The sequence below is a fragment of the Mesoplodon bidens genome, assembly GCF_964165515.1.
Source record: "Mesoplodon bidens genome assembly, chromosome: 18".
Classification (NCBI taxonomy): Eukaryota; Metazoa; Chordata; class Mammalia; order Artiodactyla; family Ziphiidae; genus Mesoplodon; species Mesoplodon bidens.
In genome coordinates, this window is record NC_138175.1 from 55,896,089 (window position 1) to 55,946,573 (window position 50,485).

The window sequence follows — 50,485 nt, forward strand, 5'->3', positions numbered from 1 at the left end:
CCAGGTACAAGCCTTAGCACACATACTGCTTTGTGTGGTTTCTCTCAAAGATATATATTGAGAAATCTAGTGCATTGTGAGGCCTGGATAAAGCCTCTGCTCATACATTTGAAGGGTTTCTTTTCAATGGACTGTCTGCTGTTAACTAATACTTGAAGTCAAGAAAAAGTTTTGTCACACTCATTTCATTTATAAGGTATCACTCCAGTATGTCCCACCTTGTGATCTCTGGGTAAAAGCCTTGCCACACACATTACATTTGTGTCTTAACTACTGGATCGCCAGGGATGTCCCTGAAGTGTCAATTTTGAATGAAGACCTTTCCACATATATCACATTAGTATGATTTCCCCTCTGTATTTATTAACTGATTTGTAGTACGGGTTGAGATCTCACTAAAGGCTTTCCAACACTCATTACCTTTTAAAGATTTTTCTGCATTATGAATTCTCTGATGAATTGCAAGGTCTGAATTTCAACTATAGACTTTGCCAAATTCATCACATTTATATTGAGTTGGCCAAAAAGTGCCTTCTGTTTTTAAGAAAAAATAAAAGACACATTTTTTTCATTTTCACCAAGAACTTTATTAAACAACATATTCACCCTTTTGTTCCACTACCTTCTGCCATTTTCCAGGAAACTTCATAATTCCAACTTCCCAAAGCTTTTCATCTTTTTGAGCAAAGAACTGTGCCAGGTGCCTTTTACAGTCTTCCAGGGAATTAAAATTTTTTCCATTAAGAGAATTTTGTAAAGACCGAAATAAACAGAAATCCACAGGTGCAATGTCTGGTGAATATGGCAGATGAATTAGAACTTCCCAGCCAAGCTGTAGCAGTTTTTGCCTGGTCATCAAAGAAACATGTGGTCTTGCGTTATCCTGATGGAAGACTATGCGTTTTCTGTTGACTAATTCTGGATGCTATTCATGGAGCGCTGCTTTCAGTTGGTCTAACTGGGAGCAGTACTTGTTGGAATTAATCGTTTGGTTTTCTGGAAGGAGCTCAAAATAGAGGACTTCCAATCCCACTGTAGATGCAACATCACCTTCTTTGCATGAAGACTAGCCGTCCATGTGGTTGGTCGTGGTGCACTTCACATGCTCCATGATCACTTCCATTCCACATGATTGTACAGTATCCACTTTTCATCACCCGTCACAATTTGTTTTAAGAACAGAACTTTTTATTATGTTTAAGTAGAGAATCGCATGCAGATATACGGTCAAGAAGGTTTTTTTTTTTCGCTTAACTTATGTGGAACCCAAGCATCAAAGCAATTCACATAACCAAGCTAGTGCAAATGATTTTCAACACTTGATTTGGATATTTTGAGTATGTCGGCTATCTCCCACGTGGTATACCGTTGATTGTTCTCAATTAATGTCTCAACTTGATTGCTATCAACTTCAAATGGTCTACCTGACTGTGGAGCATCACCCAGTGAGGAATCTCCAGCACGAAATTTCGCAAACTACTTTTGACACGTTCAATCAGTCACAGCACCTTCTCCATACACTGCACAAATCTTTTTTTGCGTTTCGGGTACGTTTTTACCTTTCTTGAAATAATGAAGAGTAATATGCTGAAAATGTTGCTTTTTTCCTTCCATCTTCAATATTAAAATGGCTACACAAAAATTCACCAATTTTGATGTCTTTTTTAAAAATGCACGCTGATATCGCAGCTGTCACATAAAATCTAACAAAATTGTTTGAATGAAGTTAAAGACAACTAAGTGCTCCTAGAGCCATCTTACGGAAAAAACTGAACCTTCTGGGCAGCCCAATATAATTTCTGTCCTGTATGGATTCTCAGGTGTTGAGTGAGGGCTGAGATGTGATAAAAGGTTTTGCCAAACTCATTACATTTGTATCAGTTCTCTCGGTATGAACTTTTTGATGACTTACAAGGTGTGATTTTTCACTAAAGACCTTGGCACACTCATTACGTTTGTAAGGATTCTCTCCAGTATGAATTGTCTGGTGTCTTATAAGGTGTGCTTTTCGACTAAAGAACTTACCACACCCAATACACTTGTAAGGTTTCTCTCCCGTATGAATTCTCTGATGTCTTGTTAGGTTACTTTTTCGACTAAAGAGCTTGCCACACTTAATACATTTGTAAGGTTTCTCTCCAGTATGAGTTCCCTTATGACTTTTAAGGTGTGCTTTTCGACTAAAAAACTTACCACACTCAATACATTTATAAGGTTTCTCCCCAGTATGATTTCTCTGATATCTTGCAAGTAATGAATTTTGAGGAAAGACATTTTCACACACATCACATTTATGTAATTTCTCTTCTGTATGGAGAAATTGATGTCTGCCAGGTTTTGAGCTGTAATGAAATATTTTCCCACACTCATTACATTTGTAAGGCTTCTCTCCAGTATGAACTCTCTGATGCTTTCCAAGGTTTGGCTTTTGAGAAAAGAACCTGCCACAGTCATTACATTTGTAAGGTTTCTCTCCAGTATGAATTCTCCGATGACTTTCAAGATTTGAATTTCGATTGAAGACCCTGCTACACACATTACATTTGTAAGACTTCTCTTCATTATGAACTCTCTGATGCTTTGTAAGGTATGCCTTTTGATTAAAGAATTTGCCACACTCATTACATTTATAAGGTTTCTCCCCATTATGATTTCTCCGATATCTTACAAGGAATGAATTTCGAATAAAGACATTTTCACATACATCACATTTATGTAATTTCTCTTCTGTATGGAGAAACTGATGTCTTCCAAGTTCTGAGCTGTAATGAAAGATTTTCCCACACACATTACATTTGTAAGGTTCCTCTCCAGTATGAGTTCTCTGATGACTTGCAAGGTATGAATTGTGAGTAAAGACTTCTTCACATACATCACATTTATGTACTTTCCCTTCTGTATGGAAGATCTGATGTCTTTTGAGGTACGATCCCTGAAGGAAGGTTTTGCCACACAGATCACATTTGTAAGATCTTTCCCTGTGTGCTTCCTGTTCTTGTGTCACTACTGAAGGATGCATAAAACCACTCGCATATGTATTAGAAATGTTGGTTTGCACACTAGAAGAAGTTCCTTCAAGTGGTGAAAATGAGGCACTACTCCTGATATCTTTGTCCACTTGAATAAATTCATCAATCTTCTCTTCACTTTTAAATATATGCAGTTCAACCCAAAAGCTTAATGCCATCCTATTTTCAATAGGCTTGATTCCTGCAACACTTCTAACATGTTGATCTCCCTTCAGAGTGAGATTTTCGTTATGGGTTATAGGTATTTGTTTGTAATTACTTTCCTCATCTCTCTTCTGAGACACTAAGTCATACATATTTTCTTGAACATCGCTGAGGTAAAAATGTTTCATTTCATTCCTTTCATGTCTTTCTGACATCACTGTTTGGAATACTTCTCCTCTATCAGTATTTGCTTTCAGTTGTAATATCTTGATCACATGCATGTAAGAGATATCTACAAGATATAAAGAACCGTAAGTATCCCATTCATTACAATTCATGAATAAATGTTTCAGGTTAAATAAACCATACTAAACCAAATAATACTTCTATCAAGCAAAGTTATGAACCTCACCAACCATGATATTACAATTTGTAGAAACACAATAGGAATGATTCTTTACTAAAGCTAAAGTCTCATCAGAAGTAATTCCAGTAATTTTATGGCACACTTTTAAACAACCTATGACAAAAATACTCACATTGGAAAAACTGCTGTTAGCTATCAAAGTGTAGTTTTCACCCATGATGCCAACCAAAGCACATACCAATTATCAGTAAACATACTGGTAATCTTTACTCGAGAAGAAAAGGATATTAAACTATATATACGTGTGTGTGTATGTGTGTGTGTGTATATGTATATATATTTTCAGAATACTTATTACACATGAATAAATGCTAAAGAACCAAAAATATATTGTAACAATAAATAAACCAAAACTAGCTTATCTAATGAATAATCTAAATGACTGCCACTTTAGAGCTGGGAAACAAATATAACAGAAAAAATGAAGAATATGATAAAAAAAATTTTTTTTTGACCAGGCCCATGTGGCATGCGGGATCATAGTTCCCCGACCAGGGATTGAACCAGTGCCCCCCGAATTGGGAACAAGATGTCTTAACTGTTAGACACCAGAGAAGTCCCAATAAAGCATTTTTTAAAAATAACTAAATATTTCTAAAAACCTCCTATAAAACTATGTACCCATGAAGAAGCATAAAACATCTGTAAGATCACCATCTGGAAATCAAAATTAAATAAATTAATTATCAATAAATGAAACATTCTCCATTTATATGAACAGCCAATAAATAAGCAACTCCCTACATATGCAGGGACCTTAAACATCCAGTTCATTGGCTCTGGCATACATGTAATGAAGAATGAGCAACTTGTAAATTTATTTAATTATGGTCAGATACAATATTGTCGGGAACAAATTGCAAAAATAAGGTATACAAGATATAGTGCAGACAAATAATAAAAATAACAGAATAATAATATATCTTTTCAGCCAAAATAACTTTTGAGTTTTTACTATAAAAAATACACTATTCAAAGCCATCTAACAGTACTTATTCCTTTGAAAAGGCTTGAGGAAAATTATCAAGATTTTTCAAGGAAAGGAAGTAGACTCAGAGGATTATGTACATGAACTCAATAGACAAAGAAACTAGTGAGAGAACCAGGATGTGCATCTGGACTTACAGTGTGAGACAACATATTCTTAAGATGACCCTCAACCCAAGCAGCCCAACAGACTAAAGTACCAAGACAATTTAATGAAAGAATAACTGAAAAACTGGTGCAACTCAAAAGAATATTTATAGTGGGGGGAAAAAAAGGGATCTCCATCTGAACTCTACAGGTGTACAGAAATTAGCTCAAAGTTAAAAGTTCTGGCTACTAGGAAAAAATGCTTCTATTGACAATTTTTTACAGCACGTTAATGTGGATAAATGTTTACATACATTTTGGGTATATCTGTAAAATCAGAATTCTTAGGTGTGATATTGTGATTTATTAAAAATACGGACTCGGTGATTCAGATGAGAAATTCATTACTTCTACTCACAACTTATTTACCAAAACTGGTCCCTTGGGGGCCTCCCTGGTGGCGCAGTGGTTGAGAGTCCGCCTGCCGATGCAGGGGATACGGGTTCGTGCCCCGGTCTGGGAGGATCCCATATGCCGCGGAGCGGCTGGGCCCGTAAGCCATGGCCGCTGGGCCTGCGCGTCCGGAGCCTGTGCTCCGCAACGGGAGAGGCCACAACAGTGAGAGGCCCGCATACCGCAAAAAGAAAAAAAAAAAAAAAAAAAAAAAAACTGGTCCCTTGGCTTGCCTTGATGGAACAGGGCTGCGAAATTAGATAATGGGCAAAAAGAGTAAGAGACGTTGCACTAAAATCAGTATACAGAATAAAAGTAGGAAAAAGAAAATATATTTAACATCAGTAACCAGTGTGAGACCTCGGAGTTTTCTGTTTCCTCCATGTGAACCCCCAACTACCTTCAGGGGTCATAAAAAAGGGAAAGTCTCTACTATACTCTAGTGACGTTCATTAGGAACTTGTAATTGTCTGTGGGAATTGGTAAATGGGAACAAGGTTTTTCAGAAACATTCTCAGCTCACCAAGTGTGCATTGTCATTGAAACACAGCTGAATTGATGTTGCGGTTCTAGGAGATGGTATGTCAGAATAAAAAACACATCTTAGAGATTGGCTGTGTCCCTCCCACCCAACACTCTTACACTACACTAAGCCCACAGTTCCAGCAGCAGGAAGGCATCAGCAAAGTAATTTGCTGAGGCAAAAGAGTATGTAAGGGGAAAAGCAGTACATGCTCACATCTCAAACATGCAATGCTCTAGGGTAGAAACTAATCCAGTGGCAAAGACACAGAGGAAGGGAGAATAATTGTGAAAAATGAACGGACTTTGTGGAGAAAAATTACAGTTCCTGAGGACCACAACAATCCCTGACTGGTACTACTATAATTTAACCTAAAGTTCACTGATGGTGGTTGTGGATGGTGGTTATCTATGAAGCATGTAATATGATATTAAATTTATCTATAACTTTAAATCTAATTTGCCTGCCATAAAAGAGCCCTGACACTATTTTCGTGGTAAAAGAGTAATTGCTATAAAATGTCCATGATATAACAAAAATATTTTTCTAAATAACTCCTATAAAACTATGTGCCCTTGAAGCAGAAAACATTCTGAAATGTTGTATCATCTGTAAATCAAAATTAAATATTAATAAATGCAATATTCTCTAGTTATATTAACAGCAAAGTCTGAGCATTTTAAGGATATGATTACATTAGTTAAGAATGTGAACACAAGAAAGAATGCTACTAAAATATTAACTATAAATATACTTTAAACAAAGAAATGTATTGGCTTTAGAATATCAAAAATTCATGCTAACACTCCATGTGATCAAACATTAAAATTAGCCTACCTCTCAAATTACTAGAAATCATACCATTATATTTCTTAACATTAGCTTTGCAAGGAGAAAAATGAAACCAATGAGGAGTGATATCAGCCGGATAGCAGAAAAGTAAACAACAGGCACTCATTAACACATGAGGAACCCAAGTTTAAAACCATATATAAACATACAAGCCTTTGGGAAAACTCTGAAAACGAGTTAATAAGCCATACCACCCAAGCAATTGCCTATCCCGAAAACACTAAACCGAAAAGTGTAGGAAAGTTCATGACAATGTGCTAGCCTTTGACTCCCCAGTTCTTTCTTAAATTGCATTGAGATTGAACTGGAGGAAGCCTCCCAATTTTCAGAGGTGCCTTCAGGAGGAATGATAATAAAAACCACAATGAGAAATTACATCATGCCTCTTTGAATAGCTCTCATTAAAAAGACCAGAGGTAGGGCTTCCCTGGTGGCGCAGTGATTGAGAGTCCGCCTGCCAATGCAGGGGACACGGGTTCGTGCCCCGGTCTGGGAAGATCTCACATGCCGCGGAGCGGCTGGGCCCATGAGCCATGGCCGCTGAGCCTGCACGTCCGGAGCCTGTGCTCCGCAGCAGGAGAGGCCACAACAGTGAGAGGCCCACGTACCACCAAAAAAAAAAAAAAAAAAAGACCAGAGGTGACAATTGTTATTGAGAATGGGGATAAAATGGAATTCTAGTACTTTGAGACATGGGTTTGTGGCACTCCTCAAAAATCAGAAAAAAAACCTGGAAAGGCTCATCAGTCAGGCTCTGTTGATACTTTCTCACATCCATGATGATCACTCCACTACATAGCTTGAAGTGATTTGTACGTAGCAGAAAAATATTACAGGGCTCCCCTGGTGGCGCAGTGGTTAAGAATCCACCTGCCAATGCAGGGGACACAGGTTCAAGCCCTAGCCTGGGAAGATTCTTCATGCCACGGAGCAACTAAGCCCGTGTGCCACAACTACTGAGGCTGCACTTTAGAGCCCGTGAGCCACAACTACCGAGCCCGCATGCCAAAACTACTGAAGCCTGCACGCCACAACTACTGAAGCCTGTGCACCTACAGCCTGTGCTCCACAACAAGAGAAGCCACCACAATGAGAAGCCCGCACGCCACAACAAAGAGTAGCCCCCGCTTGCCGCAACTAGAGAAAAGCCCGTGCGTAGCAATGAAGACCCAACACAGCCAAAAACAAATTTAAAAAAATTTTTTTAAAAGAAATGGCTCAGGGATCTAAACAAGAAGTCAGGGATTGAGACAGATCAATGCAGGTTCTGAGGTGCCAGATGGAATCAAAGAGCAGCCAGTGTTTTCCCATCTTCTGATGAGGCTTCCTAAGAATATCAAACGGGGACGGAAACAGGAAATGTTCAGGCATTGGCGACTGGACTGACAACTGAGCATACAGTGGAATCATGCCCTGAAGGAGAGAAGAAAGGGCAAGGGGCCTCCATAAAACAGCCTGCCTCATGCTCCTCAATGACAAGCAATAGCAAGTTCACAGGAGCCAGATGGCGAGTGTCGTAGATCATGATAAAAATTGTGCTTTTGTGTCTGTTTGAGCAGCAGACCCACTGGAGGGTGAAAGAATACATTTTACGTGTTGAAGGACAGAGCCCTATAACTGTCTGACCAGGGCAGAGTTCCCAAACACTATTAATAATGTGGCTTCCCTTCTGCCTTTCTGAGATCTGACCTGTGTTCACACTTTGATAAATCCCCAAGCTGCATTCATGTCAGTCTCCACAGCCCAGCATTCTGCCTCTTGCTACAATATGGGTAAAAGATTCAGATGATAAACAGAAATTCCTATACCTGAGAAAAAAGAAACATGGTTTGCTGTGGCTTTTCCAGAAATATGGTTCTTTATTCAGCTAAGGATTGAGGACACTACTGAGGGGTCTAGAAAAATATTTCAGAAACTTACCCACTGCTTGCCTCCTTCTGAACAGGGAACAGTTAAAATGCAGAAATCCACTCCCTCTTGCGAGAACACTGGAATCACAACTAACTGCTGGACAATCATCGATAGGAAGACACTGGAACTCACCAGAAAAGATAACCCACATCCAAAGACAAAGGAGAAGCCACAATGAGACGGTAGGAGGGGCGCAATCACAATAAAATCTAATCCCATAACTGCTGGGTGGGTGACCCACAAACTGGAGAACACTTATACCACAGAAGTCCACCCACTGGAGTGAAGGTTCTGAGCCCCATGTCAGGCTTCCGAACCTGGGGGTCCAGCAATGGGAGGAAGAGTTCCCAGAGAATCAGACTTTGAAGCCTAGCAGGATTTGACTGCAGGACTTTGACAGGACTGGGGGAAACAGAGACTCCACTCTTGGAGGGCACACACAAAGTAGTGTGCGCATCGGGACCCAGGGGAAGGAGCAGTGACCCCATAGAGATTGAACCAGACCTACCTGCTAGTGTTGGAGGGTCTCCTGCAGAGGAGGGGGGTGGCTCTGTCTCACCGTGAGGACAAGGACACTGGCAGCAGAAGTTCTGGGAAGTACTCCTTGGCGTGAGCGCTCCCAGAGTCCGCCATTAGCCCCACCAAAGAGCCTGGGTAGGCTCCAGTGTTGGGTCACCTCAGGCCAAACAACCAACAGGGAGGGGACCCAGCCCCACCCATCAGCAGACAAGCGGATTAAAGTTTTACTGAGCTCTGCCCACCAGAGCAACACCCAGCTCTACCCACCACCAGTCCCTCCCATCAGGAAACGTGCACAAGCCTCTCAGATAGCCGCATCCACCAGAGGGCAGCCAGCAGAAGCAAGAAGAACTACAATCCTGCAGCCTGTGGAACAAAAACCACATTCACAGAAAGACAGACAAGATGAAAAGGCAGAGGGCTATGAACCAGATGAAGGAACAAGATAAAACCCCAGAAAAACAACTAAATGAAGTGCAAATAGGCAACCTGCCAGAAAAAGAATTCAGAATAATGATAGTGAAGATGATCCAGGACCTCGGAAAAAGAATGGAGGCAAAGATCGAGAAGACTCAAGAAATGTTTAACAAAGACCTAGAAGAATTAAAGAACAAACAAACAGATGAACAATACAATGATTGAAACAAAAAATACACTAGAAGGAATCAATAGCAGAATAACTGAGGCAGAAGAACCGATAAGTGACCTGGAAGACAGAATGGTGGAATACACTGCTGCGGAACAGAATAAAGAAAAAAGAATGAAAAGAAATGAAGACAGCCTAAGAGACATCTGGGACAGCATTAAACGCAACAACATTCGCATTATAGGGGTCCCAGAAGGAGAAGAGAGAGAGAAAGGACCCGAGAAAATATTTGAAGAGATTATAATCGAAAACCTCCCTAACATGGGAAAGGAAATAGCAACCCAAGTCCAGGAAGCGCAGAGAGTCCATACAGGATAAACCCAAGGAGAAACACGCCGAAACATATAGTAATCAAATTGGCAAAAATTAAAGACAAAGAAAAATTATTGAAAGCAGCAAGGGAAAATGACAAATAACATACAAGGGAACTCCCATAAGGTTAACAGCTGATTTCTCAGCAGAAATTCTACAAGCCAGAAGGGAGTGGCATGATATACTTAAAGTGATGAAAGGGAAAAACCTACAACCAAGATTACTCTACCCAGCAAGGATCTCATTCAGATTTGATGGAGAAATCAAAAGCTTTACAGATAAGCAAAAGCTAAGAGAATTCAGCACCACCAAACCAGCTCTACAACAAACGCTAAAGGAACTTCTCTAAGTGGGAAACACAAGAGAAGAAAAGGACCTACAAAAATAAACCCAAAACGATTAAGAAAATGGTCACAGGAACATACATATCGATAATTACCTTAAACGTGAATGGATTAAATGCTACAACCAAAAGACACAGGCTTGCTGAATGGATACAAAAACAAGACACATATATATATGCTGTCTACAAGAGACCCACTTCAGACCTAGGGACACATACAGACTGAAAGTGAGGGGATGGAAAAAGATATTCCATGCAAATGGCAATCAAAAGAAAGCTGGAGGGGCTTCCCTGGTGGCACAGTGGTTGAGAGTCCGCCTGCCGATGCAGGGGACACGGGTTCGTGCCCTGGTCCAGGAGGATCCCACATGCCGCAGAGCGGCTGGGCCCGTGAGCCATGGCCGCTGAGCCTGCGCATCCGGAGCCTGTGCTCCGCAACGGGAGAGGCCACAACAGTGAGAGGCCTGCGTACCGCAAAAAAAAAAAAAAAAAAAGAAAGCTGGAGTAGCAATACTCATATCAGATAAAATAGACTTTAAAATAAAGAATGTTACAAGAGACAAGGAAGGACAATACATACTGATGAAGGGATCAATCCAAGAAGAAGATATAACAATTATAAATATATATGCACCCAACATAGGAGCACCTCAATACATAAGGCAACCGCTAGCATCTATAAAAGAGGAAATCGACAGTGACACAATAATAGTGGGGGACTTTAACACCTCACTTACACCAATGGACAGATCATCCAAACAGAAAATAAAAGAAGGAAACACAAGCTTTAAATGACACAATAGACCAGAGAGATTTAATTGATATTTATAGGACATTCCATCCAAAAACAGCAGATTACACTTTCTTCTCAAGTGTGCACGGAACATTCTCCAGGATAGATCACATCTTGGGTCACAAATCAAGCCTCAGTAAATTTAAGAAAATTAAAATCATATCAAGCATCTTTTCTGACCACAACGCTATGAGATTAGAAATCAATTACAGGGAAAAAAACATAAAAAACAAAAACACGTGGAGGCTAAACAATACGTTACTAAATAACCAAGTAACCACTGAAGAAATCAAAGAGGAAATCAAAAAATACCTAAAGATAAATGACAATGAAAACACAATGATCCAAAACCTATGGGATGCAGCAAAAGCAGTTCCAAGAGGGAAGTTTATAGCTATACAAGCCTACCTCAACAAACAAGAAAAATCTCAAATAAACAATCTAACCTTACACCTAAAGGAACTAGAGAAAGAAGAACAAACAAAAACGAAAGTTAGCAGAAGGAAAGAAATCATAAAGATCAGAGCAGAAATAAATGAAATACAAACAAAGAAAACAATAGCAAAGATCAATAAAACTAAAAGCTGGTTCTTTGAGAAGATAAACAAAATTGATAAACCATTAGCCAATCTCATCAAGAAAAAGAGGGAGAGGACTCAAATCAATAAAGTTAGAAATGAAAAAGGAGAACTTACAACAGACACCGCAGAAATACAAAGCATCCTAAGAGACTACTACAAGCAACACTAAGCCAATAAAATGGACAACCTGGAAGAAATGGACAAATTTTTAGAAAGGTGTAACCTCCCAAGACTGAACCAGGGAGAAATAGACAATATGAACAGACCAATCACAAGTAATGGAATTGAAACTGTGATTAAAAATCTTACAAAAAATGAAAGTCCAGGACCAGATGGCTTCACAGGTGAATTCTAACAAATATTTAGAGAAGAGCTAACACCCATCCTTCTCAAACTCTTCCAAAAATTGCAGAGGAAGGAACACTCCCAAACTCATTCTATGAGGCCACCATCACCCTGATACCCAAACCAGACAAAGAAACTACAAAAAAAGAAAATTACAGACCAATATCACTGATGAACACAGATGCAAAAATCCTCAACAAAATACTAGCAAACAGAATCCAGCAACATATTAAAAGGATCATACACCATGATCAAGTGGGATTTACCCCAGGGATGCAAGGATTCTTCAATACACGCAAATCAATCAATGTGATACACAATATTAACAAATTGAAGAATAAAAACCATATGATCAGGCTTCCCTGGTGGTGCAGTGGTTAAGAATCTGCCTGCCAATGCAGGGGACACGGGTTCGAGCCCTGGTCTGGGAAGATCCCACATGCCGTGGAGCAACTAAGGCCATGTGCCACAACTACTGAGCCTGCGCTCTAGAGCCTGTGAGCCACAACTACTGAGCCCATGTGTCACAACTACTGAAGCCCGCATGCCTAGAGCCCATCCTCCACAACAAAAGAAGCCACCACAATGAAGCCTGTGCACCACAAGCAAGAGTAGCCCCTGCTCGTTGCAACTAGAGAAAGCCCACACACAGCAATGAAGACCCAACACAGCCAATAATAAATACAAATAAAATAAATTTTTTTAAAAACCCACATGATCATCTCAATACATGCAGAAAAAGCTTTTGACAAAATTCAACACCCATTTATAATAAAAACTCTCCAGAAAGTGGGCATAGAAGGAACCTACCTCAACATAATAAAGGCCATATATGACAAACCCACAGCAAACATCATTCTCAATGGTAAAAAACTGAAAGCATTTCCTCTAAGATCAGGAACAAGACAAGGATGTCCACTCTCACCACTATTTTTCAACACAGTTTTGGAAGTCTTCGCCATGGCAATCAGAGAAGAAAAAGAAATAAAAGGAATACAAATTGGAAAAGAAGAAGTAAAACTGTCATTGTTTGCAGATGACATGATACCATACAAAGAGAATCCTAAAGATGCCACCAGAAAACTACTAGGGCTAATCAATGAATTTGGTAAAGTTGCATGATACAATATTAATGCACAGAAATCTCTTGCATTCCTATACACTAATGATGAAAAATCTGAAAGAGAAATTAAGGAGACACTCCCATTTACCATTGCAACAAAAAGAATAAAGTACCTAGGAATAAACCTACCTAAGGAGACTAAAGACCTGTATGCAGAAAACTATAAGACACTGATGAAAGAAATTAAAGATGATACCAACAGATGGAGAGATATACCATGTTCTTGGATTGGAATACTCAATACTGTGAGAATGACTATACTACCCAAAGCAATCTACAGATTGAATGCAATCCCTATCAAATTACCAATGGCATTTTTTACAGAACTAGAACAAATCATCTTAAAATTTGTATGGAGACACAAAAGACCCCGAATAGCCAAAGCTGTCCTTTGGGAAAAAATTGGAGCTGGAGGAATCAGACTCCCTGACTTCAGACTGTACTACAAAGCTACAGTAATCAAGACAATATGGTACTGGCACAAAAACAGAAACACAGATCAATGGAACAATATAGAAAGCCCAGAATTAAACCCATGCACCTACGGTCAACTAATCTATGACAAAGGAGGCAAGGATATACAGTGGAGAAAAGACAGTCTCTTCAATAACTGGTGCTGGGAAAACTGGACAGCTACATGTAAAAGAATGAAATTAGGACACTCCCTAACACCATACACAAAAAATAAACTCAAAATGGATTTGAGACCTAAATGTAAGACCAGACACTATAAAACTCTTAGAGGAAAACATAGGAAGAACACTCTTTGACATAAATCCCAGCAAGGTCTTTTTTGATCCACCTCCTACAGTAATGGAAATAAAAACAAAAATAGGGCTTCCCTGGTGGCGCAGTGGTTCAGAGTCCGCCTGCCGATGCAGGGGACATGGGTTCGTGCCCCAGTCCGGGAAGATCCCACATGCCACGGAGCGGCTGGGCCAGTGAGCCATGGCCGCAGAGCCTGTGGTCTGCAACGGCAGAGGCCACAACGGTGGGAGGCCCACGTACCGCAAAAAAAATAAATAAATAAAATAAAATAAAATAAAAAATAAACAAATGGGACCTAATGAAACAAGCTTTTGCACAGCAAAGGGAACCATAAACAAGATGAAAAGACAACCCTCAAAATGGGAGAAAATATTTGCAAACAAATCAATGGACAAAGGATTAATCTCCAAAATATATAAACAGCTCATGCAGCTCAATATTAAAGAAACAAACAACCCAATCCAAAAACGGGCAGAAGACCTAAATAGACATTTCTCCAAAGAAGACTTACAGATGGCCAAGAAGCACATGAAAAGCTGTTCAACATCACTAATTATTAGAGAAATGCAAATCAAAACTACAATGAGGTATCACCTCACACCAGTTAGAATGGGCATCATCAGAAAATCTACAAGCAACAAATGCTGGAGAGGGTGTGGAGAAAAGGCAACCCTCTTGCACTGTTGGTGGGAATGTCAATTGATACAGCCACTGTGGAGAACAGTATGGAGGTTCCTTACAAAACTAAAAGTAGAATTACCATATGACTCAGCAATCCCACTACTGGGCATATACCCAGAGAAAACCGTAATTCAAAAAGACACATGCACCCCAATGTTCATTGCAGCACTATTTACAATAGCCAGGTCATGGAAGCAACCTAAATGCCCACTGACAGACGAATGGATAAAGAAGATGCAGTACATATATACAATGGAATATTACTCAGCCATAAAAAGGAACGAAATAGTCGTGGATGGATCTAGAGACTGTCATACAGAGTGAAGTAAGTCAGAAAGAGAAAAACAAATATCTTATATTAACACATATATGTGGAACCTAGAAAAATGGTATAGATGAACCGGTTTGCAGGACAGAAATTGAGACACAGATGTAGAGAACAAACGTATGGACACCAAGGGGCGAAAGCAGCAGGGGGTGGGGGTGGTGATGTGATGAATTGGGAGATTGGGATTGACATGTATACACTGATATGTATAAAATGGATGACTAGTAAGAACCTGCTGTATAAAAAAATAAATAAAATTAAATTCAAAAAAAAGAAAACGCAGAAATGCAGCTCACTTCCTACAACTCCTAACTCAAAAGTACATGGGTAGAAAACAGGAAAGTGGGTATGTCCAAAATTTCCAATGAACTTCATAAATATATAAGCTCTAAAACATCTCCTGATGTAGCATGAAGTGGACAGATCATCTGAGGAAAGTTAGGTTTAAACTGATGCTGGGACTTCCCTGGCGGTCTAGTGGTTAACACATCATGCTTCCAATGCAGGGTTGCAGGGGACGCGGGTTTGAGGCCTGGTCGGGGAACTAAGATCGCACATGCCGTGCTGTTCAGTGAGGCCATAAAGTAAATAACTAAAACTCCTGATGTTGCATCCTGAAGCTTTTCATATCTCGGTCAGCAGGCATTTTAGATCAGTCAAGAAAAACAGGTGCTCCCAAGAGGCACAGAAGGGAAAATGCAAAGATACCCAAGGGCAGATAGCAACATCTAGAGGGAAGTTATCCTCACCCACGGAGATCAGGTTCCTGTAGGTCTCCAACATCACGTCCCTGTACAAGGCCCTCTGGGCAGGGTCCAGGCATTCCCACTCCTCCTCAGTGAATTCTATGGCCACATCCTTGAATGTTAACGGTCCCTGAAATGAAAACACATTTCACCAAGGGGCCCTGAGGAGAGTCCTCATTTTCACACCAAATGACAAGAGAAGGGTAAGGATCAATTCAGTTGAAGTATGTATTCTGACAGATCTATGTAAAGGGATTCAGAGCAAATTGTACGCCTCTAAGTTTTATTTCTTATGCTTTTTCATAAAATTATGATATCTTACAATTAATGTGGATTTTTCATATTTGTGGACAATACATGAAATATAATACATACAAATAAAATTCAATAATTCGTTGTCTATGCAGAAGCATTACACATTATGTTTTAAAAACTAAGTGATATTCAATATCTAGATGAGTTACGGGTATGAGCTGTGAGTTCAGAAATGACAAAGGCCACAGTGGCTTTAAACAAAAGTCACAATGAGGGGTGTTGTCTCAGGACATATTTTTGCTTTTTTTTTTATTCATTTGAATATCAGAATTTTTGGCGAGATGAAAAAGTATCAACTCTACTAAGTGGTACTAACATGAAAATAACAGAATACTTTAAGGGAAATCTCAATAAAATAATTATATTCAAAAATATACATACCATTTTTCTCCATTTAAACATACATAAGCAGGCATTAACAAAAGCCATAAAAAGTTTGTTTTTCCTACTAATAAAACATTGATGCAACATTATAAATTTTATTAGTATTATGCATAATTTCCACAGATTAAGAAACAAATTATCACAAAAACAAAGTTAACAATTCCTGGAGAATTAAAAGTCATGACAAATAAGAATATGGAAAAAATATATTGTAATTAAGCAAGAACACTTCACCAAATGATACAATAAGAAGGAAATAAGAAGGAAACACTCAGGACTTCCCTGGTGGTCCAGTGGTTAAGACTCCATGCTTCCACTGCACGGGGCATGGGTTGGATCCGTGGTCGGGGAACTAAGATCCCACATGCCATGAGGTGCGGCCAAAAAAACTTTTTTTTAATTAAAAAACAAAAGAAGAAGAAGGAAACAGTGCATTCTCTCTGAAGTTACAGTGGAGTGAAGGGAGCTGGCCAGGGCTCCTGCCTTTCACCACTGTACAGTGTGCCTGAGCAGGGACCACTAGAGGAAGTAACAGGAGGAAAACAGAGAACAAGAACAAGAAACTCAGAGAGAGTGTGTCAGAGTTGGAACGGTTAACATTCACAAATATAAGGACGTGGAAAGGCGAAAAGTGAAAGGAAAAAAAAATTCCATCCTAATGACAACAGGGGTGACTACATTATATCAGACGAAATAAAATAAGTACCCAAACACGAGACAAAATACATTATATAACAGTAAAAGGGTAAAATTACCAAAAGCTAGAACAATTATAAATATGTATACATCTAACATCATTGCTCGCCCTAAGATGAAGCAAATCTTAACAGAAATAAAGAGAGAAATAGGTAGCACAATATTAGTATCAGATTTCAATATCCTGGGTTTACCTACACATGGAAACAAGAAGATCAATAAGGAAACAAACAGAAGACTTGAAAAGCACTACAGTACAACTGTACCTAACAGACAGGTACAGAACACCCCACCCAACAACAGCAGCAGAAAACACAGGCTTCTCCAACATGCGTAAAACACTCTCCAGGACAGACCACATCTCCCACAAAACAAATCTGAACAAATTAGAGAAGACGGAGATCATAAAGAGTATCTTCCCTAAGCACAAGGAAATAAAACTGCAAATAGAAAGCGGAAGCAAAACAGGAAAATCTGCCAAATGTGGAAATTACACAGCTCATTCTTAAAGAAGCAATCACCAAAGAAGAAATCACAAGGAAAATGTAAGAATACTTGAATGAAAACAAAAAGACTACATACGAAAATTTCTAACAGACAGTGAAAGCGGTACTAAAGGGGAAGTCCACACTGCTAAATGCTTACAACAAAAAGGAGAAAGATGCACACACCACCCTACTGTTCAAGAAACTACTGAATGTCCCAGACAGAGCCATTGGACACCAAGAAAAAATTCAAAGTTATCCAAACTGAAAAAGAAGTAAAATTATCTAATTTTTAGGTGACAAGTTTTATATGTAGAAATCAAAAAGATTCCAACAGAAAGCTACTACTCCAAAGAGCGGCGTTAGAAAAGTTGCAGCATAAAAAATGAGCATGCAAAAATCAGTTGCATTTCTTTTATTATTTTTTTTAAACAGTAGTTCTGGGGGTTTTTGTTTGTTCGTTTGTTTGTTTGTTTAATATTTGTTGATTTCTTTATTTGGCTGCTCTGGGTCTTAAAGAATGCAAGCTCTTAGTTGCAGCATGCAAACTCTTAGTTGCGGCACGCATGTGGGATCTATTCCCTGACCAGGGATCAAACCCGGGGCCCCTGCAATGGGAGCACTTAACCACTGGACCACTAGGGAAGTCCCCAGTTGCATTTCTATACACAATGAACAATGTCAACAGAAACTTAGAGAACGATCCTATTTTCTAAAGCATCAATGGGATCCAATACAGAGGGAAAAAATGAGCCAAGTAGGTGAAAGACGTGTTCACTGAAAACCCCTAAGAGTTCTAAGAGAAATCCATGGAGATACAAATAAATAAAAAGACACTTTGCACTCATGGATTGGAAAAGTTAATAAGTCTAAAAATCACTATATTATCAAGAGAGTTCTATAGATTCAATGGAATCCGAATCAAAATTTCAATGGCAATTTTTGGAGTAATAGAAAAAATAATGCTAAAATTCATAGGCAGTCACAGGGACCCCAAATAGCCAAAATACTTTTGAAAAAGAAGATAGAGGCCATTACTTTTAGATTTCGAAACATATTACAAAGTAATCAAGATGATGTGGTACTGGCATAAACACAGATACATAAACCAGTGGAGCAGATTAGAAAACTAAGAAATAATCCTTGGTAAATACAAAAATGTGTTGGCAAGGATGCCAAGACTACACAAAGGGGAAAGGACAGTCTCAGTAAGAAATGGTGCTGAGAAAACAGATATCTACTAGCAAAAGAATGAACCTGGTGGGGCTGGACTTCCCTCGTGGTCCAGTGGTTAAGAATCGGTCTTGCAATACAGGGGACGCCAGTTCGATCCCGATCGGAGAACGAAGATCCCACATGCCTCAGGGCAACTAAGCCCGAGTGCCACAACTACAGAGCCCACACTCCACAACTAGAGAGAAGCCAGTGCTACAATTAGAGAGAACCATATGCACCGCAACGAAGAGGCCGTTTGGCGCAACTAAGACCTGACATAGCCAAAAATATAAATAAATAAACAAACATTTTTTAAAATAACTAAAAAAAAGGGACAAGGGCCTTCCCTGGTGGCGCAGTGGTTGAGAGTCCGCCTGCCGATGCAGGGGACACGGCCCCGGTCCGGGAGGATCCTGCATGCCGCGGAGCGGCTGGGCCCATGGGCCATGGCCGCTGGGCCTGCGCGTCCGGAGCCTGTGCTCCGCAACGGGAGAGGCCGCAACAGTGAGAGGCCCGCGTACCGCAAAAAAAAAAAGGGACTTCCACAGTGGCGCAGTGGTTAAAAACCCGCCTGCCAATGCACGGGACATGGGTTCGAGCCCTGGTCCAGGAAGATCCTACATGCTGCGGAGCAACTAAGCCCGTGTGCCACAACTACTGAGCCTGCGCTCTAGAGCCCACGAGCCACAACTACTGAGCCTGGGTGCCACAACTACTGAAGCTGGTGTGCCTACAGCCATGCTCCGCAACAAGAGAAGCCACCACAATGAGACACCCACGCACCGCAATAAAGAGTAGCCCCCACTTGCCAAAACTAGAGAAAGCCTGCGCACAGCAACAAAGACCCAATGCAGCCAAAAATAAATAAATAAATTTATATTAAAAAACAAATAATGAAGTTGGGGACTTCCCTGGTGGTCCAATGGTTAAGACCCTGTGCTCCCAATGCAGGGGGCCAGGTTTGATCCCTGGGCAGGGAACTAGATCCCACATGCATGCCACAACTAAGAGTCTGCATGCCGCAACTAAAAGATCCCACACGCAGCAACGAAGATCCTGTATGCCGCAATAAAGATACCACATGCCACAACTAAGACCCAGCACTACCAAATAAATGAATAAACAAATAAATATTTTTTTAAATATTTTTTAAAATAAATTAATTAAAAAAGAGTGAACTGGAACCATACCTACATCAAAGATAAAAACTTCTGTGTGGGGCTTCCCTGGTGGCGCAGTGGATGAGAGTCCGCCTGCCAATGCAGGGGACGCGGGTTCGTGCCCCGGTCCGGGAAGATCCCACATGCCATGGAGCAACTAGGCCCGTGAGCCACAACTACTGAGCCTGCGCGTATGGAGCCTGTGCTCCGCAACAAGAGAGGCCACGATAGTGAGAGGCACGAGCACCGCGATGAAGAGTGGCCCCCGCTCGCCACAACTGGAGAAAGCCCTCGCACAGAAACAAAGACCCAACACAGCAAAAATAAATAAATTAATTAATAAACTCCTACCCCCAACATCTTCTTTAAAAAAAAAAAAAAGACAACTTCTGAGGAATGGAAGTGATGAAAAGTGACTTAAAAAATTTCCAACTGTCAGAAATTTAGGTTGATTTCACAGTTTAAATTCAATTAAGCAATAAAACACCCATTATCACTGAAGTTTGCTTCTGAATTTCCATTCCATTTCATTCTCAATCATTAGGATTAGAACAAAGTGACTCAGTCATTTAGCTTCAATTGCCTTGGAAAATGTCAGAAAGAATTTCCACTTACTGGTCTATTTTCCAGATTTTACCCCACTCTTGTGCATATTAATATCTGACTTCCATATGCAGCTTCTTTATCCTGGTTTACAGAGAGCAGACAGTGCATCCTGATGGGGCCTCTCAACAATCCCTGCTGCCCAGTAGCACTGACACCACGTCTCTAATCCATGGGGGTGAAGCCCTGCCCAGGACTGGGCCCAGTGGAGCCTCCTCACAAGTTCCAGGCCACTGGGTCATGGGGAGACGGGATCTAAGTGGAGATGACAAGCCCTGAGGGAAGGACCCGGGTGAGTGTGAATGTACAGGTGTTAGGCGGGACACTTCAGAGTCAGAGATTAGCGAGTCCAAATAAGGGCATCTGAGGAAGAACAGACAGAAAAATCAACTGAGAATATGACATTACCTGAGAAAGAGCCATTTCTGACTCCTTTTCTCTCCTCTCCCTCCTCTTCTGAGTTTCTTCCTCAGACAACGTGAGTCTTTAGAGGTCGATCTTCAAAGTTGGAAACAGGCTGTTTAATGCTTAGAATCAGCACACCCCCTTCCTGAGTCACCACCACACACACAGGGAAGCCCTCAGCACGTGGAACAGACAGTCCTCTGCTGCCCACTGTCCCAGGAGGGGCTCAGGACAGTAACTCCCACACAGAGACCAACAGGTGAGTTTTCCACACTTTCCTTCAGATCTCGCTCCCCTCCTGGTGAGGCCCTCACGTACCCAGCAGCAGCGGGCACCTCAGCTGGACCCGACGATCCCCTGCAGGTCACAGACCAGCCCTGATCCATCCCCACGCAGAGCAGAGCCCTCAGCCTCAGCCCAGATCTTAGCCCTCAGGAATGGGGGGACCCGGAGCCATGATGCTCAGTGACGGATCCAGACTGCAATCACTTTGGGCACGTTAAATACTACTGAGGCTGCACACCACACTGATGATATGAGGGGAAATCTCTAGTCAAGGGGTAGAAAACACACATATGCCAAATGCCTCATCCATCCAATGTGAAGTCTGGATTGAGCACCACTCACAGGAAGCAAGACCAGCACACCTCCCACTTTCTTTTTCTTTTCCAGATGTATAGATATATAACCGATGAATAAAAATTCTGTACCTATGAGGAATACACTGTGACTGCATCCAGTTTCCCCCCTTCTATCTGCACTACTATGTGCTTCCATTTCATTCTATTTGGGTCTCCCTATTTCTTTCTCTTTCTCTTCCCCTCCGCTCTCCTGCTGTGTCTGCCCTCCTCTCTATTTCTTTTCTCACACCTGTCCTGCCCGACTCTGCAACCTGTTCTCCCTCTTGATGTTCTCTCTCTCCACCCTCCCTGACTGTCCTAAATCTCTATGCATTTCTGCCTCTTTCTTCCCTTTTCTGTGCTCCCTCTCTGCCCTCCAGGTGACACCCCTTCCATCCCTGTTACTCTCCCTTCCGCCCCACGCTCTGGCGTGGCAAGTGGCTGTGCTTCCTTCCTACTCTCCCTCTTCTTCTGCTCTTCTGATCATCCCTTGTCCTCATCCTCTCCCAGCACCACAGTGCTGTGAAGGCCATGGTTCCACCTTTTATCCTCTCTCCGACTCTCTGTGTGAAGCGCCTCACCACTGTTAGCCGCCCGCTCCCGGTGATCCAGAGCCCCTCTCTCTATGTTGAGCAACATCCAGAGCCTCTCTCTCTATGCTGCTCTATGTCAAAGTCTGGACATCCAGCTTTTTATATACTTCTCTATTTCGTTCACTTGCTCCTTTCAAGGCATAATCGCGTTCATTGTACAGTCTATTTACAAGTCGCTCAGCCATCCTCTATGTTGCTATCGATGCTCCCTCATTCTTTTGCCTCAGGTGTTCTATTTCTCTGTCTCTCTGTCTCTGCTTCTCCTGATCGCCTCGCCAACATATTTACAGGGATGGAGACTGAATAAGATGCCCGCCAACCGCAAGAGACCATTTTCCATCGGGTGGAATTAGGGATGGAAGAACCATGGGTGTCACACATCTGGCCCAGGTCACCTCCCCCAACGCAGGGTGAGAGGAAGGGCTGACTACGAACGGGAGGCCGGGGGAGCAGAAGGACAGGCCCCAGGAGACGCGAGGGCAGAGGGGCTGGGAGGGAGGGAAGGAGTCTCCGGAGAGGGGCGGGCTCTCCAGAATCCCAGGACCGGGGAGAGACCTCTGCGGGGCGACCCGCCTGCCCTCCAGGGGCCGAGAGGGCGAGGCTGGGGGTGTGTGGGGGGTGCGGCGTGCATCCACCTCACGGAAGAGAACGTTACATGGAGGGCCGAGGGGGAGGGCGGAGGTACTAAAGGGTTTTAAACAGGAAAATGTTGCGAATGAAGGTGTCTACCTGGACCGAAGGCGGAAAAGCCAAGAGAACCGACAAGCCTCAGAACGAATTCAAACCCAAAGGAAAACATACCCGACCTGTATCGGCGACGTCTGGATCTACTTCGGCCGGAGGGCCGGGTGACGGGATTTTAGGTCCGAAGTGACTCCGAGACCCTGAGGATGGAGTAAGGGGGGACCGCGTAGCACAGATTTACACTAGAAAAGAGAAATTCACGCTCCGCAAAGCGATCGTCGTTCCAAGAACTAAACTTCCGGTTCCGTAAGAAATTACGCACGCGCAGATTTAGAGGCGGAACTTCCAGGAGAGCGGCCTGGGCGGAGCGCTACCTGTGAGAGGCGGGAGGAGGGCCCTAACCCACTCAGTCGGCGTCTGGAGGCGGGGCGGGTAACGGTACTTTCATGTACCATGAAAACGCTCGTCTTAAGTTCTTATCTGGAACAGGTTTAAGATAAAAGCTTTCAGTTGTGTCTGAAACTAAGATGTTTCCTCCTGACAAGTTGAAAACGATTTCAATAAAAAGCGTGAGAGCAGGTTTCTCTCACGTCCCGCTCCTGCAGCATAAGCAATTCAGTGGTTGGGAACGTGGGTCTCCAAGTGGTAGCTGTGGGGCGCTAGTTCCATCCCGGAACGTTTCCTGCAATTAGAATTAATTTAGGCAGTTCAAGGAAAGAGCTGGACGTGGCTCTATATTACAAACTAGAATGGAAGATACAAAACTTTCCTTGTGTAGAATGAGCCCATTCATGCTGACACCCTACCGAACAGTTTTTCCTTTTTGTTTCTCATTCAGCCGGGTGGCCGAATGAGTCTGAATGACAACACGTGTCAGTTCCAGAGGCTCAGGGACAAATCCCGGAGTCTTGAGACTGGAGGACTAAGCCGTGTGATAATTTCCGTCACTAACCTTTGCTTTAAAAAGAGCAATTCGCAATAGGGCTTCCCTGGTGGCGCAGTGGTTGAGAGTCCACCTGCTGATGTAGAGAACACAGGTTCGTGCCGCGGTCTGGGAAGGTTCCACATGCCGCGAAGTGGCTGGGCCCGTGAGCCGTGGCCGCTGAGCCTGCGCGTCTGTGAGCCTGTGCTCCGCAACGGGAGAGGACACAACAGTGAGAGGTCCGCGTACCGCCAAAAAATAAATAAAAGGAGCAATACACCGTAAAAATTTGTTGTAAATTGCATTGTTCATTTTTTTCTTTTTTCCCCAAAGTGTTTTATTTGCCTCTTAAAACTTTTCCCACCAGTTTTATTGAGATGTACTTGACATACATCACTGTATGAATTTAAGGTGTACAGCATAATGTTCTGACTTTCATATGTTGAAATAGTTATCAATAAGTTTAGTAAGCATCCATCATCCCATATAGGTACCATAAAAAGAGAAAGCAAAAAAAAACGGAAAAAATATTTTTCTTTTTATGAGAATGTCGAATGGAAAAAATTCAAAACGCGAGAGGTGTGCATTGTTTTATTTGGGGCAAAATGAGGACTATACTCCAGGAGACAGTCTCACATAGCTCTGAGGAACTGGTCTGAAGAGGTAGGGGGAAAAGTCACTATAACTGTGATTTTGGTGAAGGGGGATACATGCGATCAAGCACACATTTTTGCAGAATGTCGCTACCAGTCCTGCGGAGGTTTCTGCTAGTCATGAGGAGCAGATGTTTCCATTAATTATTATTATTATTTTTTTTTGCGGTGGGCGGGCCTCTCACTGTTGTGGCCTCTCCCGTTGCGGAGCACAGGCTCCGGACGCGCAGGCTCAGCGGCCATGGCTCACGGGCCCAGCCGCTCCGCGGCATGTGGGATCTTCCCAGACTGGGGCACGAACCCATGTCCCCTGCATCGGCAGGCGGACTCTCAACCACTGCGCCACCAGGGAAGCCCTCCATTAATGATTTAGTGCTTATCTAGATACGAGGAGATTCAAGAATTTGGGCTCATAAAATCTTCTCCTGGGGGCTTCCCTGGTGGCGCAGTGGTTGAGAGTCCGCCTGCCGATGCAGGGGACATGGGTTCGTGCCCCAGTCTGGGAAGATCCCACATGCCGCGGAGCGGCTGGGCCCGTGAGCCATGGCCGCTGAGCCTGTGCGTCCGGAGCCTGTGCTCCGCAACGGGAGAGGCCACAGCAGTGAGAGGCCCGCATACCGAAAAAAAAAAAATAAAAATAAAAATAAAATCTTCTCCTGAAAATATCTAAATATCCCAAGGCCTGTTCTGACCGTTTTTACAGCGCACAGAGTGCTTCATTCCTGATCTACACCCTAAAATACTTTTAGGGTGTCTTGAAGGTCACCCAATGCACCAGCTATTGATTTAAGCCTTGTAGAGTCAAATGGCAAGTTCCAAGTTTAGTTTACAGCGCCCCCTCATGGCCATAAGTTCAAACCTGTTCGGGAGGCATTTCATGACTATTTCATAGCATGGTGCTAGGAATGCTCATTCCTAGGTCGGGGAAGGATTTTATTGATAGGCCACTCACTGCGCTATTACTGGACTAGGCCTTATTAACAGTAGCAAAACGTCTCTGGACCACCTGTCTTACTATTCTGTTATGGTACACGGGGGGAAAAAAATCCCTCTTGTTGCTTCTTCCCATGTCTAGAGTTACACTGTTACAGTCATAGATCTCATAAAAACTATCTATCCGGTCAAGTCCTTCAGGTCACCTACTCATCATTATTTTTATCAGAGGCTCAGTCACACATTTGGTAATACAAGAAACAATCGCCTTCTGAAACAGTCAAAATAGAATATAGCAAGTAGCACTGATAGAGTTATAAGTAAATATTTAAGCCAAGAGCTTCCTACGCCAAACCAGATTTTGAAGAAGTCAAGACTAGGGAATGGGTCACTTTAAGGCTGAAATCTGACTTTTCATATGGTTCATTAAATGTGTTATATCAGAGGATTCATCAGGTATGAAAACACAGCATGCAGTTTGAATTATGGCACAGGTGCTCCCCTGAGATGCCCTAAGGATGTCAACGGACATGCAGTTTTGTAGCACAGCTTTACTCATCATAGAGACCTCAGAATTCAGTAGGTTAATAGCCTGATTAATATCATTTAAAGCCTATTGAGTGAATTTTGTTAAGGCTCCAGTGTGGGCAATTACACTGTCCAATCCTATTGAATGTACAAAAGTCGCTGGTAAATGATCATAACAGTGGAATGCAGATTTCTTGACCCATCAGGGTCATACCTATGGTAAACTGGTATGGCCATCTCCAAACTGGTATGTACATGACCTTGAGTCCAAGGGAATTTACAATACTATATTAGTTGGAATACTTATATTAGTTGCAGGCATACAGCATAGTGACACAGTATTTTAATGTTATACTTCCTTAGAAGTCCTATCAAAATAATGGCTATGAATCCCTGTGCTACACAATATGTTACTTAAGATATTGCTTATCTATTTTGATTAATTTATTTTATTTATTTATTTTTGGCTGCGTTGGGTCTTCATTGCTCCGTGCGTGCTTTCTCTAGTTGCAGCGAGCGGGGGCTGCTCTTTGTTGTGGTGCGCAGGCTTCTTATTACAGTGGCTCCTCTTGTTGCAGAGCATGGGCTCTAGGCGCCCGGGCTTCAGTAGTTGCAGCACGCGGGCTCAGTAGCTGTGGCTCGTGGGCTCTAGAGCGCAGGCTCAGTAGTTTTGGCACACAGGCTTAGTTGCTCCACGGCATGTGGAATCTTCCCGGACCAGGGCTTGATCCCGTGGCTTGATCCCGTGTCCCCTGCATTGGCAGGCGGATTCTTAACCACTGCGCCAGCAGGGAAGTCCCTGCTTATCTATTTTATATCTAGTAGTTTGGATCTCTTAATATCAAATTGCTATCTTGCACCTCCTCCCTTCCTTCTCCCCACTGATAACCTACATTTTTTTTTATCTGTGAGTCTATTTCTCTGTTGCTATATATACTTCTTGGATTTATTTTCTAGATTCCACACACAAGTGATAACATAATATTTGTCTTTGTCTAATGTATGTCACTAAGCATATTGCATGGAATATTATATTCTCAGGATAAACAACAAAAACAGCTGACAAATCTGTTTCTAACATCTTTTCCCTTTCCCTTTCTCTGTTTTTGAGGTGGAAATATAAAATTCAAAAATTCTCCTTTCTTATTAAAACTAGCTAATATTCGGAAAAACGTAAAATTATTGTTTTCATGAAAATGGGACAAAATCTAAAAATTAAAAGGGTTTTGCCTCTCAATCTTCACCCTTCTTAGTCATAAGAAGCCATGTTGCTATAAGGAAAGTGAAGAGGGAATTTTCTGGTGGTCCAGCAGTTAGGACTCGGAGCTTCCACTGCAAGGGCCTGGGTTTGATCCCTGGTGGGGGAACTAAGATCATGGAAGCCACGCAGCATGGCCAGAAAAAAAAAGTGAAGAATAAATGGTCATGGAGGTAGAAGGAGGAGAGGACCCATCACATCCCACACGGCACCCTCTGGACTTCCCGTGACATGAGAATGAGAAACTTCCTACTTCTTTCAGTTACTAATTTCCAGGTGGTTTGTCACTCACAAGTAAAAACTATCTTACCTGACAAATAGGAGTTTTACTTTGTGACGGCCTCCTGTCAAGCAGAAATTTCCCTTTTGGTGACTGAAGCAGCAAACAAACAAAACAACTTACTGCTGAAAAATGCGGACAGTCATCAGAGCATCCAGTGAGTCACAGCAGTAACATCAAAATCACTGATGAATGATCACCGTAACAAATAAAATAATGTTAAAAGTTCGAAACATCATGAAAATCATCAAAACTTGACACAGAGACACCAAGTGACCAAATGCTCTTGGAAAAAGAGCACAAAGATTGGTTCAGGCACGGTTGCTACAAGCCTTCAATTTCCAAAATGCAGCATCTGTGAAGCCAATAAAGTAAATGCAATAAAAAGAGGTATGCTTGGGACTTCCCTGGTGGTCCAGTGTTAAGACTCTGAGCTTCCACTGCAGGGGGTGAGGGTTCAATCCCTGGTTGGGGAACTAAGATCCTACATGCCACACAGCGCAACCAAAAAAAAAAAGGAAGAAAGAAAGAAAAGAGGTATGCTTGTATAAAAATAAGTTACCATAACAACAATTATATATGATGATAACCCATTTAAAAATGGCAAGAAATACTCATACAATTAACTATGGATACTGAGTAAAGAATCGAAAACAATTTGCCTTAAGAGATTATTTTTGCAGTCAGACAACATGGCTTCACATCCTGACTCAGTCACTTGCTGAGATGGAGCTGAATGAGTCTTTAAACCAGTATTTGTCCTATGTTCCTTCATTTCTGAAATGAGAATAAACATCAGTATCTTTTTCAGCGATGAAAATTCAATGAGTTATTATGCTTAAAGCATTAATAACAATGATTCTTACTCGAAGTCTGGTAAGAAAGATAATAGAGATTGAAATTAAGGGAATTCCCTGGAGGTCCAGTAGTTAGGACACCGTGCTTTCACTGCTATGAGGTTGGACCCCTGGTCCTGTAACTAAGACCCCACAAGCCATGTGGCGGAGCCAAAAAAAAAAACAAGCAAAATTAAGATCACTTTTTAAAAATAAATTTATATTAATTTATCTACTTATTTATTTTTGGCTGCATTGGGTCTTCGTTGCTGTGTGTGGGCTTTCTCTAGTTGAGGAGAGCGGGGGCTACTCTTTGTTGCGGTGTGTGGGCTTCTCATTGCAGTGGCTTCTCTTGTTGCGGAGCATGGGCTCTAGGCGCGTGGGCTTCAGTAGTTGTGGAGCACGGGCTTAGTTGCTCCGCGGCATGTGGGATCTTAGTTCCTGGACCGGGGCTCAAACCGGTGTCCCCTGCATTGGCAGGCGGATTCTTAACCACTGTGCCACAAGGGAAGTCCCAAGATCACTTATCAAAGAAAAATATATTACTTTTGGTTGAGAACAAATTCTAACTGGAGAATATAGGGTGTCAGTTGTCAAGTTGGAAGTAGCACAAATCTTATTTTCTCTGCAAGATATTTTGGCTCTGAATGTCACTACATCACTGGAAAATGGCAGGATAGCTTCCAGGCATTTGGCAATGGAGACTCTCTCCTTGTCACAAACTATAGTTGGAATCTTGGGGTCTTTCTTTTTTAAATAAATAAATTTATTTATTTATTTTTGACTGTGGTGGGTTTTCATTTCTGTGCACAGGCTTTCTCTAGTTGTAGCGAGTGGGGGCTGCTCATCGTTGTGGTGTGCAGGCTTCAGTAGTTGTGGCTTGTGGACTCCAAAGCACAGGCTCAGCAGTTGTGGTGCCCAGGCTTAGTTGCTCCATGGCACATGGGATCTTCCCAGACCAGGGCTCCAACCCGTGTCCCCTGCATTGGCAGGCGGATTCTTAACCACTGTGCCACCAGGGAAGTCCTTGGGGTCTTTCTATCTCATTCATTCTTAAAATTTCATTCAGTTCATTGCATGCTGGTTCAACTCCATACACTTGATTTTGAAGCACTTGACCATAGCCAACTCCCAAATGAAAAGACTGCAGTTCACCATTTGCCATGCCAGTACTTTCACTAAAGGAACACTCTTTCATCATGTTTATAGTGCACCTAACTTTATACATGTCGATTGTCACGTCACAAGATTCCCCAAACAACCCACTGATTTATCTCTTGTTTTAAAATGAGAAAGTGTGAAATGTAAAGTGTGGGAAAAAAATAATGCTAAGGAAAAATTGTATTAAAATATTTTATTATAGTAGAAAATCAACCACGTAACTTATAGCTTAATACCATACTTAGAAATCGAAATTTTAATACTCTTGGGACTTCCCTGGTCCAGGAAGATCCCACATGCCGTGGAGCAACTAAGCCCTTGAGACAGAACTACTGAGCCCGCGTGCCGCAACTACTGAAGCCCGTGCGCCTAGAGCCCGTGCTCCACAACGAGAGAAGCCACCGCAATGAGAAGTCCGCGCACTGCAACAAAGAGTAGCCCCCGCTTGCCGCAACTAGAGAAAGCCCAGGCCCACACACCCAACACAGCCAAAAAAAAAAAAAAAAAAAGCCCAAGGGCTTCCTCCTTCGATACCAATTGGGAATTCAAAGCATAAATAGGTATCCACCTATAAGCACCACTCAGGAATCACCTTAAGGCACCAAGCCAGTCAGCATTATCTGTTTCCTCAAATCATTTTTTGAACACCTTGGAATTCTCCCATCTCCCTGAGAAGCTGACATTCTCCTAACATTTCATGTTAAAATCAGTCTCAATGACCAAACCAATCTTTGGGTGAAGTTCCATCCTAATCCGGTGAATGACCATAACTGCCATTTAGCAACAACAACAAAAAGTGCTCTGGAGGTGAATATATGAAATTTCTACTTTATCTATCAAACAGAATATTCCTATCATATACTGTTCGTTTTTAAAAGTCTTGAATATCGATATTTTCAAATTATTGCACTGAGTGCTTCAAGGACAAAACTGAAATTGCATAATTTTGAAATTTTCTAGTATTTTTCATATGCTTACTATATTCCTATTTTCCCCTTATGGAAATCAGGGTGGGTGCATGCTGTGACATTTACTTAGGAACAAAAAGGGACATTAAGAAATACATTCAGGGGCTTCCCTGGTGGTGCAGTGGTTGAGAGTCTGCCTGCCGATGCAGGGGACACGGGTTCGTGTCCCGGTCCGGAAAGATCCCACATGCCGCTGAGCGGCTGGGCCCGTGAGCCACGGCCGCTGAGCCTGCGCGTCCAGAGCCTGTGCTCCGCAACGGGAGAGGCCACAGCAGTGAGAGGCCCGCGCGCATACCACAAAAAAAAAGAGAAAAGAAAAAAAAGAAATACATTCATATACTGCATATTCAGGAATGGGGAGCAGGTTGTAGGGAGTGCCAAAAAAAAAAAAAAAATTCCAAAGGTGGAGTCACTTGCCCCTGAGAGGACAAACCCAGACTTAATTGCAGTTTCATCCCTCCCAGAAAAGTGACCTTAAACCAATCACCCAAGAATTTCCTAAACAACACTAGTGAGGTAATAGACAGGAAAAGATTTTGCCCTCCTTTCCCCCAAAAAGGTAACCTTGCCTGACACTATCTTTTAAATTATTTATTTATTTATTTATTTGGCTGTGCCCGGTCTTAGTTGCGGCACATGGAACCTTTGTTGTGGCACGCGGGATCTTTCAGTTGCAGCACGCGGGATCTAGTTCCCTGACCAGGAATCGAACCAGGGCCCCCTGCATTGGGAGCTCGGAGTCTTAACAACTGGACCACCAGGGAAGTCCAGAAACTATCTTTTCTTTAACTAATAACTTTCTTATCCTGCCCAGTATCTGCCTATTAAAGCTTTCCATTTTGTACAGCTCCATGGAGCACCTCTTTTTTTTACTAGGTGGAATGCTGCCCAATTCATGAATCATTCAATAACACCAATTTGATTTTTACATTTACTCTGTCCAATGTTTGCACAATAATAGAAGTCAGAGTCTGAAATACACTGCTATGATATTTTCATTATACCATCCGAATATTATGGAACAGAGAGTGGAGAGGAATTACTCAAGTACAAATTATGAGAATTGAATCCCCAAATTGTATGTTGTTTGATTCTATATTGGAAAGAAATTACTGCAGATTCTTTCAATCCTGAGAGCCTAATGGTGCACTGTTAGCTTCTCTTGTAAAGTATTGAGATGGGGAAAAACTGTGCTGGTGGAAGCAACAGGATTCATCCAGGGTTGACAAAAGTGATTAAATTTATTAATTAAAACAGGAGACCTACAATACATTCTAAATAAAACACTAGCCAAATGTAATTGCAGCAGTTAAATGTGAATCATACACATACACATAATATTCTGGTTCTTTTGAATAAATTTCCCTCTCAAGATAACTGCTCTCTGTTCAACTTCCAAAAATAAGACTAATTGCTCATTAAACATAGATATATGCAACAGTTATGGCCATCCAGTGGAGAAAGTCACCAAGTTTTCCCCCGCATTATTTCCACCAATCAGTCCCTAGCAACCTGTCACTTTCCTCCCATGAAAAGCCTAGTCCATTAATGTCCTTCCTGCCCTGTTCAAGGTCAGTTGGTAGACGATTCTGTCCCATAACCCACTGTGGAGTATCTACGGAAGGGCTCCCCAGACATAAGCATGATGGGTCATGTCCTAGTTTTACATTATTTTCTGCCTCTCCCTAACGATAATTTACACAATGTTCAATTTAATAATTCAGGGTCCTTATTTTTCCAGGCAACATGGAGGTGAAGGAACCATACCTAATGAAGTTGGCCCTTTCATCTTATTGACTCCTTCCCAGAGCCCATCATCAAAGGCCTACACTGAAGGTGTAAGATCAACAGATTTCAAACTTCACGTTGAAAGGCATAAATTGTAACAAAGCCTTTTCAAGAAAACTGAATATTTATACACTGGAGATAATGGGCCATTTCCACATATATCCTTCTTACCCTCATATATGCATCATGTCATACGTTTTAACACACTGTGACTTGTAATGATTCTGCAGTATATAATATCTCAGATTAATCTGGAGAACTACAGGCTTACTTAATCCTAGTATGCATTCTTTGATGTGTGGTCTATTGTAAGAATTGCTCAAATAATTCCCCAAATTTATTACATTTGTAAGGGGTCTCCCAACTATGACTTGCATGATGCTCCCTGTGGATGCAGTTTCTTAAAAGTGTTTCTATGTTCAGAATATCTGTATATTTTCTGAGCTGTATGAATTATTTCATCACACCAAAGGTGTGATTACTTGATGAAAACCTTTATGCATTCATTACATTGGAAAGCTTCTATGTCCCACAGTCTGGATCATCACTTACAAGCATTAGTAAACATATTCTTTTGTGTGGTTTCCCTCAAAGATAAGTCTTCTGAAGTCTAGTGCACTGTGAGGCCTGGATAAAGCTTCTGCCCTACATTTCCATGGCTTCTCTTCATTCAATATGGACTCTTGCTGTTGCTTAATACTTGAACTCAAGGTAAATGTTTTGCCACACCCATTGCATTTGGCAGCTAACACTTCAGTATATCCACCAACTTGTGATCTTTGGGTAAAATCCCTGCCATACACAGTATATTTGTGTTGTTTCTCTCCAGGATAAAGATTCTGATATCTAGTGACGAAGGACCAAAAATGTGAAACTTTGCCACATTCACTGCATTTTTAAGCATGACATATCTGGTGACCCTGAGTTTAAGGCACAACCTAAAAGCTTTGCAAAATTCATTACTTTCGTCATGTTTTGTCCAGTCCTTATTATCAAACTACTGGTGAGATGGGAGCCATGAGTATAGGTTTTGCACATTCATGGAATCTGTGAGGATTCTTTCTAGAATGAGTTCATTTTCTAAAGGCCTGACTATACTAAATACATTTACCTGGCTTCTAGCCAGTAAGAATTTTCTCATGAACATTAAAATGTGAACCTGTGCTAAAAGCATTGCCACACTGATTATATTTTCAAGGTCTTTCACCAGTATGTACCATATGCTAAGTTAGGCTTGATAGCACACTGAAGGATTTGTCATACTCATTACATTGAAAAGGTTTCTCTCCTGTATGAATAATTTGGTAGATCATAAAGTATAAATTTTGACTAAACACACTGAGACAGTCATTACATTTGTAAGGTTTCTTTTTTTTTTTTTTTTTTTTTTTGCTGTACGCGGGCCTCTCACTACTGTGGCCTCTCCCGTCGCGGAGCACAGGCTCCGGACGCACAGGCCCAGAGGCCATGGCTCACAGGCCCAGCCGCTCCGCGGCACGTGGGATCCTCCCGGACCAGGGCACGAACCCGTGTCCCCCGCATTGGCAGACGGACTCTCAACCTCTGCACCACCAGGGAAGGCCCCTGTAAGGTTTCTTTCCATCATGAATTGTTTGATGGTGAGGCTGAACACACAAAGGCTTTGCCAGACTCATGATACTTGTATGGTTCCTCTCCACTATGAATTCTCCGAAGAACTGTAAGGTGTGAATTTTGAAGTTTGAATTTTGAAGACCTTCCAACATATACCATATTTATATGGTTTCTCTCATGTATGGATTTTCTGATGTGTAGTGAGGGTTGAGACCTGAGTAAAGGTTTTTGCACATGCAATATATGTGAAAGGTTTCTTTTTTTTTTTTTTTTTTTGGTATGCGGGCCTCTCACTGCTGTGGCATCTCCCGTTGTGGAGCACAGGCTCCGGACGCACAGGCTCAGCGGCCATGGCTCACAGGCCCAGCCGCTCCGCGGCATGTGGGATCCTCCTGGACTGGGGCACAAACCCGTGTCCCCTGCATCGGCAGGCGGACTCTCAACCACTGTGCCACCAGGGAAGCCCTGTGAAAGGTTTCTTTACAAAATGTACTCCAGTGACTTGTAAGGTGTGAATTCTGACTGAAGGCTTTGCCAGAATCACTACATTTGAAAGGATTCTCTCCAGTATGAACCCTCCGATGAATTCGAAGATGTGGTTTTAGACGAAAGACCTTGCCACGCTCATTACATTTATAAGGTTTCTCCCCAGTATGAACTCTCCACTGAATTGCAAGGTTTGAATTACGACTGAAGACTTTGCTACACATATCATATTTATATAATTTCTTTCCTGTACGAATTTTCTGATGTCTAATGAGGTTTGAGCGGTGATTAAAGGTTTTTCCACACTCATTTGTATACGGTTTCTCTTCGGTGTGAATTCTCTGAAGATTTGCAAGGACTGAATTTCGACTGAAGACTTTGCCACATACATCACATTTATATGGTTTCTCTCCTGAATGGATTATTTGATGTTGAATGAGCTATAAGCCATGACTAAAGGTTTTGCCACACTCATTACATTTGTAACATTTTTCTACAACATGACTTTCCCGATGACCCACAAGGTGTGAATTTCGACCAAAGATTTTACCACATATATCCCATTTATATAATTTCACTCCTGTGTGGATTCTCTGATATCTAGTGAGGTTTGAGCTGTTAAGGAAGGTTTCGTTACACTCGTTACATTTGTAAGGTCTTTTGCTGTGAGCTTTCTGGTCTTCTGTCAGTGTTGGGGGAATGCATAAAATCATTCTCATTTGTATTAGAAATACTGGTTTGAAGAGTAAAAGGAATTACATGAAGTGGTGAAACTGAGGCACTACTGTTGATTTTCTTGTCAGCTAAATTTAAATTTAAATTCATAAATTTCCCCTTCACTTCTCATTATATGCAGCTCATCCTGAAAGCTTAATCCAAGCCTATTTCCAATGGGCTTGATTCCTGCATCCCGTCTACAATGGCAATGTCTTCCATCAGTGAGATTTTTGTTATGGGTTATAGGCATTACTTTATAATTTCTTTCATCATCTCTCTGCTGAGACTCAAAGTCATACATATTTTCCTGGATTTCCCTGAGGTAAAAATGTTCGATTTCATGACTTTCAGATCTTCCCAACGTCACTGTTTGGAATACTTCTGTTATCACTGTTCGGTTTTGGTTGTAACTGCTGGATCACACGTATAAGAGAGAGATCTACAAGATATAAAGAAACGTAATTATCCTACTCATTACAACCTATAAATAAATGTTTCATATTGAATATACATTACACCAAAAGTAATATTTATACCAAACAGTTATGAAACTACCCAACAATGATCTTAAAATTTTTAGAAACACTAAAGGAATAGAATTCTTTACTAAAGAAAGAGTAATAACATATAATTCAAGTTCATTTTAAGGTAGCCTTGTTTCACAAATCCTATGTTAAAAACACACAGATTGGGCTTCCCTGGTGGCGCAGTGGTTGAGAATCTGCCCCCTAATGCAGGGGACACGGGTTCGAGCCCTGGTCTGGGAAGATCCCACATGCCGCGGAGCAACTGGGCCCGTGAGCCACAACTACTGAGCCTGCGCGTCTGGAGCCTGTGCTCTGCAACAAGAGAGGCCGCGATAGTGAGAGGCCCGCGCACCGCGATGAAGAGTGGCCCCTGCTTGCCACAACTAGAGAAAGCCCTCGCACAGAAACGAAGACCCAACACAGCCAAAAGTAAATAAATAAATTAAAAAAAAAAAAAAAAAAAAACCACACAGATTGGACATCAGCTATCAAAGAGAGGGTATTTTTCCACCATGACCCCAAAGCACATACCTTTTTTTTTTTTTTTTTTTTTTCTGTATGCGGGCCTCTCACTGCTGTGGCCTCTCCCGTTGCGGAGCACAGGCTCCAAACGCGCAGGCTCAGAGGCCATGGCTCACGGGCCCAGCTGCTCGGTGGCATGTGGGATCTTCCCGGACCGGGGCACGAACCCGTGTCCCCTGCATCGGCAGGCGGACTCTTAACCACTGCGCCACCAGGGAAGCCCAGTTATTTATTTATTAGTATCTTTTTTTTTTTTTTTGCGGTACGTGGGCGGAGCATAGGCTCCAGACGCGCAGGCTCAGCGGCCATGGCTTACGGGCCCAGCCGTTCCGCGGCGTGTGGGATCTTCCCAGACCGGGACACGAACCCGTGTCCCCTGCATCAGCAGGCGGACTCTCAACCACTGCGCCACCACGGAAGCCCCACATACCAATTAATATTAAACATACTGCTTGTCTGATAACTGAGGAGAAAAAAATATTATATTACAGATATATTCTGCATACTTACTATACATACATAAATGTTAAAAAAAGATGTAATGCTAAATAATCCAAACAAGCTAATAAATAATCTAATTAATTGGCTGTTTAGAATTGAAAAATTAATACATAATAGAGAAAATGAAGAATTTGATACAACTTCTAAGAAAAAATATTTTTCTAAATATCTGCTTTAAAACTATGTATCAGGCTTCCCTGGTGGTGCAGTGGTTAAGAATCCGTCTGCCAATGCAGGGGACACAGGTTCCAGCTCTGGTCCGGAAGATCCCACATGCCACGGAGCAACTAAGCCCATGTGCCACAACTACTGAGCCCATGCACTAGAGTCCGTGCTCCACAAGAGAAGCCACTGCAATGAGAAGCCCACGCACTGCAATGAAAAAGTAGCCGTCGCTTGCCGCACCTAGAGAAAGCCTGTGCACAGCAACAAAGACCCAACGCAGCCAAAAATAAATAAATAAATAAATTTAAAAAGAAAAAAAAAAGTGATTGTAGGGAGAAGGTAGGATTGCATCTATTACACTATTTCCTATGTAATGTGTCCAACTGTATATGCCATAAATTCCATTGTCATGCTTATATTTGAGAAACACATACATAATATTCTAGGAGATTGTGCAAGAATTTTGCTAGCAGAAACCAGAAGGAAAAACCAGGAAAAGGCAACTCAAAAGGAGATTCATGCATTTCTTCTGTACACATACATGCAGATACAAAGAAATCGAATCAACAGTACAATAGAGTAGGAAGGAGATCATGATTTTGAAACTGAGTCCCTACATTTCAGTTCCTCTGCCAAGTTTGATTAACCTCTTTATAGAATATTTTATTCCCCTTCTTGTCCCACACCTGCTCCCCTTAAGACTGAGGGTATCAAAAGGGTGGGGGGATTGAAACTGAGGAAGACCCTGTGGGTCCCTGCCAGCCTTTCCGTGTCCTCGTTTCTTGTTCATAGAAAAAGGCTTAGTCTCCTAGACTTTACCGGAGATCCAAAGAGCAGATTCAAGCCGTTACTATTAGGAGAGTGAGGGAACGCAGAAAAAAAGGAAAAGCAAGTCCAGCATAATCTTTAAGGTAGCTTAAACCGATACCTTGCTTTATGACCCCTAACTGCGGCTTCAACTAGTTGTAAACAACATTGTCAAAGTGCTCTGGAGACAGGCTTTTGTGACAGTCCTCAAACCAGAACAAAAAACTGGAAAGACATATAGGTGAGGTACTTGTGATACTTTCTATCTTGTATCCTACAACCTGCTGACCACCCTACGGAGTAGGTTCAAGTGGTGACTCTGAATGCAGCAGGATGATATTGCAACACATGAGGGAAAGTGTTCTCCATCAGTAATTTTCTGTTACCCAGTAAACCCATTCCACAGAGAGTCCACCAAAAGTTGTCCACAAACTACAGGTGGATTATCACAGCAAAGAAACTGGAAAAATCTTCAGTCCTTAGGACTACGTAATTCAAAAGCACATTTAAGAGGCAAATCGTACAAACTTATGAAAATAAGAAATCAGGAAGAGTACACATTCCCAGACTAGGCAGAGCAGTACAAGAGCCAAAAAATCACAAGATATGGGGGTCAGATGCTCCAGGACCTTGAGATGGAACCATGGGCTAGACCCACAGATGCCAACCTAAGAGCCTGAAAGATTCATATATGCTCCCCATGTAGGACTGGGGATCAAAAAGAGGATCTCTCGGGACTTCCCAGGTGGCACAGTGGTTAAGAATCCGCCTGCCAATGCAGGGAACATGAGTTCGAGCCCTGGTCCAGGAAGATCCCACATGCCACGGAGCAACTAAGACCATGTGCCACAACTACTGAGCCTGCACTCTAGAGCCCGTGAGCCACAACTACTGAGCCCGCGTGCCACAACTACTGAAGCCCGTGCACCTAGAGCCCATGCTCCGCAACAAGAGAAGCCACTGCAATGAGAAGCCCGCGCACCGCAACGAAGAGTAGCCCCCGCTCACTGCAACTAGAGAAAGCCTGCATGTGGCAACGAACATCCAATGTAGCCAAAAATAAATAAATAATTTTAAAAAAAGAGAGAGAGAATCTCTCTGTCCACTGACCTTAGTTTTCCTAACTAACAATGCAGAAGAACCACTCCATCTCCCTGTTAAACACAACCTTGAAGTGCATGGCAAAAGCAGAACACAAGAAATGGCTGAGGGGTCTAAATAAGCAGGCAGGGCTTGAGACGGCTCCACGCAGGTTCTGAGGTGTCAGATGAGTCAAAGAGCAGCCAGTGTCTCCCATCTTCTGATTACGTCTTCCAAGTACTGCAACTCTGATCAAACTCAGAGGCTCAGGAATGGGACTCTAGAGGCATCAGCTCTGATCTACAGGGACTAAGAACTGAGCATCCAGTGGAATCAAGACCAGAAGGAGACATGAAGGGGCAAGAGACCCTGATAAAACAGCCGACCTCATGCTCCTCAAATTCAAGCAACAACCAGTTCACAGGAGCCAGATGAGGAGTGTTGTGGATCTTGATAAAGAACTTGCCTTTGTCTCTGTAGGAGCTGCAGCACCACTGGAGGGTGAAAGAATACATTTTACATTTGGAAGGATAGAGTGATAACTCGGGTAGAAGAAAAGTCTCCTCTGAGAGTTTAATAAAGAAACTTCAGTTTTCCCAAAGAACTCTCCACCATGAGAAGAGTTTCCCAAACACTATTAATGTTGTGGCTTCCTCTCTGCCCTGAGATCCCACCTGTGTTCACACTTTTGATACATTCCCACCCATTTGGTTTTTTGCTATTTTCACACCACTCACCATAGTCCTGGGCTATTTCTCTTGCTCTAAAATGGAGATAATGTTCAGATCAGAAATAGAAATTCCTGCTTATCAGAACAAAGAAATTTATAGTGGGACTTCCCTGGTGGTCCAGTGGTAAAGAATCTGCCTTCCAATGCAGGGGATATGGGTTCGATCCCTCGTCAGAGAACTAAGATCCCACATGCCACGGGGCAACTAAGCCCACACGCCACAACTACTGAGCAAGTGCATCTCAAGTACAGCCCACGTGCTGCAAACTACAGAGCCCATGCGCTCTGGAAACTGTGTACCACAACCAGAGAGAAGCCTGCTCGCCACAATGAAGAGCCTGTGCTCCGCAATGAAAGATCCCGCATGCTGCAACTGAGACCCCAAGCAGCCAAAAATAAAAAATTAATTACTTAATCAGAAAAAAAAAAGAAATGTAAAATGCTGTGATTTTTCCAAAATCACAGTGCTTTGTTCAGCTGAGTAGTGAAGAAAAGACAGGTGTTTCTGGAAAAATATTTCAAAAATTCACCCACTGCCTGCCTCCTTCTAAATGCATAGGGAACAGTGTAATACATATATCTAACACTCTTCCAAGAAATACTGAGTCAAAAGCAAAGGGTACAAAACAGGAAATCAGACATTTTTTAAAAGTCTGCCATTGTGAAATTGAGACACAGATGTAGAGAACAAACGTATGGACACCAAGAGGGGAAAGCAGCAGTGTGGTGGGGGTGGGGGTGTGATGAATTGGGTGATTGGGATTGACATGTATACACTGATGTGTATAAAATGGATGACTAATATAAGAACTTGCTGTATAAAAAAAAAATTAAATTAAATTTAAAAATTAAAAAAAAAAGAAATACAACATGGCAGAGATGTCAAAGATAAAATGGGCCTTGAGCAAGTTTAAGAGATGTATTTATTAATGTCTCCTAAGAAGGGCCTAAAGTCAGTGCTTAATAATTCTATTTTATGTCTATCTTTTAATGTGATTTAAAAAAATAGTGTGCCATTTAGTTTTTTTTTCAATTTATTTTATTTTTATTTATTTATTATTTTTTGGCTATGTTGGGTCTTCATTGCTGCATGCAGGCTTTCTCTAGCTGCGGCGAGTAGGGTCTACTCTTCATTGCGGTGCACGGGCCTTTCATTGTGGTGGCTTCTTTTGTTGCGGAGCACGGGCTCTGGAGTGCGTGGGCTTCAGTAGATGCAGCACGTGGGCTCAGGAGTTGTGGCTCGTGGGCTCTAGGGCGCAGGCTCAGTAGTTGTGGTGCACAGGATTAGCTGCTCTGTGGCATGTGGGATCTTCCTGGACCAAGACTCAAACCTGTGTCCCCTGCATTGGCAGGCAGATTCTTAACCACTGCACTATGAGGGAAGCCCTGCCATTTAGCTTTGTATATAATTAAGCTCTAGAACAACCTCTGATGTAACACGAAAGGCACAGATCATCTGAAGAAAGGGTCAGTTTAAACTCATGATGCTGCATGTCTGAGTCTCCAAGGGGCCCCCCAAGAGGCACACAGGGGAAAATGCATAACACAAAAGGGCAGATCCCAACATCTAGAGAGAAGATATCCTCACCCATGGAGATCGGGTTCCTTTACGTCTCCAACATCTTGTCACTGTACAAGGCCCTCTGAGCAGGGTCCAGGCATTCCCACCCCTCCTGAGAGAAATCAATGGCCACATCTTCAAAAGTCAGCTGTTCTTGAAACAAAAACATTTCTGGGGTGGGGGTGGGGATGTTGGATAAATTAGGAGTTTGGGATTAACATATACACACTACTATAAATAAAACAGATAAACAGGAAGGATCTACTGAATCACAAAGGGAGCTATACTCAATATCTTGAAATAACCTATAATGGAAAAGAATCTGAAAAAAGAATATATATATAGCTGAATCACTTTGCTGTACACTTGAAACTAAGACAACATTGTAAATTAACTATACCTCAATTAAAAAAAATCTTAACCAAGTGGCCATGAGGATAGTTTTTATCTTTATAAAAAATGAGGAGAGGGCTTCCCTGGTGGCGCAGTGGTTGAGAGTCCGCCTGCCGATGCAGGGGACACGGGTTCGTGCCCCTATCCCGGAAGATCCCACATGCCGCGCAGCGGCTGGGCCCGCGAGCCATGGCCGTGGAGCCTGTGTGTCCGGAGCCTGTGCTCCGCAACGGGAGAGGCCACAGCAGTGAGAGGCCCGCGTACAGCAAAAAAAAAAAAAAAAAAAAAAAGAAGCATAAAATGAGGAGAAAGGTGTAAGGACTGATTCAGTCTGTTGACGTATATATTCTGAAAGATACACGTTATGGTCTTTGGACCAAATTATGTATCTTTAATTTCTTATGCTTTTTCATAGCAGACTATGATATCCTCCAATTAATACAGATTTTTCATCTTTGTGGACAATTATAAAACACATAGAAACAAAACTCAAGAATGGGTTGTCTATGCAGAAGTGTTAGATATTATGTTCTAAACACTGACTGATATTCAATAGCCAGATGAGCTCCAGTATGTGTGCTGTCTTCAGACATGACAAAGTCCACCATGGCTTTAGAGAAAGGTCACAATCTTCAGTTATGATTATGATAACAACAGCAATTACTAAAAGTGTTTGAACACTTCCAATATATAACCATTACTCTAAACAAGTACTTTACAGGTATGAGCTTGTTATCCATGTAATAGGTCATTAGGAAAAGACTGTTCCCGTCTTACACAGGAGAAAACTGCATCAGAGACACTCTGAGGTCTCAGGTCAAGAAGCGAAGAAATGATACTGCAAGCACCTCAACTCAGAGGGTTGGGTTCTGGAACTCAAGCTAAAAAATAGAAGAGTTTAGTACGAGAGCATAGAAAGTACATTGACAGGGACTTCCCTGGTGGTCCAGTGGCTAAGACTCCACGCTCCCAAATCAGAGGGCCTGGGTTGGATCCCTGGTCAGGGAACTAGATCCCATATGCCGTAACTAAAAGTTCGCATGCCACAACTAAAGATCCCACAGGCCACAACGAAGATATGAAGATCGAAGATCCCGTGTGCGGCAACTAAGACCCGGCACAACGAAATAAATAAATAAGTATTTTAAAAAGTTGTTAAAAACAGAAAAGTACATTAACAGAGGGTTCCCTGAGAAAACTTAAAAGAAGTTCAAAGGACTTCCCTGGTGGCACAGTGGTGAAGAATCCACCTGCTGATGCAGGCGGCGTGGGTTCGATCCATGGTCCAGGAAGATCCCACATGCTGCGGAGCAAGCAACGAAGCCCATGTGCCACAACTACTGAGCCTGCACTCTAGAGCCTGCGTGCCACAACTACCGAGTCCACAAGCCACAACTACTGAAGCCCGGGTGCCTAGAGCCCATGCTGTGCAACCAGAGAAGCCACTGCAGTGAAAAGCCCGTGAACTGCAATGAAAAGTAGCCCCCACTCACCACAACTAGAGGAAGGCCACACGGAGCAACGAAGAGACAACACAACCAAAGATAAATTCATTTAAAAAAAATAAAGAAGTTCAAGGTGAACAACCTGGAACAGCATGAAAGGTCACTATATATGTGGGCCCCCCCCCACACACACACATACACAGGAAATGTTAGTGATCTTCCTACTATTTAAACCATTCACATGATAGTATAGGAAAACTTCAAGGCCAGGGAATACACTGAAGATATAATTTCAACTACAAAAGATATATAGTTTTCAAATCGTGAGAAGTGATTGCAACCGATGTCCAAAAAAATTTTTTTTTTTTTTTTTTTTTTTTTTTTTTTTTTGCGGTACGCGGGCCTCTCACTGCCGGCCTCTCCCGTTGCGGAGCACAGGCTCCGGACGCGCAGGCTCAGCGGCCACGGCTCACGGGCCCAGCTGCTCCACGGCATGTGGGATCTTCCCGGACCGGGGCACGAACCCGTGTCCCCTGCATCGGCAGGCAGACTCTCAACCACTGCGCCACCAGGGAAGCCCCCAAAAAAAATTTTTTTAAAGGATTTAAAGGGAGTACTGTGAACAATAATACCTACACATTACATAATCTATAAGATACAGGTAATTTGGTAGAAACATAAACCTACGAAGTTGGAAACATTAAGAAATAAAAAATCTAACAGAATTATAACTACAGAGATTCAAGTAGTAATCAGGAACCTCAAAGAAAAACTCAGGAAGAGATGTCTTTAACTGCATAATTCTACCAAACATTTACAGAAGAATTACCACTAATCCTGCTAAAAATCTTACAAAGAGTTGAAGAGAAAACACTGCCAAACTCATTCTATGCGGCCAGCGTGACTGTGATACCAAACCCAGAGCATCACATAAGAAGAAAGGAAAACTAGGACTTCCCTGGTGGCGCAGTGGTTAAGAGTCCACCTGCCGATGCAGGGGACACGGGTTCGTGCCTGGTCCGGGAGGATCCCGCTGAGCCTGTGCGTCAGGAGCCTGCGCTCCGCAAGGGGAGAGGCCACAACAGTGAGAGGCTCGCATAACGCAAAAAAAAAAAAAAAAAAAAAAAAGAATCCGCCTGCCGATGCAGGGGATAAGGGTTCAGCCCTGGTCCGGGAAGATCCCACATATCGCGTAGCGACTAAATCAGTGCGCCACAATTACTGAGCCGGTGCTCTAGAGTCTGCAAGCCACAACTACTGAGCCCGTGTGCTACAACTAATGAAACCCATGCACCTAGAGCCCGTGCTCTGCAACAAGAGAAGCCACCACAATGAGAAGCCCGTGCACCCCAACCAAGAGTAGCCCCCGCTCACCACAACTAGAGAAAGCCCACGCACAACAACAAAGACCCAACACCACCAAAAATAAATAAATAAAAATAAAGAAATTTATGTAAAAAAAATAAAGACAACGGGACACTCTCTCCAAAAAGAACTGCCACACACAGACACACACCCAATTTGACCAATCATTTCATGGGTCAGTGTTGCTCACACTCAGAATTTTTGGTCTATTCTCTCATCTCCATAATGGTCTCCCCGAGGGCCAGAGGGGAGATATCTCTTGAGAAGGTCTGAATTCAGTGAAGAGAACCATGTGGAACTGAATTCTGAAAAGCTTCCTGAAGGACCAGTGGGCAAAGTTTTTCCTTACTGTCCATCCCACTTAAAACACAGGGACGGGGACTTCCCTGGTGGTCCAGTGGTTGAGAGTCTGCCTTCCAATGCAGGGGACCTGTGGGTTTCATCCTTCATCGGGAAACTAGGATCCCACATGCCGCGGGGCAACTAAGCCTGCGCGCCTCAACTACTGAGCCTGCACGTTCTGGAGCCCGTGCTCCACAACAAACAGCACCGCGTGCCGCAACTAAGACCCAACGCAGCCAAATAAGTAAATAAATATTTTAAAAAACAAAAAATAAAAAACACAGGGACAATCTTGCATGTTCCTGAGCAAAGGAAACTTTTCTTGAAAGGTCTGATCACACTGACACCAAGCAATTAATTATTCTTTCTCAGAAAATCAAAGAAAAATATTTTAAAAACACAGAATTGCAAAACCATTGCTGCTGGTGGGGAAAACACTGAAAGGGGTCAGCTTAGAAATAAGCTGTGAGCAAACTTCTTCATCATAAATAGATGGGCTCTGTTGGAAGGTTTCACATCAATCCAAACCATCCTTCCTCACTTGCACAGAACAGTCAAGAGGGCCCTGAGGGAAACATCTTTATAACACCTCACAGCTCACAATTTTAATAGATCACACAAAAAGTGAGAAAACGGAATATGAGACTAACTGGTTAAACTAGGTTTTGGCTGTTAATATAAACCATCATTGATATCTTTACCAAGTACTCATCAAAATAGCCTAAAATTATTTATTAGTTACCAAGGAACTTTCCCCATATAGAAGATAAAGAGGAGAAAGCAGGCAGGCCTCAAAGGAACCTGAAACATACTATTTTTTTAACCACATTTTTAAAAGAAATAATTTGTGAATTTTTTTTTTTTTTTTTTTTTTTTTTTTTGCGGTATGCGGGCCTCTCACTGTTGTGGCCTCTCCCGTTGCGGAGCACAGGCTCCGGACGCGCAGGCTCAGCGGCCACGGCTCACGGGCCCAGCCGCTCTGCGGCATGTGGGATCTTCCCGGACCGGGGCACGAACCTGTGTCCCCTGCATCGGCAGGCGGACTCTCAACCACTGCGCCACCAGGGAAGCCCATTTGTGAATTTTTTTCATCGAAAAATTCTGCTGTTAAAGTTTTTAAAAATTGAGACTATAATGTTTAGAAAAGAATGATATGAGTTAATTATAGACCACCAAAAATTATTCCAGAAATAAATACTTATTTACAGGAAACGAGAAACTGTATGGACTAAGATTTACTCCAACGTAAAAAAAATTATATATACAGAATCAAGAAAGAAAAAGAAAATGCATTCACACAAAAAATACTTTAAATGTTCCTCTAAAAAGGTACCATGTAGTGACAGAATCAGTCATTTCTTGCCCCAGGTGTCCTCTCCCCTGACCTCTATTCCATGCCAGGAAGAGGGAAGGGCGTGACCCACAACTAAGTGAATCAAGTCACTGTCCCCCTGGCTGAATAGGGATTGCAAATGGAAGTTATCTTCTCATATAAATCATTACAAAACGCATAAGCCTGTAGACAGCAGCTTTGCAATTCTCATCCTCATTTGTATAATTTAAACAAATTTTTAATGTACTATATTCTAAAACCACAAATCATATATCACGACTTAATCACCCATATCCAAACAACTCACCATCCACCTGCATCCAGCTCCCACCACCTACCTGCACTACTGGGTGTTTCCATTTCACTCCGTTTATCTGTCTCCCTAGTTTTCTCCGTCTCCGTCTCTCTGCTCCCCTCCGCTCTCCCGCTGTGCCTGCCCTCCTCTCTGTTTCCTCCCTCACACCCGGCCTGCCCCGCTCTGCAGCCTGTTCCCCCTCGTTCCCCTTTCTCCCCCACCTCCGCTCCCTGTCTACCCTCTGGGTTACACCTCTCCTGGTCCCCTTACATTCCGTTCCTCCCCACTCCCCGGCACTCCAGTTGGCGACGCCTCCTTCCTGCTCTCTCTCTTCCTCTGCTCTTCGTGTCACCCTTTGTCCCCTTTCTCTCCCAGCACCTGTTGCTCTGAAAGCCTTCGTTCCCCCTTTTACCCTCTCCCGGACTCACTGTGTGACGGGCCTCACCACTGCCGCCCTCCCTCCACCGCTGATCCAGGCCTCTCGCCATGCTGCTCACCCGGAGATCCGGCTTTTTTTTAGTTACTTCTCTATTTTATTCGCCCGCTAGTTGCAAGGCTACATCTGCTTCATTTCACTTTCTCTTTGCAAGTCCCTCAGCCACCGTCTAAGTCCCCATTGGTTCTCCCTCATCCTTTTCTCCTTCTCAGTTTTTCTATCCCTCTCTCGGTCGTTCTGTCTCTGCTTCTCCGGATCCCCTTTCGCCCCCATATTTAGAAAGACGACGAGTGAATAAGACGCCCGCCTACCTGAAGAGACCATTTTCCACCTGAGTTGAACTTGGGACGGAAGAACCATGGGTGTCCACAAGGCTGGCCCAGGTCACGTCCCCCTACGTGGGGTGAGGGGAAGGGCTGACCAGGAAAGAAGCCTGTGGAGCAGAAGGACCGGCCTGAGACACGCGAGGACAGGGGGGCTGGGAGGGAGGGAGGGGGTCTCCGGAGAGGGGCGGGCTCTGCAGAACCCCAGGACCGGGGAGAGGACGCGGCCTGTCCGCGAGCGGGGCGACCGGCGCTGCCCTCCAGGGGCCGAGAGGGCGAGGCTGGGGGTGGGGTGGAGGGCGAATCCACCTCGCGGTCAAGGACTTTACAAGGGAGGCCGAGACAGTTACCAGGTTTTAAGCAGCGAAGTGTTGCGAAAGGCGGTGTATACGTGGACCGAAGGTAGAAAATACAGGGCAAGGACCATCCTCAGAGAAATCTATAACCCGAAGAGAAAAGATCCCCGAAAAGATTCAGACCGGCTAGATCTGAATTTACCTGGGGTAAATTCAGGGGCGGGTGTGGGGATTTCAGGTCCGTAGTCACTCACAAGACCCTGAGCAGGGAGTAAGAGAGGCCTCGCCACGCGGATTGTCACTAGAAAGAAACTCTCCCTGTGTCTTATGACCCTGTCTCCGCCGTATCCGCTTCCGGGTCCTCTGGAAATGGCGCGCGCGATTAGAAGCAGGGCTTCCGGGGGCCGTGGCCTGGGCGGAGCGCTTCCAGCGAGAAGCTGGAGGAGGGATCCCAGGTCTGAGAAGGGAGAGCGAGAAGTCCTGGCAGGGGGCGGGCACCAAAGACGCTTCCCAGTAACTTCACGTGCTTAGTTTAAGTGACTGTAACAGTTTTAAGGTAAAAAGCTTACAGTTGTGTGGGCCAGTTACGTCGGAAACTAAGATGTTTCCTCTTCAGATGAAAATGGTTTAAGTAAGGGAATGTCCTGTTGGTCCAGTGGTTAGGGCCTTGGTTAGGGAACTAAGATCCTGCAAGCTGCACAGCTGAACCAAAAACAAAAAACAAAACAAAAACAGAAAAACACACACACACTGAAGCAAGTTGTGGCGTGTGAACTTAGCTGCGGCATGCATGTGGGATCTAGTTCCCTGATCAGAGATTGAACCCGGGCCCCCTGCATTGGGAGCGCAGAGTTTTATCCACTGCGCCACCAGGGAAGCCCCCTGTATACTATTCTTAAAAGGAAACTGAAGAATTGACCTTTTCAAACTATTTCACTAAGCATTCCAAGCACAAACATGATTGTTCTACTTTTAATGATTTCTGAAAACCTTTTATATTCTAATATTTTTGGTTTACTTCCTATATTCCTATTTTCACTTCATGTAAATCAAGGTTTATGCCATGGCCTTTATTCTAGCACACACACACACAAAAACCCACATAAAATACATTCATATAGTGCATATTCGTGAAAGTATGTCAGGTTTCAGGTGGTGTGAAAAAGAAATAACAAGGCCAAGGCAGAGTCCCTTCACCCCAGGACAGCAAACCAAGTCTTAATTGTAGTTTCATCCCTCCCTAGAATGTGGCCTGAAACCAGTAACTCTTCAATTTCCAGATCAACTCTAGTGAGGTTATCTACAGAATAAGACCTCAGCTGCACAATTACCCAAAATAGGAGACCTAGCCTCAAACAATCCTTTTTTGTGTGTGCCAGTAAGTCTGTCTAACCCACTTTCTCCGTACAAAAGCATTCATAACTGCACAGCTCCTCGAGCACCACCCTATTTACTAGGTGGCATGATGCCCTACTCATGAATCATTCAACAAAGCCAATTATGTTTTTTTAAATTGTCTGTGTCGAGTCTTAGTTGCAGCACGCATGATCTTCATTGTGGCATGTGGGATCCTTCATTGCGGCGTGTGGGCTCTACAGCCTGGGGGCTCAGTAGTTGTGGCACCTGGGCTCTCTAGCTGTGGCGCATGGGCTTAGTTGCCCTGTGGCATCTGGGATCTTGGTTCCCTGACCAGGGATTGAACCCGCATCCTCTGCGTTGGAAGGCAGATTCTTAACCACTGGCCTAGTAGGGAAGCCCTAGCCAATTAGATCTTTAAATTTACTCAGTTCTATTTTTGCACATTAACGGAAGTCAGCCTCTAAAATGCACTGCTATGGTATTTTCACTATAGCCATCCGAATATTCCGGAATAGAGTGTGGAGAGAATAACTCAAGTACAAATTATGAGTATGTAATCTCCCCAAGTATGCTGCTTGATTCCTTCATGGAAAGACATTGTTACAGATACTTTCAGCCTTGAGAGCCTAATAGTGCATTCTCAGTTTCTGTAATATATTACTGAGGTGAGATAAAACTGTGTTGGTAGAAGGAACATGATTAATCCGTGGTTTAAAAAAAAGTGATTTATTAAATAAGAGACCTATAGGGCTTCCCTGGTGGCACAGTGGTTGAGAGTCCTGCCAACGCAGGGGACATGGGTTCGTGCCCCGGTCTGGGAAGATCCCACATGCCGCGGAGCAGCTGGGCCTGTGAGCCACGGCCGCTGAGCCTGCGCATCCGTAGCCTGTGCTCCGCAATGGGAGAGGCCACAGTGGTGAGAGGCCCACGTACCGCAAAAAAAAAATAAAAATGAGACCTATGATACATTCTGAATTAAACAGCAGCAGCAATTAAATGTGAATCATATAACTACAAATACTATTTGGTTTCTTCTGATTAAATTCCACTCATGGTTAACCACTCTCTATTCAATTTCCAAGAATAAGACTCATTTTTCAGATTTCCCTGGTGGTGCAGTGGTTAAGAATCCACCTGCCAATGCAGGGGACAGGTGTTCGAGCCCTGGTCCTGGAATATCCCACATGCCGCAGAGCAACTAAGCCCATGCGCCACAACTACTGAGCCTGTGCTCCAGAGCCCATGCTCCGCAATGAAAAGCCACCGCAATGAGAAGCCTGCACACCACAACAAAGAGTAGCCCCTGCTTGCCGCAACTAGAGAAAGCCCATGTGCAGTAATGAAGACCCAACGCAGCCAAAAATAAATTTACTAAAAAAAAAAAGACTAATTCTTCATTAACCATTGCCATTCAGTGGAGAATGTAACCACCATTTCCAGTGCATTATTTCTAAGAAATAACGAGTCCTAGTAACCTGTCACTCTCCTCCCATGAAAAGTCCAGTCCTTAATGCTTGATCTGTTCATGGTCAGTTGGTAGAATATTCTGTACTATAACCCACTGTAGCCTATCTATGGATGGGCACCTTGAACATAAGCATGATAACTGATATCATAGTTTTACATTGTTCTCTGCCCTCCCCTGATTCTAATTCATTGAATATTGAGTTACATAACTTAGTTTGTTTTTTTTTTTTTTTTGGCCGGGTCGGGTCTTAGTTGTGGCACATGGGATCTTCATTGAGGCATGCAGGATCTTTCGTTGCAGCAGACTGGGTCTTTGTTGTGGCAGGTGGGCTTCTAGTTGTGGCATGAGGGTTTTCTCTTCTCTAGCTGTGGCACGCAGGTTCCAGGGCACATGGGATCTGTAGTTTGTGGCACGCAGGCTCTCTTGTTAAGAAGCGCAAGCTCAGTAGTTGCAGCGCGTGGGCTAGTTTCCCCACAGCATGTGGGATCTTAGTTCCCTGACCAGGAATTAACCCCACATCCCCTGCATTGGAAGGCGGCTTTTTTTTTTTTTTTTTTTTTTTTTTTTTGCGGTAAGCGGGCCTCTCACTGTTGTGGCCTCTCCCGTTGTGGAGCACAGTCTCCGGACGCACAGGCTCAGTGGCCATGGCTCATGGG

At 42.8% G+C, this 50,485-nt stretch overlaps 1 protein-coding gene across 8 annotated transcripts; it reads right to left on the reverse strand.

Moving 5' to 3' along the window:
• Positions 1–581: 581 nt before the first annotated feature.
• LOC308605924 (uncharacterized protein) lies at positions 582–23,024 on the reverse strand. 8 transcript variants are annotated; one of them, XM_081216296.1, is made up of 5 exons: positions 22,881–23,024; positions 15,602–15,728; positions 8,922–9,003; positions 8,423–8,534; positions 582–3,465 (listed from the first exon to the last, which is right to left on the reverse strand). In XM_081216296.1, the coding sequence occupies exon 5, from the start codon at positions 3,452–3,454 to the stop codon at positions 1,817–1,819; it is 1,638 nt and encodes a 545-aa protein (XP_081072422.1). In that variant the 5' UTR covers positions 3,455–3,465; positions 8,423–8,534; positions 8,922–9,003; positions 15,602–15,728; positions 22,881–23,024; the 3' UTR covers positions 582–1,816. The 8 variants fall into 8 exon arrangements, with proteins under 8 accessions (XP_081072422.1, XP_081072416.1, XP_081072415.1 ...); XM_081216290.1 differs by lacking the exons at positions 8,423–8,534; positions 8,922–9,003 and adding an exon at positions 20,865–20,954; XM_081216289.1 differs by lacking the exons at positions 8,423–8,534; positions 8,922–9,003 and adding an exon at positions 20,865–20,954 and having other exon boundaries at positions 22,876–23,024.
• Positions 23,025–50,485: the final 27,461 nt, after the last annotated feature.

Excerpts from the sequence above, each read along its gene's own strand:
- LOC308605924 (XM_081216290.1), bottom strand. Across the intron at positions 3,466-15,601 it reads CAGGAACCTGATCTCCGTGG|ATATCTCTTACATGCATGTG; the intron begins GTGAGGATAACT and ends TATATCTTGTAG.